General features: G+C 44.9%; 4 protein-coding genes across 4 annotated transcripts; 1 reads left to right on the forward strand and 3 right to left on the reverse strand.

The window, feature by feature from the left end:
* Nucleotides 1–23,619: 23,619 nt before the first annotated feature.
* On the reverse strand, nt 23,620–27,057 carry LOC123084748 (tRNA-specific 2-thiouridylase MnmA). The gene is made up of 10 exons (XM_044506241.1): nt 26,612–27,057; nt 26,454–26,528; nt 26,289–26,342; nt 26,112–26,190; nt 25,883–26,010; nt 25,627–25,710; nt 25,459–25,542; nt 25,197–25,348; nt 24,890–25,040; nt 23,620–24,447 (listed from the first exon to the last, which is right to left on the reverse strand). Exons 1-10 carry the CDS (start codon nt 26,957–26,959, stop codon nt 24,130–24,132), a joined length of 1,473 nt encoding a protein of 490 aa, XP_044362176.1. The 5' UTR covers nt 26,960–27,057; the 3' UTR covers nt 23,620–24,129.
* A 3,551-nt stretch (nt 27,058–30,608) lies between these two features.
* On the forward strand, nt 30,609–33,959 carry LOC543243 (adenylosuccinate synthetase, chloroplastic-like). The gene is made up of 4 exons (NM_001405739.1): nt 30,609–30,924; nt 32,052–32,744; nt 32,818–33,129; nt 33,377–33,959. The coding sequence occupies exons 1-4, from the start codon at nt 30,637–30,639 to the stop codon at nt 33,545–33,547; spliced, it is 1,464 nt and encodes a 487-aa protein (NP_001392668.1). The 5' UTR covers nt 30,609–30,636; the 3' UTR covers nt 33,548–33,959.
* A 118-nt stretch (nt 33,960–34,077) lies between these two features.
* LOC123084749 (dehydration-responsive element-binding protein 2E-like) lies at nt 34,078–35,432 on the reverse strand. The gene is made up of 2 exons (XM_044506244.1): nt 35,355–35,432; nt 34,078–35,248 (listed from the first exon to the last, which is right to left on the reverse strand). Exon 2 carries the CDS (start codon nt 35,228–35,230, stop codon nt 34,268–34,270), a length of 963 nt encoding a protein of 320 aa, XP_044362179.1. The 5' UTR covers nt 35,231–35,248; nt 35,355–35,432; the 3' UTR covers nt 34,078–34,267.
* A 13,674-nt stretch (nt 35,433–49,106) lies between these two features.
* On the reverse strand, nt 49,107–54,153 carry LOC123084750 (uncharacterized). Its single transcript, XM_044506245.1, has 14 exons — nt 53,452–54,153; nt 53,277–53,370; nt 52,331–52,517; nt 51,973–52,228; nt 51,655–51,867; nt 51,477–51,563; nt 51,224–51,358; nt 51,038–51,151; nt 50,707–50,954; nt 50,546–50,626; nt 50,237–50,468; nt 50,030–50,128; nt 49,758–49,949; nt 49,107–49,523 (listed from the first exon to the last, which is right to left on the reverse strand). Exons 1-14 carry the CDS (start codon nt 53,770–53,772, stop codon nt 49,428–49,430), a joined length of 2,355 nt encoding a protein of 784 aa, XP_044362180.1. The 5' UTR covers nt 53,773–54,153; the 3' UTR covers nt 49,107–49,427.
* Between the last annotated feature and the right edge of the window lie 17,936 nt (nt 54,154–72,089).

Below are 72,089 nucleotides of genomic sequence, written 5' to 3' on the forward strand. Positions count from 1 at the left end.
AAAATGGCCAGCAATTCTAAAAATGGAAAACGGGCTGCAATAAATTCCATATGAATTAGAAAATGAGTAAAAATTATAAAAATAATAGCAAATGGGTTGTACACGCCACAGATTTCGAGGCTGACTTGTTTACGCAAGGCTTTGTCAGTGAACACACGATTCTAGCAGCAATGACTGTTGGATGTCCATCCAACGGCCGACGTGCTTCTTCAATCTCTGATCTTCCTGCTCCAGCCGCCTAAACTAGTGCCGGCGAGACTGCCTGCTCCCTCCTCTTGTGGCCCGCTGTGATGCCGCGCAGGCTTCCCCGGCCCACCCTACTCCCTCCGCTGGCCTGGCCGCACGCAATCAACTGCCTCCTTATTACGCGAAAAAATGATTCCTCCCACTGACATCTGGGCGCACCGGTTGGGAGGCTGACCTGTGGGCCTACTAAGTTGACGCGTACGCAGGGCTTGTCAACTTAGTCAACAAACGATTCTAGCAGCAGTAACCGTTGGATTTGAATCGAACGGTCCTGCTGCTTCTTCAATCGCTGCTCTTCTTACACCAGCCGCCCAAACCAGCGCCGGGGAGACCGCCTGCTCCTACCTCCAGTGGCCGGCTATGCTGCCGTTGAGGCCTCATCGCCCCCTACTACTCCCACCGCTAGCCAGGCCCTGCGGCGACGGCAGCCTCACACCGCAGCCGAACCAGTGAACCCTCGTACTCCTCTCCGCGTGGGCATCCACTGCCGCGTCTTCCCCGGCTCCGCGTCGTCCCCTTCCTAGGCCTCCGTCGTCCACCGCCTTGGTGCTCTCGGCGCGGCGTGGTCAACGTGGTCAACGACATTCCATCGGAAGAGTACTGTACGTGGAGAGGCTGACAGCTGGGTCCACGGCCACAGCCCAGTTTTTTTGTGATTTGCCAAGTAAGTCGCTTTGTCAGGCCTGTTGGGCTGCAAATCTTTCAAGACGAGGAGAGCTTTCATTCGGCTGGCCGAGAAAATGGCCCATCAGTAATGAGAAATGGGTTGTACATTTTTAAAACACATCAAACCGGCAATTAGTTTCAAATATCTTTTTTTCATTTCGAGATTTTAAATTACATTAATTTTTATGCATGGAGAATTTGTTGGATTTTATATTGATATACATTTATTTTTAAAATCAGTTTGAATGTGAGTCGAAATTTCGGGATTAAAAACAGTTCGGACCGCACCGAAATATGCAAAATTTCGTATAATTTTTTAACCGTGGCCACAATATGGGCTGTAATGCTAACAAAAAGAATATGGGCTCCAAAAAAACCTTAATAATTAGCAAATGGGCTGTAAATTATTAGAAATAATGGCAGATGGGTTGTATGCTGTTTTCCACAGATTTGAGGCTTTCCTAAAAAAAGGTTGACGCACAAGCAGTGACTGTTGGATGGCCATCCAACGGCCGTCGTGCTTCTTCAATCTCTGCTCTTCCTGCTCCAGCCGCTCAAACAAGCGCCGGCGGGACTGCCTGCTCCCTCCTCCCCGCGGCCGGCTCTGCTGCCGCGCAGGCCTCACCGCCCCACCGTACTCCCATCGCTGGCCTAGCCATCCCTCTACTCACCCACACCTGTTGTTATTCTCCGGCGACGGCAGACGAACCAGTAAACCCTCGTACAGTCGTACTCCCCTCCGCGTGGGAAACAACTGCCGAGTCTTCCCTGCCTCCGTGTCGTTCCCTTCCTAGGCCTCGCCGTCGTCCACCGCCCTGGTGCTCTCGGCGCGGCCTGGTCAACGTGGTCAACGACCGACATGCATCTGAAGTGGACTGTACGTGGAGAGGCCGACAGCTGGGTCCACGGCCGCACGCAAGGAAATGCCTCCTTATTACGCGCAAAATAATGATTCCTCCACCTGACATCAGGGACCCACCGAAAGGGCCTCTGTATTTCGCGAAAAAAACGTTACCGCCGCTGACAGCTCGGACCCACCAGCTATATCTTCGCACGCAAGGAAGTGTCTCCTTATTACGCACAAAAAAATGAATACTCCCCCTGTTAGCTGGGACCCAGTATAGTGGCAGGCTGACTTGTGGGCCTAATAGTTGACAGGGACGGAGGGCTTTGTCAACTTAGTCAATATGCACGATTCTAGCTCCAGTGACCGTACGATGTCCATCCAATGGTCGTAGTGCTTCTTCAACCTCTGGTCTTCTTGCTCCAGCCGCCCAAACCAGCGCCGGTCGTGCCTCGTGCTCCTACCTTCCGTGGCCAGTTGCGATGCGGCGGAGGCCTCACCGCCCCCTACTACTCCCACCGCTGGCCAGACCATCCCTCTACTCGCCCACACACACTGTTATTCTGTGGCGACGACAGCCTCACACCGCAGCGAACCAGTGAACCCTCGTACTCCTCTACGCGTGGGCATCCATTGCCGCGTCTTCCCTGGCTCCGCATCGTCCCCTTCCTAGGCCTCGCCGTCGTCCACCACCCTGGTGCTCTCGGCGCGGCATGGTCAACATGGTCAAGGAACGGCTTCCATCGAACGTGGACTAAACATGGAGAGGCTGACAACTGGGTCCACCGGCCGCAGCAAGGAAGTGCCTCCTTATTACGTGCAAAATAATTATTCCTCCACCTGACAGCGGGGACCCACTGGACGGGCCACCGTATTTTGCGAAAAAAATGATTGCCCCTGACTGATGTGACCCACCAGCTACATCTTCGCACGCAAGGAAGTGCGTCCGGGCAAAAAAATGATTCGCCCCCTGACTGCTGGGACCCACCAGCTACATCTTCGCAGGCAAGGAAGTGCCTGACAGTCGGGACCCACCTGGTCGAAGCGTGCATAGCGTTGTAATTCTGGTCGTGAACGTGTACGTACATATATACTGGTGGATGTAGAGGTGCGCGTGTGTCATAGTAGAGGCGCGCACGTAACATGTACATGTACGTACAGCGGCCAGGGTGCAAGAAAGAAAATACAGCCATGTATGAGTACATACGGGCGGGGTCTCGAACGCCTACTCGCGCATATGTACGGCCAGGGCTCGTGTACATGGCTGGGTCGGAACGGAGAAACAGCGTCGTCGTGTTCATGGGGACGCAACGGAATGCGTCGTGTTCATGGGGAGGCAACGGAATGCGTCGTGTTCATCGGGAGGCAACGGAATGCGTGGGAGCCAACCGGCTGGGTCGGAACGGAATGCGTGGTCATGTTCATCGGGAGGGCTTGGATGGAACATGCGATGGAAACGAGGCCTGGCGTACCGCAGAACGGAGGAAACGGACCTCCTACGGTCGAAACGGGGGTCCTGTTGATCGGGAGGGGTGTGGCATACCGCAAAATGGAGGAAATGCACCTCCTACGGTCGAAACGGGGGTCCTGTTGATCGGGAGGGGTGTGGCGTACCGCAAATCGGACGAAACGGACCTCCTACGGTCGAAACGGGGGTCCTGTTCATCGGGAGAGTGTGGCATACAGCAAAATGGGACTCCACGGGATACTGTTCATCTCCACCGTCGACCTCCTCCAGCCTCCACGGGCTACCATCGACCTCCTCCAGCCTCCACGGGCTCCTGTTCATCCAGCCTCCACCGCGCGCTACTCCACCGGCTACTGTTCAACCACCCCTCCACCGTCTACTGTTCATCCAGCCTCTCCACACCACGGGGTCCTGTTCAACCACCCCTCCACGAGCACCCCTCCACCGTCTACTGTTCATCCAGCCCTCCACCACACCACGGGGTCCTGTTCATCCAGAGGCAACGCCACCGCTCACTGTTCATCTACCCCCCCCCCCCCCCGCGCAACACTCACTGTTCATCCAATCGATCGGTGTTAGTTAGCAGCAGTAGAAAAGGAATCGCTTGACCGGGTTCAGTTAACAGCCATCGATCGATCGCTCGGGTTCAGTAATGTGTAGCCTCTAGTGCAATCGCTCGGGTTCAGTTAGAGCCCAACGCATCGCTCGGGTTCAGTTAGAGCCAACGCCTCGCACACACGCGCGTACGTGTACGAGAGAAACGTGCATCGCTCGGCCCCCGACCTCCCACCGTAACCGGAAACTCCCTGAAATTTTCCTTGCCCTCTCTTCTACCACGGTTTTTTCCTTCATGGACGGCCCAAAGAATGTCATGCAGCTGCGTCTCCGGCCCGCCCAGGACGAAAAGCCCATTTTCTGTCATGATTTTTTGTCATAGAAGTAGGAGCCCACCACATCTATGATGATACCGGGTTTTGTCACAATTATCGTCATAGAAGTGTCATATGTATGACAGAAAAAAAATTCGTTCGGCCCAAAATGTCACGGATGTGTCTTTTTTTGTAGTGCCCTTGGGGCGCGCCTAGAGAGGCCGGGCCCCTCCCCCCTCCTCCACTCCTTTATATACGGGGGAGGGGGCACCCCATAGACACAAGTTGATCATTGATCTTTAGCCGTGTGTGGTGCCCCCCCTCCACCATAGTCCACCTCGGTAATATCGTAGCGATGCTTTGGCGAAGCGCTATTCCGGTAGCAACATCATCATCGTCATCACGTCGTCGTGCTGACAAAGCTCTCACTCGAAGCTCTACTGGATCGTGAGTTCGCGGGACGTCACCGAGCCAAACGTGTGCAGATCGCGGAGGTGCCGTATCTTCGGTACCAGATCGGTCGATCGTGAAGACGTATGACTACATAAACCGCGTTGTCATAACGCTTCCGCTTACGGTATACGAGGATACGTAGACGATACTCTCCCCTCTCGTTGCTATGCATCACCATGATCTTGCGTGTGCGTAGGATTTTTTTTGAAATTACTGCGTTACCCAACAGTGGCATCTGAGCCAGGTTTATGTGTAGATGTTATATGCACGAGTAGAACACAAAGGAGTTGTGGACGTGGGTATATACATATTGCTTGCCGTCACTAGTTGATTCTTGATTCAGCGGCATTGTTGGATGAAGCGGCCCAGACTGACATTACGTGTACGCTTACGCGAGACTGGTTCAACCGACGTGCTTCACACACACGTGGCTAGTTGGTGTCTGTTTCTCCAGCTTTAGTTGAATCGGATTCAATGAACATGGTTTTTTATGAAAATCAAAAAGTAATCACTATACCGCATTGTGGTTTTTGATGCGTAGGTAAGAACGATTCTCGCTCAGCCCATAGCAGCCACGTATAACTTGCAACAACAAAGTAGAGGACGTCTAACTTGTTTTTGCAAGGCATGTTCTCATGTGATATGGTCAAGACATGATGCTAAATTTTATTGTATGAGATGATCATGTTTTGTAAACATAGTTATCGGCAACTGGGAGGAGCCATATGGTTGTCGCTTTATTGTATGAAATGCAATCGCCATGTAATTGCTTTACTTTATCACTAAGCGGTAACGATAGTCATAGAAGTAATAGTTGGCGAGACGACAACGATGCTTCGATGGAGATAAAGGTGTCAAGCCGGTGATGATGGTGATCATGACGGTGCTTTGGAGATGGAGATCAAAGGCACAAGATGATGATGGCCATATCATATCACTTATATTGATTGCATGTGATGTTTATCCTTTATGCATCTTATTTTGCTTAGTTCGGCGGTAGCATTATAAGATGATCTATCACTAAATTTCAAGGTATAAGTGTTCTCCCTGAGTATGCACCGTTGCTACAGTTCGTCGTGCCGAGACACCACGTGATGATCGGGTGTGATAAGCTCTACGTTCACATATAGCGGGTGCAAGCCAATTTTGCACACGCAAAATACTCAGGTTAAACTTGACGAGCCTAGCATATGTAGATATGACCTCGGAACACTGGAGAGCGAAAGGTCGAGCGTGAATCATATAGTAGATATGATCAACATAGTGATGTTCACCATTGAAAACTACTCCATCTCACGTGATGATCGTACATGGTTTAGTTGATATGGATCACGTGATCACTTAGATGATTAGAGAGATGTCTATATAAGTGGGAGTTCTTAAGTAATTTGATTAATTGAACTTTAATTTATCATGAACTTAGTGCCTGATAGTATTTTGCATGTCTATGTTGTTGTAGATAGATGGCCCGTGATGTTGTTCCATTGAATTTTAATGCGTTCCTAGAGAAAGCTAAGTTGAAAGATGATGGTAGCAACTACATGGACTGGGTGCATAACTTGAGGATTATCCTCATTGCTATACAGAAGAATTACGTCCTGAAAGCACCGCTAAGTAACAAACCCGCTGCAGGAGCAACGCCAGATGTTATGAACACCTGGCAGAGCAAAGCTGATGACTACTCGATAGTTTAGTGTGTCATGCTTTACGGCTTAGAACCGGGACTTCAACGACATTTTGAACATCATGGAGCATATGAGATGTTCTAGGAGTTGAAGTTAATATTTCAAGCAAATGCCCAGATTGAGAGATATGAAGTCTCCAATAAGTTCTATAGCTGCAAGATGGAGGAGAATAGTTCTGTCAGTGAACATATACTCAGAATGTCTGGGTACCAGAACCACTTGACTCAACTGGGAGTTAATCTTCCTGATGATAGTGTCATTGACAGAGTTCTTCAATCACTGCCACCAAGCTACAAGAGCTTCGTGATGAACTATAATATGCAAGGAATGGATAAGACGATTCCTGAGCTCTTCGCAATGCTAAAGGCTGCGGAGGTAGAAATCAAGAAAGAGCATCAAGTGTTGATGGTCAACAAGACCACCAGTTTCAAGAAAAAGGGTAAAGGGAAGAAGGGGAACTTCAAAAAGAACAGCAAGCCAGTTGTTGCTCAAGTGAAGAAACCCAAGTCTGGATCTAAGCCCGAGACTGGGTGCTTCTACTGCAAAGGAACTACCCCAAGTATTTGGCAGAGAAGAAGGATGGCAAAGTGAAAGGTATATTTGATATACATGTTATTGATGTGTACCTTACTAATACTCGCAGTAGTGCGTGGGTATTTGATACTGGTTCATTTGCTAACATTTGCAACTCGAAATAGGGGCTACAGATTAAGCGAAGATTGGCTAAGGACGAGGTGATGATGCGCGTGGGAAATGGTTCCAAAGTCAATGTGATCGACGTCAGCATGCTACCTCTACATCTACCTTCGGGATTAGTTTTAGACCTGAATAATTGTTATTCGGTGCTAACTTTGAGCATGAACATTATATCTGGATCTTGTTTCATGAGAGACGGTTATTCATTTAAATCAGAGAATAATGGTTGTTCTATTTATATGAGTAATATCTTTTATGGTCATGCACCCTTGATGAGTGGTCTATTTTTACTAAATCTTGATAGTAGTGATACACATGTTCATAGTATTGAAGCCAAAAGATGCAGAGTCGATAATGATAGTGCAACTTATTTGTAGCACTGTCATTTAGGTCATATTGGTCTAAAGCGCATGAAGAAACTCCATTATGATGGACTTCTGGAATCACTTGATTATGAATCACTTGGTACATGCGAACCATGCCTCATGGACAAGATGACTAAAACTCTGTTCTCTGGAACAATGGAGCGAGCAACAAAGTTATTGGAAATGATATATACTGATGTATGTGGTCCAATGAACATTGAAGCTCACGGCGGATATCGTTATTTTCTCACCTTCACAGATGATTTGAGCAGATATGGGTATATCTACTTGATGAAACATAAGTCTGAAACATTTGAAAAGTTTAAAGAATTTCATAGTGAAGTGGAAAATCATCGTAACAAGAAAATCAAGTTTCTATGATCTGATTGTGGAGGTGAATATTTGAGTTATGAGTTTGGACTTCATTTGAAACAATGCGGAATAGTTTTGCAACTCACGCCACCTGGAACACCACAGCGTAATGGTGTGTCCGAAAGTCGTAATCGTACTTTACTAGATATGGTGCGATCTATGATGTCTCTCACTGATTTACCGCTATCATTTTGGGGTTACGCTTTAGAGACAGTTGCATTCACATTAAATAGGGCACCATCTAAATCCGTCGAGACGACACCTTGTGAATTGTGGTTTGGCAAGAAACCCAAGTTGTCGTTTCTTAAAGTTTGGGGCTGCGATGCTTATGTGAAAAAGGTTCAACCTGGTAAACTCGAACCCAAATCGGAGAAATGTGTCTTCATAGGATACCCAAAGGAGACTGTCGAGTACACCTTCTATCACAGATCCGAAGGCAAGATATTTGTTGCTAAGAATGGATCCTTTCTAGAGAAGGAGTTTCTCTTGAAAGAAGTGAGTGGTAGAAAAGTAGAACTTGACGAGGTAATTGTACCTTCTCCCTTATTGGAAAGTAGTTCATCACTGAAATCAGTTCTAGTGATTCCTACACCAGTAAGTGAGGAAGCTAATAAGGATGATCATGAAACTTCTGATCAACTTACTACCGAACCTCGTAGGTCAACCAGAGTAAGATCCGCACCAGAGTGGTACGGTATTCCTGTTCTGGAAGTCATGTTACTTGACCATGACGAACCTACGAACTATGAGGAAGCGATGATGAGCCCAGATTCCGCAAAATGGCTTGAGGCCATGAAATCTGAGATGGGATCCATGTATGAGAACAAAGTATGGACTTTGGTTGACTTGCCTGTTGATCGGCAGGCCATAGAGAATAAATGGATCATCAAGAAGAAGACTGACGCTGACGGTAATGTTACTGTCTACAAAGCTCGACTTGTTGCAAAAGGTTTTCGACAAGTTCAAGGAGTTAACTATGATGAGACCTTCTCACCCATAGCGATGCTTAAGTCCGTCCGAATCATGTTAGCAATTGCCGCATTTTATGATTATGAAATTTGGCAAATGAATGTCAAAACTGCATTCCTTAATGGATACCTTAAAGAAGAGTTGTATATGATGCAACCAGAAGGTTTTGTCGATCCAAAAGGTGCTAACAAAGTGTGCAAGTTCCAGCGATCCATTTATGGACTGGTGCAAGCCTCTCGGAGTTGGAATATACGCTTTGATAGTGTGATCAAAGCATATGGTTTTGTACAAACTTTTGGAGAAGCCTGTATTTACAAGAAAGTGAGTGGGAGCTCCGTAGCATTTCTGATATTATATGTCGATGACATATTGTTGATCGGAAATGATACTGAATTTTTGAATAGCATAAAAGGATAATTGAATAAGAATTTTTCAATGAAATACCTCGGTGAAGCTGCTTATATATTGGGCATCAAGATCTATAGAGATAGATCAAGATGCTTGATTGGACTTTCACAAAGCACATACCCTTATAAAGTTTTGAAGAAGTTCAAAATGGATCAGGCAAACAAAGGGTTCTTGCCTGTATTACATGGTGTGAAGTTGAGTCAGACTCAATGCCCGACCACTGCAGAAGATAGAGAAAAAATGAAAGGTGCTCCCTATGCTTTAGCCATAGGCTCTATCATGTATGCAATGTTGTGTACTAGACCTGATGTGTGCCTTGCTATAAGTTTAGCAGGGAGGTATCAAAGTAATCTAGAAGTGGATCACTGGACAACGATCAAGAACATCCTGAAATACCTGAAAAGGACTAAGGATATGTTTCTCTTATATGGAGGTGACAAAGAGCTCGTCGTAAATGGTTACATCAATGCAAGCTTTGACACTGATCCGGATGACTCTAAGTCACAAACCGGATACGTGTTTTTATTAAATGGTGGATCTGTCAGTTGGTGCAGTTCCAAGCAGAGCGTCGTGGCGGGATCTACGTGTGAAGCGGAATACATAGCTGCTCCGGAAGCAGCAAATGAAGGAGTCTGGATGAAGGAGTTCATATCCGATCTAGGTGTCATACCTAGTCCATCGGGTCCAATGAAAATCTTTTGTGACAATACTGGAGCAATTGCCTTGGCAAAGGAATCCAGATTTCACAAGAGAACCAAACACATCAAGACACGCTTTAATTCCATCTGTGATCAAGTCAAGGAGGGACACATAGAGATTTGCAAGATACATATAGATCTGAATGTTTCAGACCCGTTAACTAAGCCTCTCTCACGAACAAAACATGATCAGCACCAAGACTCCATGGGTGTTAGAATCATTACAATGTAATCTAGATTATTGACTCTAGTGCAAGTGGGAGACTGAAGGAAATATGCCCTAGAGGCAATAATAAAGTTGTTTATATTTCCTTATATCATGATAAATGTTTATTATTCATGCTAGAATTGTATTAACCGGAAACTTAGTACATGTGTGGATACATAGACAAACAGAGTGTCACTAGTATGCCTCTACTTGACTAGCTCGTTGAATCAAAGATGGTTAAGTTTCCTAGCCATAGACATGAGTTGTCATTTGATTAACGAGATCACAACATTAGAGAATGATGTGATTGACTTGACCCATTCCGTTAGCTTAGCACGATGATCGTTTAGTTTGGTTCTATTGCTTTCTCCATAACTATACATGTTCCTATGACTATGAGATCATGCAACTCCCGAATATCGGAGGAACACTTTGTGTGCTACCAAACGTCACAATGTAACTGGGTGATTATAAAGGTGCTCTACAGGTGTCTCCGATGGTGTTTGTTGAGTTGGCATGGATCAAGATTGGGATTTGTCACTTCGATTGTCGGAGAGGTATCTCTGGGCCCTCTCGATAATGTACATCACTATAAGCCTTGCAAGCAATGTAGCTAATGAGTTAGTTACGGGATGTAGCATTACAAAATGAGTAAAGAGACTTTCCGGTAATGAGATTGAACTAGGTATTGAGATACCGGCGATCGAATCTCGGGTAAGTAACATACCGATGACAAAGGGAACAACATATATCGTTATGCGGTTTGACCGATAAAGATCTTCGTAGAATATGTAGGAACCAATATGAGAATCTAGGTTCCGCTATTGGTTATTGACCGGAGACATGTCTCGGTCATGTCTACATAGTTCTCGAACCCGTAGGGTCCGCACGCTTAACGTTCGGTGATGATCGGTATTACGAGTTTATGTGTTTTGCTGTACCGAAGGTAGTTCAGAGTCCCATATTTGATCATGGACATGACAAGGAGTCTCTAAATGGTCGAGACGTAAAGATCGATATATTGGCAGCCTGTGTTTGGATATCGAAATGGTTCCGGGTGAAATCGGGAGTATACCGGAGCACCGGGAGGTTACCGGGACCCCCCGGCAGGTATATGGGCCTTATAGGGCCTTAGTGGAAGAGCGGGAAAAGAAGCAAAGGAGGGGGCGCGCCCCCTCCCCCAAGCCCAATCCGAATTGGGAGGGGGGCCGCCGCCCCCCCTTCCTTCCTTCTTCCTCCTCCTTCCTTCTCTCCTAGAACCAACAAAGGGAAGGGGGAATCCTACTCCCGGTGGGAGTAGGACTCCCTTGGGGCGCGCCTAGAGAGGCCGGCCTGTTGGGGAACGTGGTAATTTCAAAAAAATTCCTACGCACACACAAGATCATGGTGATGCATAGCAACGAGAGGGGAGAGTGTGATCTACGTACCCTTGTAGATCGACAGCGGAAGCGTTAGCACAATGCGGTTGATGTAGTCGTACGTCTTCACGGCCCGACCGATCAAGCACCGAAACTACGGCACCTCCGAGTTCTAGCACACGTTCAGCTCGACGACGATCCCCGGACTCCGGTCCAGCAAAGTGTCGTGGGAGAGTTCCGTCAGCACGACGGCGTGGTGACGATCTTGCTGTACTACCGTCGCAGGGCTTCGCCTAAGCACCGCTACAATATTATCGAGTACTATGGTGGAAGGGGGCACCGCACACGGTTAAGAATATGATCGCACGGATCAACTTGTGTGTCTAGGGGTGCCCCTTGCCCCCGTATATAAAGGATCAAAGGGGGGGTGCGGCCGGCCAGGAGGAGGGCGCGCCAGGAGGAGTCCTACTCCCACCGGGAGTAGGATTCCCCCCCCTTTCCTAGTTGGAATAGGATTCGGGAAGGGGGAAAGAGGAGAGAGAGAAGGAAGGGGGGCGCCGCCCCCCTCTCCTTGTCCTATTCGGACTAGGGGGGAGGGGCGCGCGGCCCAGCCCTGGCCACCTCTCCTCTCTTCCACTAAAGCCCACTAAGGCCCATATACCTCCCGGGGGGTTCCGGTAACCTCCCGGTACTCCGGTAAAATCCCGATTTCACCCGGAACACTTCCGATATCCAAATATAGGCTTCCAATATATCAATCTTTATGTCTCGACCATTTCGAGACTCCTCGTCATGTCCGTGATCACATCCGGGACTCCGAACAAACTTCGGTACATCAAAATGCATAAACTCATAATATAACTGTCATCGAAACCTTAAGCGTGCGGACCCTACGGGTTCGAGAACAATGTAGACATGACCGAGACATGTCTCCGGTCAATAACCAATAGCGGAACCTGGATGCTCATATTGGCTCCTACATATTCTACGAAGATCTTTTATCGGTCAGACCGCATAACAACATACGTTGTTCCCTTTGTCATCGGTATGTTACTTGCCCGAGATTCGATCGTCGGTATCTCAATACCTAGTTCAATCTCGTTACCGGCAAGTCTCTTTACTCGTTCCGTAATACATCATCTCACAACTAACTCATTAGTTGCAATGCTTGCAAGGCTTATGTGATGTGCATTACCGAGAGGGCCCAGAGATACCTCTCCGACAATCGGAGTGACAAATCCTAATCTCGAAATACGCCAACCCAACATGTACCTTTGGAGACACCTGTAGAGCACCTTTATAATCACCCAGTTACGTTGTGACGTTTGGTAGCACACAAAGTGTTCCTCTGGCAAACGGGAGTTGCATAATCTCATAGTCATAGGAACATGTATAAGTCATGAAGAAAGCAATAGCAACATACTAAACGATCGGGTGCTAAGCTAATGGAATGGGTCATGTCAATCAGATCATTCATCTAATGATGTGATCCCGTTAATCAAATAACAACTCTTTGTCCATGGTTAGGAAACATAACCATCTTTGATTAACGAGCTAGTCAAGTAGAGGCATACTAGTGACACTCTGTTTGTCTATGTATTCACACATGTATTATGTTTCCGGTTAATACAATTCTAGCATGAATAATAAACATTTATCATGATATAAGGAAATAAATAATAACTTTATTATTGCCTCTAGGGCATATTTCCTTCAGTCTCCCACTTGCACTAGAGTCAATAATCTAGATTACACAGTAATGATTCTAACACCCATGGAGCCTTGGTGCTGATCATGTTTTGCTCGTGGAAGAGGCTTAGTCAACGGGTCTGCTACATTCAGATCCGTATGTATCTTGCAAATCTCTATGTCTCCCACCTGGACTGCTACATTCAGATCCCGGATGGAATTGAAGCGTCTCTTGATGTGCTTGGTTCTCTTGTGAAATCTGGATTCCTTTGCCAAGGCAATTGCACCAGTATTGTCACAAAAGATTTTCATTGGACCCGATGCACTAGGTATGACACCTAGATCGGATATGAACTCCTTCATCCAGACTCCTTCATTTGCTGCTTCCGAAGCAGCTATGTATTCCGCTTCACACGTAGATCCCGCCACGACGCTTTGTTTAGAACTGCACCAACTGACAGCTCCACCGTTTAATATAAACACATATCCGGTTTGCGATTTAGAATCATCCGGATCAGTGTCAAATCTTGCATCAACGTAACCATTTACGATGAGCTCTTTGTCACCTCCATAAAAGAGAAACATATCCTTAGTCCTTTTCAGGTATTTCAGGATGTTCTTGACCGCTGTCCAGTGATCCACCCCTGGATTACTTTGGTACCTCCCTGCTAGACTTATAGCAAGGCACACACCAGGCCTGGTACACAGCATTGCATACATGATAGAGCCTATGGCTGAAGCATAGGAGACATCTTTCATTTTCTCTCTATCTTCTGCAGTGGTCAGGCATTGAGTCTTACTCAACTTCACACCTTGTAACACAGGTAAGAACCCTTTCTTTGCTTGATCCATTTTGAACTTCTTCAAAACTTTGTCAAGGTATGTGCTTTGTGAAAGTCCAATTAAGCGTCTTGTTCTATCTCTATAGATCTTAATGCCTAATATGTAAGCAGCTTCACCGAGGTCTTTCATTGAAAAACTCTTATTCAAGTATCCCTTTATGCTATCCAGAAATTCTATATCATTTCCAATTAGTAATATGTCATCCACATATAATATCAGAAATGCTACAGAGCTCCCACTCACTTTCTTGTAAATACAGGCTTCTCCAAAAGTCTGTATAAAACCAAATGCTTTGATCACACTATCAAAGCATTTATTCCAACTCCGAGAGGCTTGCACCAGTCCATAAATGGATTGCTGGAGCTTGCACACTTTGTTAGCTCCCTTTGGATCGACAAAACCTTCTGGTTGCATCATATACAACTCTTCTTCCAGAAATCCATTCAGGAATGCAGTTTTGACATCCATCTGCCAAATTTCATAATCATAAAATGCGGCAATTGCTAACATGATTCGGACAGACTTAAGCATCGCTACGGGTGAGAAGGTCTCATCGTAGTCAATCCCTTGAACTTGCCGAAAACCTTTTGCGACAAGTCGAGCTTTGTAGACAGTAATATTACCGTCAGCGTCAGTCTTCTTCTTGAAGATCCATTTATTCTCAATTGCTTGCCGATCATTGGGCAAGTCAACCAAAGTCCATACTTTGTTCTCATACATGGATCCCATCTCAGATTTCATGGCTTCAAGCCATTTTGCGGAATCTGGGCTCACCATCGCTTCTTCATAGTTCGTAGGTTCATCATGATCTAGTAGCATGACTTCCAGAACAGGATTACCGTACCACTCTGGCGCGGATCTCATTCTGGTTGATCTACGAGGTTCAGTAGTATCTTGTTCTGAAGTTTCATGATCATTATCATTAGCTTCCTCACTAATTGGTGTAGGTGTCGCAGAAACAGGTTTCTGTGATGTACTACTTTCCAATAAGGGAGTAGGTACAGTTACCTCGTCAAGTTCTACTTTCCTCCCACTCACTTCTTTCGAGAGAAACTCCTTCTCCAGAAATTTTCCGAATTTAGCAACAAAAGTCTTGCCTTCGGATCTGTGATAGAAGGTGTATCCAATAGTTTCCTTTGGATATCCTATGAAGACACATTTCTCCAATTTGGGTTCGAGCTTATCAGGTTGAAGCTTTTTCACATAAGCATCGCAACCCCAAACTTTCAGAAACGACAACTTTGGTTTCTTGCCAAACCATAGTTCATAAGGCGTTGTCTCAACGGATTTTGATGGTGCCCTATTTAACGTGAATGCGGCCGTCTCTAGAGCGTATCCCCAAAACGATAGCGGTAAATCAGTAAGAGACATCATAGATCGCACCATATCTAGTAAAGTACGATTACGACGTTCGGACACACCATTACGCTGTGGTGTTCCGGGTGGCGTGAGTTGCGAAACTATTCCACATTGTTTCAAATGTACACCAAACTCGTAACTCAAATATTCTCCTCCACGATCAGATCGTAGGAATTTTATTTTCTTGTTACGATGATTTTCAACTTCACTCTGAAATTCTTTGAACTTTTCAAACGTTTCAGACTTGTGTTTCATTAAGTAGATATACCCATATCTGCTTAAGTCATCTGTGAAGGTGAGAAAATAACGATATCCGCCACGAGCCTCAATATTCATCGGACCACATACATCTGTATGTATGATTTCCAACAAATCTGTTGCTCTCTCCATAGAACCGGAGAACGGTGTTTTTGTCATCTTACCCATAAGGCACGGTTCGCAAGTACCAAGTGATTCATAATCAAGTGGTTCCAAAAGCCCATCAGTATGGAGTTTCTTCATGCGCTTTATACCGATATGACCCAAACGGCAGTGCCACAAATAAGTTGCACTATCATTATCAACTCTGCATCTTTTGGCTTCAACACTATGAATATGTGTGTCACTACTATCGAGATTTAATAAGAATAGACCACTCCTTAAGGGTGCATGACCATAAAAGATATTACTCATGTAAATAGAACAACCATTATTCTCTGATTTAAATGAATAACCGTCTCGCATCAAACAAGATCCAGATATAATGTTCATGCTTAACGCTGGCACCAAATAACAATTATTTAGGTCTAATACTAATCCCGAAGGTAGATGTAGAGGTAGCGTGCCGACTGCGATCACATCGACTTTGGAACCGTTTCCCACGCGCATTGTCACCTCGTCCTTAGCCAATCTTCGCTTATCCGTAGTCCCTGTTTCGAGTTGCAAATATTAGCAACAGAACCAGTATCAAATACCCAGGTGCTACTGCGAGCATTAGTAAGGTACACATCAATAACATGTATATCACATATACCTTTGTTCACCTTGCCATCCTTCTTATCCGCCAAATACTTGGGGCAGTTCCGCTTCCAGTGACCAGTCTGCTTGCAGTAGAAGCACTCAGTTTCAGGCTTAGGTCCAGGTTTGGGTTTCTTCTCTTGAGTAGCAACTTGCTTGCTGTTCTTTTTGAAGTTCCCCTTCTTCTTCCCTTTGCCCTTTTTCTTGAAACTAGTGGTCTTGTTGACCATCAACACTTGATGCTCCTTCTTGATTTCTACCTCCGCAGCTTTCAGCATTGCGAAGAGCTCGGGAATAGTCTTATTCATCCCTTGCATATTATAGTTCATCATGAAGCTCTTGTAGCTTGGTGGCAGTGATTGGAGAATTCTGTCAATGACGCAATCATCTGGAAGATTAACTCCCAATTGAATCAAGTGATTATTATACCCAGACATTTTGAGTATATGCTCACTGACAGAACTGTTCTCCTCCATCTTGCAGCTATAGAATTTATTGGAGACTTCATATCTCTCAATCCGGGCATTTGCTTGAAATATTAACTTCAACTCCTGGAACATCTCATATGCTCCATGACGTTCAAAACGTCGTTGAAGTCCCGATTCTAAGCCGTAAAGCATGGCACACTGAACTATCGAGTAGTCATCAGCTTTGCTCTGCCAGACGTTCATAACATCTGGTGTTGCTCCAGCAGCAGGCCTGGCACCCAGCGGTGCTTCCAGGACGTAATTCTTCTGTGCAGCAATGAGGATAATCCTCAAGTTACGGACCCAGTCCGTGTAATTGCTACCATCATCTTTCAACTTTGCTTTCTCAAGGAATGCATTAAAATTCAACGGAACAACAGCACGGGCCATCTATCTACAATCAAACATACATAAGCAAGATACTATCAGGTACTAAGTTCATGATAAATTTAGGTTCAATTAATCATATTACTTAAAGAACTCCCACTTAGATAGACATCCCTCTAATCCTCTAAGTGATTACGTGATCCAAATCAACTAAACCATGTCCGATCATCACGTGAGATGGAGTAGTTTCATTGGTGAACATCACTATGTTGATCATATCTACTATATGATTCACGCTCGACCTTTCGGTCTCCGTGTTCCGAGGCCATATCTGTATATGCTTGGCTCGTCAAGTATAACCTGAGTATTCTGCGTGTGCAACTGTTTTGCACCCGTTGTATTTGAACGTAGAGCCTATCACACCCGATCATCACGTGGTGTCTCAGCACGAAGAACTTTCGCAACGGTGCATACTCAGGGAGAACACTTCTTGATAATTAGTGAGAGATCATCTTATAATGCTACCGTCAATCAAAGCAAGATAAGATGCATAAAAGATAAACATCACATGCAATCAATATAAGTGATATGATATGGCCATCATCATCTTGTGCTTGTGATCTCCATCTTCGAAGCACCGTCGTGATCACCATCGTCACCGGCGCGACACCTTGATCTCCATCGTAGCATCGTTGTCGTCTCGCCAATCTTATGCTTCCACGACTATCGCTACCGCTTAGTGATAAAGTAAAGCATTACAGCGCGATTGCATTGCATACAATAAAGCGACAACCATATGGCTCCTGCCAGTTGCCGATAATTCGGTTACAAAACATGATCATCTCATACAATAAAATTTAGCATCATGTCTTGACCATATCACATCACAACATGCCCTGCAAAAACAAGTTAGACGTCCTCTACTTTGTTGTTGCAAGTTTTACGTGGCTGCTACGGGCTTAAGCAAGAACCAATCTTACCTACGCATCAAAACCACAACGATAGTTTGTCAAGTTGGTGCTGTTTTAACCTTCGCAAGGACCGGGCGTAGCCACACTTGGTTCAACTAAAGTTGGAGAAACTGTCACCCGCTAGCCACCTTTGTGCAAAGCACGTCGGGAGAACCGGTCTCGCGTAAGCGTACGCGTAATGTCGGTCCGGGCTGCTTCGTCCAACAATACCGCCGAACCAAAGTATGACATGCTGGTAAGCAGTATGACTTATATCGCCCACAACTCACTTGTGTTCTACTCATGCATATAACATCAACACATAAAACCTAGGCTCGGATGCCACTGTTGGGGAACGTGGTAATTTCAAAAAAATTCCTACGCACACACAAGATCATGGTGATGCATAGCAACGAGAGGGGAGAGTGTGATCTACGTACCCTTGTAGACCGACAGCGGAAGCGTTAGCACAACGCGGTTGATGTAGTCGTACGTCTTCATGGCCCGACCGATCAAGCACCGAAACTACGGCACCTCCGAGTTCTAGCACATGTTTAGCTCGATGACGATCCCCGGACTCCGATCCAACAAAGTGTCGGGGAAGAGTTCCGTCAGCACTACGGCGTGGTGACGATCTTGATGTACTACCGTCACAGGGCTTCGCCTAAGCACCGCTACAATATTATCGAGTACTATGGTGGAAGGGGGCACCGCACACGGTTAAGAATATGATCACACGGATCAACTTGTGTGTCTAGGGGTGCCCCTTGCCCCCGTATATAAAGGATCAAAGGGGGGGTGCGGCCGGCCAGGAGGAGGGCGCGCCAGGAGGAGTCCTACTCCCACCGGGAGTAGGATTCCCCCCCTTTCCTAGTTGGAATAGGATTCGGGAAGGGGGAAAGAGGAGAGAGAGAAGGAAGGGGGGGCGCCACCCCCCTCTCCTTGTCCTATTTGGACTAGGGGGGGAGGGGCGCGCGGCCTAGCCCTGGCCACCTCTCCTCTCTTCCACTAAAGCCCACTAAGGCCCATATACCTCCCGGGGGGTTCCGATAACCTCCCGGTACTCCGGTAAAATCCCGATTTCACCCGGAACACTTCTGATATCCAAATATAGGCTTCCAATATATCAATCTTTATGTCTCGACCATTTCGAGACTCCTCGTCATGTCCGTGATCACATCCGGGACTCCGAACAAACTTCGGTACATCAAAATGCATAAACTCATAATATAACTGTCATCGAAACCTTAAGCGTGCGGACCCTACGGGTTCGAGAACAATGTAGACATGACCGAGACATGTCTCCGGTCAATAACCAATAGCGGAACCTGGATGCTCATATTGGCTCCTACATATTCTACGAAGATCTTTTATCGGTCAGACCGCATAACAACATACGTTGTTCCCTTTGTCATCGGTATGTTACTTGCCCGAGATTCGATCGTCGGTATCTCAATACCTAGTTCAATCTCGTTACCGGCAAGTCTCTTTACTCGTTCTGTAATACATCATCTCACAACTAACTCATTAGTTGCAATGCTTGCAAGGCTTATGTGATGTGCATTATCGAGAGGGCCCAGAGATACCTCTCCGACAATCGGAGTGACAAATCCTAATCTCGAAGTACGCCAACCCAACATGTACCTTTGGAGACACCTGTAGAGCACCTTTATAATCACCCAGTTACGTTGTGACGTTTGGTAGCACACAAAGTGTTCCTCCGGCAAACGGGAGTTGCATAATCTCATAGTCATAGGAACATGTATAAGTCATGAAGAAAGCAATAGCAACATACTAAACGATCGGGTGCTAAGCTAATGGAATGGGTCATGTCAATCAGATCATTCATCTAATGATGTGATCCCGTTAATCAAATAACAACTCTTTGTCCATGGTTAGGAAACATAACCATCTTTGATTAACGAGCTAGTCAAGTAGAGGCATACTAGTGACACTCTGTTTGTTTATGTATTCACACATGTATTATGTTTCCGGTTAATACAATTCTAGCATGAATAATAAACATTTATCATGATATAAGGAAATAAATAATAACTTTATTATTGCCTCTAGGGAATATTTCCTTCAAGGCCCCCTCCCCCTCCTCCACTCCTTTATATATGGGGGAGGGGGCACCCCATAGACACAAGTTGATCATTGATCTTTAGCCGTGTGCGGTGCCCACCTCCATCTTAATCCACCTCAGTAATATCGTAGCGGTGCTTAGGCGAAGCCCTGTTCTGGTAGCAACATCATCACCGTCATCACGCCGTCATGCTGACGAAGCTCTCCCTCGAAGCTCTACTGGATCGTGAGTTCGCGGGACGTCATCGAGCCGAACGTGTGCAGATCGCGGAGGTGTCGTATCTTCGGTAGTAGATCGGTCGATCGTGGAGACATACGACTACATCAACCGCGTTGTCATAATGCTTCCGCTTATGGTCTATGAGGGTACATAGACAATACTCTCCCCTCTCGTTGCTATGCATCACCATGATCTTGCGTGTGCATAGGAAATTTTTAAAATTACTGCGTTACCCAACACTAAGTAAATGGCTTTTTAAACTAGTAAATGAAGAGGGAATATGGTATAATTTACTTAGGAGGAAATTAAACACATTAAGGTGCGCTAGAATGGTGGCCAACTAGCTACGCCATGTGGCACATGCTGGTTGGTCACAGTGAGAAAGTTTTCTTTAGAGTTTTTAAAATGGTAGGGAGATTTCTTTTTTGAGAAAAGTTTTTCTAGGTTTTTTCTTTTTTTTCCTTTTAAGATGATTGCGATGTCCACGTGACACAAGAATATTTTTTAAAAATTTCGATATGATGGTGAGGTGCGCATAGCTTCTTCTCAAGCGGCCCGCAATGGCGGGCCCCAACCACTAGTACATTAAAAACAAGACTACAACCCAAATGGAGAAGAAACCAGGTGAAACTCAGTTTGAACTAGTTTAATGAAAGTTATAGATTTGTTCTTAGGTATATTATTTCTGGTGTTCGTTGTACTGCCATGATTGAAGATGGATAGATCAAAAGTTTTCTTGCAAAAAAAAAAACCTCCATGTACAGAGCTGTTATTGATGTTGGACATGTGGAACAACAAGACACTATGGAAACTAAAAATGTTGTTAAAAATCAAGATCTTTATGTGGTATTTAATCAAGGGAGTTGTGTTGACTAAAGATAATCTAACTAAACAAAACTTGGAATGGCATTTAAAATGTAGTTTATGCAGTAACTTAGAAACTATTCATCACTTCTTCTTTGACTGTTGCTATGCTAGATTCATTTGTAGACTTATTTACTTCAAGTTTGGCATAAAACCTCCTAGAAATGTCAATCGTATGTTTGGATCTTGGCTTAATGGCTTTGACATGAGACTAAAAAATTCACATCTTAGTAGGTGCATCAACCATGTTTTGGGCTATCTTTCTAACTCGTGATGACATTGTTTTTGACAAATCTCCTATGAAAACATGCATGCAGGTGCTCTACAGGGGCACTCCCTGGTTACGCTTCTGGGCACAACTATTGAGGCGTGACGAAGGTAGATACTTGATCCCCAAGGTATGACGTGATCCAAATAAGCAGGTCGTAGCCTGCCAGGGTGAAGGTCGAATACTTTTCATTTCCATTATCTAAAATCGAGAATTCAAGCCAATCCTGGTTGTTGCTTGGGTTCTTCGAGCATCAAGCTCTAGCGACGGCTGGGTGAAAGGGTTGAGGATGAAGACTAGAGGTGGTGGCGATCCAATTGCCGCCCAAGTCGCCCATGCGACGGTTGAGTCAAATTTAGAGAGAGTCTTGTATTTACTAATTGGAGACTCCTAACTTTGAGGCCCCCACATTAATCAGGCTAAAATCCTAAAAATTCTCAAAAAAAAAAAAAGCAAAACATCCAACCATTTGTTTTGATGTCCGGAAATCTTAACCATTGATCAAGAACTAGACAAATTCGTCAAGAGATTCGATGCACATGGAAACATTTTACTGTGAAACAACAGTAGTCCTAATTTTGAGCAACGGATGGGCTCTTCATAAAGTGACATCGTAGTTTTTTTCGGGAAAAACTTTCAATCTATTCATCTTCAATTATGGTAGTACAACGAGCACTCGAAATAATGAAAATTACATCAAGATCCGTGAACCACTTAGCGACGATTACAATCACTGAAACGAGCCGAAGACGAAAGAGACGTTGTAGTTGGTAATGACCTCTTGTTAGCTCATTGATTGCTTGACTATTAACTTATGATGCATACTTATAATTCCGAAGTGATAGCTATACCTTGAAGCAGTGGGATCCTCCAAAGCGGAATGCAGTGCAAACATAAATATTTATAATTCCGAAGTGATAGCTCGGTATTGCTTGAAATAAACATTATAGCTACAACTTAAATATAATTTGTATTTAGAGTTGGATGTTGATAACAGACCACCAATACCAATACTGCAGGAAAATAAAGAGAAGCAAGGACGCTGGTTTCTCCGCGCGGATCGGTGACCCTATCCCAACAAATCCCGACTCAATCCGCAACAGTCTTGCACACATCCTGCAACAAACCTAGACTCGACCAACAACTTGAACCCGACTTACTCAAAACGATGCGCCACGAACAGACTCGGCGCGACACACACAGACTCGCTCGCTCATGCCTGGGACTCACCCATGGCGTGATTATTCTAGCGCAGGGCACGTGATGGTTTCAGTTGAGCATCAACATCCTTTGGCCGCCGGCTGGCTAGCAGCATGCGGGCCAGCAGGGGCACAAGGGTTCGCCATTGGCATCCGTCAGGACGGCGGTGGTTCCGGGCTGCTCTTGTGGTCCGACGACGAGCCTTGCGTCCACCGGTAAGCCCGGTTTCGTGAAGAGACTATTGTGCTCTGCGAGCAGCCGTCGAGCGTCCTGGTGGTGCGGAGACGCATCGGCGGCGGCCATCAGGTGCCCTAGGGCCAGGACCAGCAGGAACACGGCGGCCGTCGTCTTGAGAACCGGTGCAGAAGCCATGGGAGCTGCTTGCTAGCCTGAGATCGGCAGGAGGTCAGGCTATAGGTAAAGGTATTGATCGGAGGTGAGAGGTATGACTAAATGGTATCACCGTTTATATAGAGAGATAATGTACTAGGTGATGACAACGGTTGAGGACAAAAAGGCCATAAACCTGCACTCACGAATGACGTATACAATATTGTCGCCTGCAACAGCCAAGGTCAGTCCAGATCAGTCTCTCTGCTTCTTCAAGGTTGAGACCAGGAACATTATCATGGATATGCCCTCGGTAAAATCGCCAGGCCGAGGTGGCTTTGATGGCCTTTAATTTGGAGTACAAAACTAGTACGTACGTGCTGCTACTCCTGGTCCGGCATCTCTTACCCCAGAATCTCTCCATGTGCTGCTCCAGGAGGTCTCACAGCTGCCGACACATGCCCCGGGAAAAGAGAGTACATTCTACTCCCTCGGTTCCTAAATGTAAGTCTTTTTAGCGATTCCAATAAAAGACTACATACGAATGTATATAGACATGTTTTAGAGTGTTGATTTACTCATTTTGCTCCGTATATAGTCACTTATTAAAATCTCTAAAAAGACTTGTATTTAGAAACGGAGGGAGTAGTATACAATCAAGCGCGCAACCAGTTTAGATTCCAGAATACTACCATGCAAAAAGGAGGATGATTTCGTGATAAACCATCCTGGTTTAGTCTAGAACCATGTTGATTGATTGATTATTCAACATTGGTGTTGCCGTATCATAACTTCACAGGGTACAGTTAGAAGTGGTACCGCTGACTAACTCTTAATAATAATCTACGTACACATTTTGGCTCCAAGAGAGAACAACATGCCTATCCATTCGCCTGCTTGCCTTTCCTGCTTAGATCCGGCAACTACGTCAGGCAAGGTCAGCTCTTGCATGGGCAATCATGCGTTGATTGATGCTTCACCACCTCTTTTATCCGGTGGCAAAGCATTTCTTCTCCCAAACGCAAAGTCACCAATGGAGATGCCACCTTTTCAAGAACCACCTGTATGGAGCCCCTGACTGGAGCAGCATAACGATGATGGTTTCTCGAACTTCCCCGATTCTCGCATTTGCAGGGCGTGCCAACTCTCACACTGTCAGATGAATATATCTTCACATGATCACAGATGTACGACAAGACAAAGGGACAAGAACCCGGTGATGTCTGTCAAGCGACCTTGGCCGGCTCCGGCTCTGGTTTCACCAGGTGCTCCAGGTTCATGATCCTTACGGGCTTCCCCAGCTTGGACTTGTCCTCCATCCTAGCGGTTTCTAGCGCCTTTGCGCACACAGGGAAGCTCATTTCGTCCCAGGAATCCAGGATTATGCCTGACCCCAGGCACACACTGTCACGGTAGAACGCTGCAAACTGGCCAGCTGCTAAACCCTGGTCGTCTTCGGACAGACGCACCGCCAAAACGTCTCCGTTCTCTTCGGTTTGCTCTTTTGTCACGGTGCAATCATGGAAATCAGGACTGTGCCGTACCTGGTATTGAAAGTAGCATCAATGTCAGATAACTGACATAATAAAGTACAGCACATGACAAAAGCAGAGCCACGGCTGATCTAAATGCTAAATAGATACAAGTACAAAAAAGGAGATAGATCAAGCAAGAGATATGTGGCATCGGTTAGATTGAAAGCTGCAGTGGTAGGTTCCTATAATCACAAATTAGAAATTAAAGACCATTGGTCATGGTAGAACTGACCGGTTTCAGAATTGCCTAACTACCCGAGGATCAACAGGATTTATGAACCACTCTCCTATCCCAGCACCTAAACGAGTCCAAGTATACAGCTGGTACCATGTGCGTGTTTTGAAGGGGGGAAATGGACTGATGATGATTATTTAACCCTTGCAGATGGTACAAACGTCAAAATTCAAATATGCTATGCTACCACAAGGGCTAATTGTGTAACTCTGGTACCTTGCATCTGAGGAATTCATTGTCTGCTGGTCCAGAATCGCTAAACCAGTTTAGCGATCCAACACGAAACGTTCGCCTCCTCTTATCCAGTGAATAGTAATTCCTTGATACAAAAACCACATTATTTTGCACATCTTTCTCCACAACATACCTGCGTAAGGAACAAGTCATTTGATGAATCTATGGATAAATAGATATGTGCTACATGAGGGCAGATCTTCCTTGAACTGCATAATACTTCAGGCAATACACATTTAATTTAGCTGATGTTATTGCACCAAAAAAGAGGCTAGTAAACAGTGCGTACCAAGGTCCTCCAGAAAGTCGCAAACCTTGTCGCTGACCAATCGTATAGAACCAAAACCCACGGTGTGTCCCTAGGTAATCTCCAGTTTCAGCCTCAAGAAGTATACCCTCCATTTCTCCTATATGTCTTTGAACAAACTCGCTAAATTTGACCTAGAAAGAGAGACTTTTTAAGCTTAAAATAAGACAACGCAAGGAGAAAGGACAGAACTATATTTGGCACAAAACATGTGCATTATTAACAACTATGTTAAAGCAATTACCTTTCCAAGAAAACATATCCCCTGGGAATCCTTTCTATATTGGTTAGGAAGGCCCATCTGAACAGCCAGACTGCGAACTTCATCCTACAAAAGATGACTCAATTTACAAAAAATACACCGGCAGCTCCTGAAAAAACTTAACTATCCTTATCTGATAAAATATGTCACCTTTGTTATACACCCCAGTGGAAAAAGAAGTCTTCTAAGCTGGGGCTGAGAGAGATGTGAGAGGAAATAAGTTTGATCCTTGATCTGAAACAAGAATCAGAGTCTGAAAGGTGGTTTCGACTAACCAATATTTATTTAAACAAAAGAACCATCTATTTGTTTCACTGTATCACAATTTTCCTTCCAGGATGAATAATAGAACTCAATTGACATCAAATTCAATAACACTGAAGCTAAGCAAGCTATTTTAAAGCACCTCGTCTTTCGAAAGTTGGAGCACCGATGGCCCTTCAGCATTCTCAACGGGTGGATGGACTACATGTGCATAATGTCCTGAGGCTATGTAATCAAACCCCAAGTTTTCAATTGCTTCTAGGAAAGCTCCTGCAGAAAATGAGTGAAAAGAATAAGCACATGAAGACAGCTCAAAAATTATACCTCGATGCACAATCAAATTTCAGTAATAGAAGCGCGCACATCCATACCAAACTTTATCCTTGTGTTGCAAAGAACATCAGGGTTCGGTGTGCGTCCGTTGCGGTACTCATTAATCATGTGAGATACCTAGATATATAAAATCCATGATAGTTTCTCAGAATGCAGAACAACATATGGGATATCTGCGAGAGGAACGGGTGCAAAAGGTTTGAAATGAAGCTTACCACATGGTTCCAGTACTCATCAGATAGATGTACCACCTCTAATGGTACGTCAATCTACAAAAGACGGCCATTAGATCAGTCAGTCCATGCAGCCAGAGCTAACATATGCTGCACACTGGCTATTCAATGAAACAGCATGCACCGGATGAATTTTCTGGAATATACCTTGTCACACACGGCCTGTGCATACTTCAAATCGTCGTCCCACGGGCACTCGGACCAGAAGTTCCTGAAATCTTCCTACAGATTAACCACACAGAGCTTATTAAGCGATCCCGTGGTGTAGCATCGCACAGCATGGCAACAGGGGAGTGTGTACGGACCTGGAACCAAATCTTGAGGTAGAAGGCGGTGCAGCTGTGCCCGGCTGCGTGGAGGAGGCGGAGCGCGACGCTGCTGTCGACCCCGCCGCTCACCAGCACCGCCACCCGCAGCGGCGCCCTCCTCGCTGCCGCGCACCGGATGAGGTGCTCCTCGCTGATCTCAACCTCCCCGGGCGCGGGCGCGGGCGCGCTGGGCGGGGAGGCTGCGAGCGGCGCTGCGGACGAGAGGGCGCGGAACGGCCGCGGCGGCCGGCGGGGGCGGGGGAGGGGTTTAGGGCCCGGGAGGAGGGGGCTCCGGAGGAGGGGGCTCCGGAGGAGCGGACGGAGGGTGGAGACGACGCGCAGCATGGGTGGCGGCGGCGGCGGCCGGCCGGCCGGCGTGGCGGCAAGAGGTATCGGCCGCTGTACTGGATTGGGTTTTTCGGCTAGAGCGTCGAGAGTTTCGTGTCGTTTCAGAGCTTCAGACTTGAGCTCACGAAGGGGGAGGACGAATGCGTATTTTGGGCTGCCCGGAAAATACGTCTACCCGTGTGGTTTACACACTTAGAAAAGCGCGTTAGTTTGTCAATATCAAAGTGCCCCTTGAGTTCCATAATCGATTGATCAAAATACAAATGGAGATCAAATGAGGTTCGAGGTATTGTCATAGGAATCTTGCAAAGTTGGGTTGCTTCCCCGTAGTCTTTATACTTCTCCACACGGTTTGTGCACCGAAAAAGCGAAACGCCTCGTGTAAAAGAACTCATATGTTGCTAAGAACATCTTGATATTGTCCAGAGTCCAAACTGGTAGGGTGTTGTTGCAAATAAGCAAAGAAATGAACAAAGTCGGAGCTATTGATGTCGATGAGGAAAAGTTTTCCACTTGTAAAATGAGCATCTCTTTAAAGAGACATGGGTACTGTTGCTTATAGATTTGTAGTCATCATGTAATTAAATTGTCCACCTTCTAAATGCGCAAATGTACCCGTGTAAAAGAAATATCCATTTTAGAAGAGGCATCCCAAGCAGACATGGTGGATTAAATGATAAATAGTCGGACTACGACACTAGTCCTGTGAAAATAAGGTGGAGCCGTGTACGTGTGTTGCCACGAAATCACTCAACTAGCTAAGTTTACATCATACTTGTTATTTTGGCATTTGCAGGTTTTGATTTCTGTCAGCAAACTAGTATGTAGAGTTGTTACTGAATAATCAACATAACTTTCTTTTTCCCTGCATAAAACATCGAAACCCACTAAAATATATTTAGATAGCTTGAATTAGTTAGGTGGATAACTGTGGACAGAGCGAAGGGAGATAAGAGTGCTTCTTTGTGACCACTAGTCAATATGTAAGTGCAATACACGTTAATTTGGAAGTATATTAAGTGCATGCGGATATTAAGTAGGATATTATTTACGTGTTATTATGTGATTAGAACTATGGGGGTGTTTGTTTCAAGGATTTTTTTGTGTAAGGACTAGAAAAAGTCCATGTTAGAGACTTTTTTATCAAACGGGAGGAACTTTTTAGGGACTAAAATAGGCATCTGGGACTAAATGAAGAAGACTCTTAAGGAAAATCTTTTTAAGACTTTTCCAACAATGCCCCTCCATACACCCATTGGCCCGCCACCCCATGGTGTTGTTTAATTTTTATTTTTGTATATACTAACGGCAACATGGTCATTTAATAATCTCTAGGAAGGGACTAGAGACTTTTTAGTCTCTGGAAACAAACAGGGAAGGACTTTTTAGGGACTAGAGACTTTTTAGTTGGGACTAGAAAAAGTCCTAAGACTAAAGAACCAAACACCACCTATATTTGGTATGTAATTAACTGCGCGCTAAACGTGTTGAGCGCTCGACATTGAAGCAGTCTAGGTTAGGGGTGGGCATATTACCCGATGACCGAACTCCCGAACCAAAAGAACCGGGGCCGAAGCCGAATAGACCGAACCCGATAATTACGGTCATAAGTTCGGTCCTGTAGTCTAGAAAATCAAATTAATTTCAGGTATTTCGGTTTCAGACATCAGGTACCCGAACTGACCCCAAAAAACCGAACATGGGCCAATACTGTAGAAAGTCTCAGCCCATTATCTAAGTTGGGCCATAACCATTTGATGACCACGAGTCCAGGACCCCACGGCCTTGTGCTCAAAAGAAAAACGACACCAAAAAAAAAAGAAAAAAAAAGAAAAACGACACCACAACCGTTCAGTCGCACGTGCCTCATCCCCACGACCGCTCTGTCCCTCCCTTCGGCCATAACCCTAGCCGTCGCCGCTCCTAGTAGCCAGCGTCGATGGTCCGGCAGCCAACAACCGGAAAGTGCCAACGGAGGCCGAGCTCTAGTGAGCTCGTTTTCAAATTTTATTTTTTTGGAGTGTGAAAAATTCCAAATTTATTTTTTAAACACACATGCACATGTATGCTATGTATATGCAAAATTTTACAGCATTATACGTTTACGTGTGGCGTAGAGAAAAAGGACAAATACACATTTTTAATGGGCCTTTTATTTTTGTTATTGGGCCAGAAATTTGTTATTTTTGTACAGCCTACAAATCACAGCATTTTTCGACGAAACTTAACACGTTCTTGCGGAATACATATATGTTTTCATGTAATTTTTTTCAGATTTTTTTCAAACTTTTAAATACACTTTTTGATTTTTTTCAAAAGATCGAGCTCACTGGAGCTCGGCCTCCAAAAATCCGCACTTAGCCAACAACCCGCTACCTCCCCTCCGCCTCCCTCCTTCCATGCGACCTGCGCCGTAACAGCTAATAGCCGGCGGCAGATCCGGCCAACATCGGGCGACATCTCCTTCCCTTCCCTCCCTCCTCCTCCTCCTCCTCCTCTCTCTCTCGCTCTCTCTCTCTCTCTATGTGACCTTGATTTCTTAGCTGTAGATTGTTGTTGCTCGGTATTAACCGATGACCCGAACCGAATTCTCAATGGACCGAATTCTTGGTTACTGTTTTTCATAAGCACCGATCGGTTAGCATATTTAGAAAACCGAAATGTTTTAAAACCCGAGGAACCGAACCGATCGGTTCGGTTAAACCAAACGCCCAGGCCTCTAGGTCGTTGGATTGACATGATTTGATGGCCGAGATTAATTGAATCCGCCCTTTGGATCTTTTTATATTGGTATAGATATAGATATATATGCATTATTTTTTAACATCAAAGTGACCGATACATGACATAATGATATAAGAGGCAAGGAACATCACGCTAATGCCATCTTGTCTATCCCGCCTTTTTAGTATGGCCTTCGTTAAGCCTTTGTTGTTAGGCTCTTGTGGCCGCGCTATTGGTTGTTCTTCCTCGCATGGGGCACAATATATTCGCTTCCCAACCTTTTTGTTAGCGGTGGAGCTAGTACTTCAAATATCACACGTATTAAAATGGCCAAGTACTTAACTATAGCCTGTTAAGAATTACAAAAGCACATAACATCTCGAAACAAATCTTTTAAATATAAACACTAAGATCAGAAAAACAAAAAAGAACCACGACAATAAAAAACCAGATATGATGCATCACCTACATAACCTTAAAATTCATGCTAATTAATTAACAAGGCATAACGTCGCTCATGCAGCTGCAAATCCACAGCAAATAATTAACCCGACACAATGAATCACACATGTAAATGTCCATAAAATGTAAATAAAAGTACAAGAGGCAGAATAACAAATGAGCAGACAATCGATTTACCATGTGAAAACGTAGCCATCGAAAGGACATCAATGGCTGTAAAAATTCCATTTTCTCTTCTAAAATACCCAAATGTGTAAAAAAAAATCAGACGGCCAAGATTGGTGCACGGTGAAATCTCTCTTTGGTCGACAGCAAACGAGGCCAAGAGGATCCAATTCCCTTTGAAAATACAAGAGGATCCAATTCCCCATCATTTTCTATCCCTCGAAATAAAAAAAACCCCACCGTTTATTACACGTGCCAACGGGATACTTAAACGGAAAGCAGCGGCTTCCCCACTGACCGCCGCATCCTAAAACCCTCGCCCCATGTCGCTCTCCACCCTCAACCACCACCCCGCCGCCGCCGCCGCCGCCGGGCGGGGGAGGTCCTTCTCCCCGGCCGCCCCGGCGCCGTCGTCGGTGCGCCTGCCCGGGAGACAGGCCCCCGCCCCCGCCGCCGCGTCCGCGCTCGCGGTGGAGGCGGACCCCGCCGCCGACAGGGTCTCGTCGCTGAGCCAGGTCTCCGGCGTGCTCGGGTCGCAGTGGGGCGACGAGGGGAAGGGGAAGCTCGTCGACGTGCTCGCCCCCCGCTTCGACATCGTCGCGCGTTGCCAGGTGAGGAGATGCGGCTCGGTCTTTGTCGTGTGCTCTGGTTTGAGTCCTGTGCCAATCATTGTCGATTGAAGCTGCTCGGCAGCACCACTGCGCGTTCCAGTTGAAATTTTTGATATCGTATACGCTTGTAGGATGGCGTGGTAAGAGTTGTTTTGGTGGATTGATGCCTGATCCGGATGTTAGAGTAATCTGCGTGTAGAATTCCCCTTCCCAGGGCCTGTTTGGAAGAGGTGTGTTTCTCAGTAGAGTTTTGGTACCGAAGCCCGTACAAGAAAAAATACCCCCATCCCCAAAGATGTTAATTCTGGGATCGCTTTGGTTAAAAAATATGTATAGTGGAGCTCATGCACAAAGGGGATAAAATTGTAAATCTTTTAGCTCGATTTTGTTTAATATTGGGTTGCTTATATGATGATATTTCTTCTTTTTACATTTTGTGGATCCCGCCTGGAACATTGGGCTGGTAGTTACAAAAAATTCTGGATATTTGATCCTGATAGCCACAGTGAACTGTCAAATTTGTGGCCTTCTGAATCTGGTAGGATGAAAGATGGACGTTAATTTCATGTCCAGTGGCTCCTAAATGAAATGAATTGACTCGACATCTGGCCGTAAACGGTAGTGTGGCGATAAAAGCAGTAAAGCATGATTACCACTTTGTTTTGGTTGGTAAACAATCTGATTTGTTCGACTCACTTAGGCTTGAGGGTTTACCATAATCTGCATCAGACCTCTGTACTTTGGTTGTTTTGCATACTCTTTCGATTTTTGTACCAGTAGTGTATCGCTTGTATTGTAGCAATCTTTTAACTTGCAGTTTGTTTATAATAAGAATAATATGCTATTACTACTGCTCCTAAAAGGTCATTTCTGCATTTTTGTGAGTTTAATATGGTTAGCCATTGTCATTCCTTTGATTAGTTTAGATTTCCCTTTCCTGGAATTTTCTTTGATGAATAATTTCTGAATTTTGAAGATTAACCTTTTGTATCTGCAATTATCATTTAGTGTTTATTTGTGAATTAAATTCTTGGGATGTAGCATCGGTACTTAATTTGGTCATTACCAGTTGGCCACTTCTCTTGAGTTTAGTAGCTTGTTTATCTGAGTTCCTACTTTGTTAACAGGGTGGAGCAAATGCTGGACACACCATCTACAACTCTGAAGGCAAGAAATTTGCCCTTCATCTTGTTCCATCTGGTATTCTCCATGAAGGAACACTCTGTGTTGTTGGCAACGGAGCGGTGATCCATGTTCCAGGGTTCTTTGGCGAAATTGATGGTCTTCAATCAAATGGAGTCAGTTGTGATGGAAGAATACTGGTGTCTGACAGGGCTCATTTGCTCTTTGATCTGCATCAGACTGTAGATGGACTTAGGGAAGCCGAGCTTGCAAATTCCTTCATAGGAACGACTAAGAGAGGCATTGGACCTTGTTATTCCAGCAAGGTCACTCGAAATGGGCTGCGAGTTTGTGATCTAAGGCACATGGACACTTTTGGGGATAAGCTTGATGTTTTATTCGAAGATGCTGCTGCGAGGTTTGAAGGCTTCAAGTACAGCAAAGGCATGCTCAAGGAAGAGGTTGAGAGGTACAAGAGGTTTGCAGAGCGTTTGGAGCCCTTCATTGCTGACACTGTTCATGTGTTGAATGAATCCATCCGACAGAAGAAGAAAATTCTGGTTGAAGGTGGTCAGGCAACTATGCTGGATATCGATTTTGGAACTTATCCATTTGTGACTTCTTCTAGCCCTTCCGCTGGTGGAATTTGCACTGGCCTTGGGATTGCCCCTAGGGTTATTGGCGACCTGATTGGAGTTGTAAGTCAAAAGTAGTGTAATCCAGCCCTCATCTATGATATATTGCTTGTCTAACTCACTATTTTACATGCAGGTAAAAGCTTACACAACAAGGGTTGGCTCTGGCCCTTTCCCAACTGAACTGCTTGGAGAGGAAGGTGATGTTCTTAGGAAGGCCGGAATGGAATTTGGAACGACTACAGGTCGCCCAAGACGTTGTGGCTGGCTTGACATCGTTGCACTGAAATACTGCTGTGACATCAATGGGTTTTCCTCTCTAAATCTAACAAAACTTGATGTTCTGTCCGGGTTACCAGAAATTAAGCTGGGTGTTTCTTATAATCAAATGGATGGAGAGAAACTACAATCCTTCCCAGGGGATCTTGACACCCTGGAGCAAGTACAGGTAAGTGTCATAGTTTGTTCATTGTGTTTACATGTCTGAGTAGTACATTTGCATAATTTATAATTATGTTGTATGTCAAAACTGTTGTTCTTTCTCTGGTTGTAAGATGTGATTTAGTTGCTAATGTACTGGCTTTAGTTCTGTGGTATTGTAAACCGATGTCATTACCAGTTTGGTGATAACAACTTACACTTAAATGTGAGGATAGACACAATTCATCTCTCATATGCTTCGTCTTGTGTTTCAGGTCAACTATGAGGTGCTTCCTGGGTGGGACAGTGACATATCTTCTGTCCGAAGTTACAGTGAACTCCCCCAAGCTGCCCGCCGTTACGTGGAGAGGATAGAAGAGCTCGCCGGTGTTCCAGTCCACTACATTGGTGTCGGGCCTGGGAGGGATGCTCTGATATACAAGTAAAGGGCAAACTCGATTTGGTACTATTGTATCGGACGAAATAATTCAGTCTTAACTAGGCCGTTGTGAGCATTGCTGTGTCAGCACACCCTTGATTGCCAATCGTAGCGGGTAATACGATCGACAAGCTACTGGCGGGCGGGGTGATGTAATACCTGCAATAATGATTTCCGGGAAATGTCCCGATATATCACCATAAGGATGCAGTGTTAGAGTTTGGTGGTAACATTTTGTCTTTCGACTCCACCAATGGTTTGGTGGTATTATCACAATTCACCGTCATATTTTGCGCTGATTATGAATGCTGAATGCTTTCTTGTGGGTAAGTCTGATGTAAGTTTTCACCACGTTTATTTCGCTCGTTGGGGGCGTCTTTAGCTCCTTATGAGTTGTGATCGCATCGATCTTCTTGCTTTGGATAAAATCCTTTGACAGTGAGTGATTTCACAATGACGTTGATGCTATCTGGATAAGATTTTTTTGAGAAGTCCAATGTATGTTGGTCTCATTTTCCTGGTTATGGCAATAGCTCATGCGCGCCAAGTTTATTGTGCTTATGCTATTACATGATTCTTCAGATGAAACAGATCTAAACCTTCATGCCGAGCTACATGAAGAACCTGGGAGCTAAACCTCGTAGATAATCCATCAGAGATCGAAGGTAGTAAATCATCTAAGCAACGCTTAAGCATGGGCTAATTCAGAGCCTATAAGAATATAAGATCAGATGTCCCATACGGGGATGGGCACGCAGCCGAACTGGTCGAGATCGTCCATGTGGAACGCGCCGTTCACGCCCAGCGCGCCGCCGCCGCCGTGGCCTCCTGCCGCGATGTCGCTCATGTCGGCCGCCAGCGCGTCCCAGTCGAACTCTGCGGCATTGCTGTTGCCGCCCCCGAACCCGAACGCGTCCGCCACCTCGCCGTCGTCCTCGCCGACGCCCTGAGGCCCATGATGCTTGCCGGCCGCGCCGCCGTCGTCCTCCCCGAGCACGCCGATCTGCTGCAGGAACTCCTTGAGGTCGAGCTGGGGCCTGCCGCCCCCGAAGCCGTCGCACGGCGGCGCGCTCTCGGCCGCGGCGGTCATCGCCATGGAGTGGTCCAGCTGGGACTGGAAGCAGGACGCGGAGGGCGGCATGGCGCCGGTGGTCACCGTGGAGGAAGGGGACGAGGCGGCCGGAGGAGGCGGCGGCGGGGGAGGGGTCCTCCTGGACTGCTGCTGCGGCGGCTTGGCCGGCGAGGAGGAGGAGCTCTTGAGCTCCTGCAGCCTCTGGTGGATGACGTGCACGTTGTGCTGCGCGTTGAGGTTGAGGAGGCCGCAGGCGGGCACGGCGGCATGGCCCCTGGCGCCGCCGGAGGCGACCCCGGCCGCGGCGGCCGGGAGCCACCTGATCATGCGCTGCTGCGCGGTGGCGCCGGCGGCGGCGCGGAGGTGGGGCAGGTTGAGGAATGCGTCGGGGCCGTAGAGCCTGCGCGCGGCCTCGTCGTAGGCGAGCGCGGCCTCCTCGGCGGTGGCGAAGGAGCCGAGCCAGATGCGCGCGCGCTTGTTGGGCTCGCGGATCTCCGCCACCCACTTGCCCCACGTCCGCTGGCGCACGCCCCGGTACTCGCACGCCGCGTTCTGCGGCCCGCCCTTGCCCCGCGTCGGCCCCTTCTTCCACGAGCGCTTCCGCACGTAGCTCTCCATGAACGACGGCCTCGGCTCCTGCATGCAGCACGACGGACGACGTGCGATGGATCAGAACGAGCCCAATATATCCAGGTAGCTCGCGCGCGCGGCTGGATGGATGGAAGAAATGCGCGGAACTTACGTGCGTGGGAGCGGGGGAATTCGAAGTTTGAAGTTGGAGCGAGGTTTTGGTTTTGGAGTGTGGGGTGTAGTAGTGGAGTGGGTGAGGAGAGTGTGACGACGGAGCTGATCGAGGGCGCGGGGGATAAGTAGGGTGAGATGCATGGCATGAGGTTTAAATGGTGTCACGGCCGGGAGATCGATGAATGGATGCATGTTGGCACGGCCGTGTCTCGCTTTTGCGAGACCTGTGAGCGTGAGTGAGCTCCCGGCGCATGTGACCGTTAGGGCATCTCTTGGATGCACGATGTAGGACGCAAAACAAAAAGGAAATGGTATTCTAATTAGATTTTCTTCTTCTTCTTCTTCTTCTTCTTCTTACGTAGTTGGGCATGATTAAGTTTAGGTTTTAAAAAATGGGCAAAATACTAGAGTACTACTTCCTCCGTTCTGAATTATATAAAATCTTTGTGGTATTTCAACATGAACTACATACGGACTGAGAAAACACGTCTATATACATCTGATTCGAAAAAAGGTTAGAACATCTTATAATTCGAAACAGAGGGAATAATTTTAGAGGATCCACAAAAGTTAGAACATGAATTCAAAATATGTCGTTGTCGCCGCCATCATCGTCGTCTACGTTGCGCGGATACTTCGGAAAGCGCGCGTATCCAGCCGGATACTGCCCCGATACGGCCTGATACGTATCCCGTAAGTATCCCTTGATTTTTTGATTTTAAAAAAGAAAATAATGTTTGATACTCCTAGGATACTTCTACGATACTTTTTGGATACCTGGAACCCATCGTTTGATTGAAATCCCCTCAATAGTAAAGGCACACCTTTTGCAGATACCCAACATGGGCGTGAGTTCATGCCAAAACATGACTACCAATGTTCTTATTCAATTGAAAGGTGAGCAAAAGAGAGTCGATGCACTGATTGGAACAAGAAATCCGGGAAAATCCCACTATCAATTAATGAAAGTGGACCAAGTGCAAGAAAACAAAGGAAATAATCCTATTGAGGCAAGCTTTGACTTAGAAGCTCTATGTTGTTTTCAATATTTTTAATAATTAATATATGTAATATCTATCTATAAACGTATCGCCGTATTCATGTTTTCAGAAAATTGACGTATCAGGCGTATCCCCATATCGCGCATCCGATACGTATCCAAGTATCAGTGCAATGTAGATCGTCGTCGTCGTGCCAGTTGATACGTCTCCAACGTATCTATAATTTTTTATTGTTCCATACTATTATATTATCAACCTTGGATGTTTTATATGCATTTATATGATATTTTATATGATTTTTGGGACTAACCTATTAACCCAGAGCCCGGTGTCAATTTCTGTTTTTTCCTTGTTTTAGAGTATCGCGGAAAAGGAAAATCAAACGGAGTCCAATTGACCTGAAACTTCACGGAACTTATTTTTAGAAGGAAAGCAACCCGGGAGACTTGGAGTCCACGTAAGGGAAGCAACGAGGAAGCCACGAGGCAGGGGGGCGCGCCCTCCACCCTCGTAGGCCCTCGTGGCTCCCCTGACGTACTTCTTCCTCCTATATATCTCCATATACCCTAAAACGATCGGGGAGCACAATAGATCAAGAGTTCCGCCGTCAGAAGCCTCCGTAGCCACCGAAAGCCAATCTAGACCCGTTCCGGCACCCTGCCGGAGGGGGCAATCCCTCTCCGGTGGTCATCTTCATCATCCCGGTGCTCTACATGGCGAGGAGGGAGTAGTTCTCCCTCGGGGCTGAGGGTATGTACCAGTAGCTATGTGTTTGATCTCTCTCTCTCTCTCTCTCTCTCTCTCTCTCTCTCTCTCTCTCTCGTGTTCTTGAGGTGATACGATCTTGATGTATCGCGAGCTTTGCTATTTTATTTGGATCCTATGATATTTCTTCCCCCCTCTACTCTCTTGTAATGGATTGAGTTTCCCCTTTGAAGTTATCTTATCGGATTGAGTCTTTAAAGATTTGAGAACACTTGATGTATGTCTTGCCGTGCGTATCTGTGGTGACAATGGGATACCACGTGATTCACTTGATGTATGTTTTGGTGATCAACTTGCGGGTTTCGCCCATGAACCTATGCATAGGGGTTGGCACACGTTTTCGTCGTGATTCTCCGGTAGAAACTTTGGGGCACTCTTTGAGGTTCTATGTGTTGGTTGAATAGATGAATCTGAGATTGTGTGATGCATATCGTATAATCATACCCACGGATACTTGAGGTGACATTAGAGTTTTGGTTGATTTGTGTCTTAAGGTGTTATTCTAGTACGAACTCTAGGGCTGTTTGTGACACTTATAGGAATAGCCCAACGGATTGATTGGAAAGAATAACTTTGAGGTGGTTTCGTACCCTATCATAATCTCTTCGTTCGTTCTCCGCTATTAGTGACTTTGGAGTGACTCTTTGTTGCATCTTGAGGGATAATTATGTGATCCAATTATGTTATTATTGTTGAGGGAACTTGCACTAGCGAAAGTATGAACCCTAGGCCTTGTTTCAATACATTGCAATACCATTTGTGCTCACTTTTATCATTAGTTACCTTGCTGTTTTTATATTTTCAGATTACAAAAACCATTATCTACTATCCGTATTGCACTTGTATCACCATTTCTTCGCCGAACTAGTGCACCTATAGAATTTACCATTGCATTGGGTGTGTTGGGGACACAAGAGACTCTTTGTTATTTGGTTGCAGGGTTGCTTGAGAGAGACCATCTTCATCCTACGCCTCCTACGGATTGATAAACCTTAGGTCATCCACTTGAGGAAAATTTGCTACTGTCCTACAAACCTCTGCACTTGGAGGCCCAACAACATCTACAAGAAGAAGGTTGTGTAGTAGACATCACCAGTCGTGAAAGCAGGCCAGTTACACGACATCTGTCCTCGACAACAGCATCATGCTCGCGGCACAAACGCTTGGCCTCCCCCGCCACCTTATGTTGCTCCTTTTCGGCCTTCAGGCGGAGCTCGCGCTCCGACTCGGCAAGTCCAGATACGGAGGTCCTGAGTCGGCAGCGACATCCGTCTCCTTGGTGGTTTTGGACCGATTGAGGGCCTAGGCCTCTGCGAGCGCGGGTCCTCCATGATGTGTAGCGGCGACATCCACATCTTCGTGAACACCGCCAAGTGTCGCGCACAGCGCCACTCTACCCCGGTGAGGTATTGTCAGCCCCCCAACAAGGACGAGGATGTGTTGTGTGACCTGCTGCTACCGAGGTAGTACTCGAGGCGGGTGCGCGGCTATGCCTGCTCTACCTTCACGACAGACAACATCCGGTCTGATGCCACAGCTCCACACCGGGGATGGCACCGCCGAGGTCCCTGGTCGACCAACAAGCTCTGCAGCGCGACCCGAGTTACTGGTCGAACTTGTTGTCTATCATCACAGGCTGAAGCGGTTGGTCCTCATCCCCCCTCCGAGAGCTTGACCCAGTCGAGTGAAGGAAATATGCCCTAGAGGCAATAATAAAGTTATTATTTATTTCCTTATTTCATGATAAATGTTTATTATTCATGCTATAATTGTATTAACCGGAAACATAATACATGTGTGAATACATAGACAAACAGAGTGTCACTAGTATGCCTCTACTTGACTAGCTCGTTAATCAAAGATGGTTATGTTTCCTAACCATAGACAAAGAGTTGTTATTTGATTAACGGGATCACATCATTAGGAGAATGATGTGATTGACTTGACCCATTCCGTTAGCTTAGCACTCAATCGTTTAGTATGTTGCTATTGCTTTCTTCATGACTTATACATGTTCCTGTGACTATGAGATTATGCAACTCCCGTTTACCGGAGGAACACTTTGTGTGCTACCAAACGTCACAACGTAACTGGGTGATTATAAAGGAGCTCTACAGGTGTCTCCAAAGGTACATGTTGGGTTGGCGTATTTCGAGATTAGGATTTGTCACTCCGATTATCGGAGAGGTATCTCTGGGCCCTCTTGGTAATGCACATCACATAAGCCTTGCAAGCATTGCAACTAATGAGTTAGTTGTGAGATGATGTATTACGAAACGAGTAAAGAGACTTGCCGGTAACGAGATTGAACTAGGTATTGAGATACCAACAATCGAATCTCGGGCAAGTAACATACCGATGACAAAGGGAACAACGCATGTTGTTATGCGTTCTGACCGATAAAGATCTTCGTAGAATATGTAGGAGCCAATATGGGCATCCAGGTTCCGCTATTGGTTATTGACCGGAGACATGTCTCGGTAATGTCTACATTGTTCTCGAACCCGTAGGGTCCGCACGCTTAAGGTTTCGATGACAGTTATATTATGAGTTTATGAGTTTTGATGTACCGAAGTTAGTTCGGAGTCCCGGATGTGATCACGGACATAACGAGGAGTCTCGAAATGGTCGAGACATAAAGATTGATATATTGGACGACTATATCCGGACACCGGAAGTGTTCCGGGTGATTTCAGAGAAAACTGGAGTACCGGAGGGTTACCGGAACCCCCCGGGAGAAGTAATGGGCCATATGGGCCTTAGTGGAGAGAGAGAAGGGCAGCCAAGGTGGGCCGCGCGCCTCCTCCCCCCTAGTCTGAATTGGACTAGGAGAGGGGGGGCGGCGCCCCCCTTTCCTTCTCCCTCCCCACTTCCTTCCCCCTCCTAGTAGGAGTCCTAGGAGTAGGACTCCTCCTTGGCGCGCCTATAGGGCCGGCCGGCCTCCTTCCCTTGCTCCTTTATATACGGGGGCAGGGGGCACCCCTAGACACATAAGTTGATCCACGTGATCATTTTCTTAGCCTTGTGCGGTGCCCCCTTCCACCATAATCCTCGATAATATTGTAGCGGTGCTTAGGCGAAGCCCTGCAACGGTAGAACATCAAGATCGTCACCACGCCGTCGTGCTGACGGAACTCTTCCCCGACACTTTGCTAGATCGGAGTCCGGGGATCGTCATCGAGCTGAACGTGTGCTAAAACTCGGAGGTGCCGTAGTTTCGGTGCTTAATCGGTCGGGCCATGAAGACGTACGACTACATCAACCGTGTTGTGCTAACGCTTCCGTTGTCGGTCTACAAGGGTACGTAGATCACACTCTCCCCTCTCGTTGCTATGCATCACCATGATCTTGCGTGTGCGTAGGAATTTTTTTGAAATTACTACGTTCCCCAACAGTGGTATCAGAGCCTAGGTTTTATGTGTTGATGTTATATGCATGAGTAGAACACAAGTGAGTTGTGGGCGATATAAGTCATATTGCTTACCAGCATGTCATACTTTGGTTCGGCGGTATTGTTGGACGAAGCGGCCCGGACCGACATTACGCGTACGCTTACGTGAGCCCGGTTCTCCCGACGTGCTTTGCACAAAGGTGGCTAGTGGGTGTCAGTTTCTCCAACTTTAGTTGAACCGAGTGTGGCTATGCCCGGTCCTTGCGAAGGTTAAAACAACACCAACTTGACAAACTATCGTTATGATTTTGATGCGTAGGTAAGATTGGTTCTTGCTTAAGCCCGTAGCAGCCACGTAAAACTTGCAACAACAAAGTAGAGGACGTCTAACTTGTTTTTGCAGAGCATGTTGTGATGTGATATGGTCAAGGCATGATGCTAAATTTTATTGTATGAGATGATCATGTTTTGTAACCAAGTTATCGGCAACTGGCAGGAGCCATATGATTGTCGCTTTATTGTATGCAATGCAATTGCCCTGTAATGCTTTACTTTATCACTAAGCGGTAGCGATAGTCGTGGAAGCATAAGATTGGCGAAACGACAACGATGCTACGATGGTGATCAAGGTGTCGCCCCGGTGACGATGGTGATCACGACGGTGCTTCGAAGATGGAGATCACAAGCACAAGATGATGATGGCCATATCATATCACTTATATTGATTGCATGTGATGTTTATCTTTTATACATCTTATCTTGCTTTGATTGACGGTAGCATTTTAAGATGATCTCTCACTAATTATCAAGAAGTGTTCTCCCTGAGTATGCACCGTTGCGAAAGTTTTTCGTGCTGAGACACCACGTGATGATCGGGTGTGATAGGCTCTACGTTTAAATACAACGGGTGCAAAACAGTTGCACACGCAGAATACTCAGGGTATACTTGACAAGCCAAGCATATACAGATATGGCCTCGAAACACGGAGACCGGAAGGTCGAGCGTGAATCATATAGTAGATATGATCAACATAGTGATGTTCACCAATAAAACTACTCCATCTCACGTGATGATCAGACATGGTTTAGTTGATTTGGATCACGTGATCACTTAGAGAATTAGAGGGATGTCTATCTAAGTGGGAGTTCTTAAGCAATATGATTAATTGAACTTTAATTTATCATGAACTTAGTCCTGGTAGTATTAGCATATCTATGTTATAGATCAATAGCTCGCGTTTAGCTCCCCTGTGTTTATTTTGATATGTTCCTAGAGAAAATTGTGTTAAAAGATGTTAGTAGCAATGATGCGGATTGGATCCGTGATCTGAGGTTTATCCTCATTGCTGCACAGAAGAATTATATCCTTGATGCACCGCTAGGTGACAGACCTATTGCAGGAGCAGATGCAGACGTTATGAACGTTTGGCTAGCTCAATATAATGACTACTTGATAGTTTAGTGCACCATGCTTAACGGCTTAGAATCGGGACTTCAAAGACGTTTTGAACGTCATGGACCATATGAGATGTTCCAGGAGTTGAAGTTAATATTTCAAGCAAATACCCGAGTTGAGAGATATGAAGTCTCCAACAAGTTCTATAGCTAAAAGATGGAGGAGAGTCACTCAACTAGTGAGCATGTGCTCAGATTGTCTAGGTACTACAATCGCTTGAATCAAGTGGGAGTTAATCTTCCAGATAAAATAGTGATTGACAGAATTCTCTAGTCACCATCACCAAGTTAGTAGAACTTCGTGATGAACTATGATATGCAAGGGATAACGGAAACGATTCCCAAGCTCTTCGTAATGCTGAAATTGACGAAGGTAGAAATCAAGAAAAACATCAAGTGTTGATGGTTGACGAGACCACAAGTTTCAAGAAAAGAGCAAAGGAAAAAAGGGGAACTTCAAGAAGAATAGCAAGCAAGTTGCTGCTCAAGTGAAGAAGCCCAAGTATGGTCCTAAGCCTGAGACTAAGTGCTTCTACTGCAAAGGGACTGGTCACTGGAAGCAGAACTACCCCAAGTGATTGGCGGATAAGAAGGATGGCAAAGTGAACATAAGTATATTTGATATACATGTTATTGATGTGTACTTTACTAGTGTTTATAGCAACCCCTCAGTAATAGATACTAGTTCAGTTGCTAAGATTAGTAACTCGAAACGGGAGTTGCAGAATAAATAGAGACTAGTTAAGGGTGAAGTGACGATGTGTGTTGGAAGTGGTTCCAAGATTGATATGATCATCATCGCACACTCCCTATACTTTTGGGATTAGTGTTGAACCTAAATAAGTGTTATTTGGTGTTTGCGTTGAGCATGAATATGATTTGATCATGTTTATTGTAATACGGTTATTCATTTAAGTAAGAGAATAAATTGTTGTTCTGTTTACATGAATAAAACCTTATATGGTTACACACCCAATGAAAATGGTTCATTGAATCTCGATCGTAGTGATACACATATTCATAATATTGAAACCAAAAGATGCAAAGTTAATAATGATAGTGCAACTTATTTGTGGCACTGCCGTTTAGGTCATATTGGTGTAAAGCGCATGAAGAAACTCCATGCTGATGGGTTTTTGGAATCACTTGATTATGAATCACTTGATGCTTGCGAACCATGCCTCATGGGCAAGATGACTAAAACGCCGTTGTTCGGAACAATGGAGCGAGCAACTGACTTATTGGAAATAAAACATACTGATGTATGCGATTCGATGAGTGTTGAGGCTCGCGGCGGGTATCGTTATTTTCTGACCTTCACAGATGATTTAAGTAGATATGGGTATATCTACTTGATGAAACATAAGTCTGAAACATTTGAACAGTTCAAAGAATTTCAGAGTGAAGTGGAAAATCATCATGATAAGAAGATAAGGTTTCCACGATCTGATCGCGGAGACGAATATTTGAGTTACGAGTTTGGTCTTCAATTAAAACAATGTGGAATAGTTTCACAAATTCATGCCACCTGGAACACCACAACATAATGGTGTGTCTGAACGTCATAACCGTACTTTATTGGATATAGTGCAATCTATGATGTTTCTTACCGATTTACCACTATAGTTTTGGGGTTATGCATTAGAGACAGCTGCATTCACATTAAAAAGGGCACCATCTAAATCCGATGAGACGGCACCGTATGAACTGTGGTTTGGCAAGAAACCAAAGTTGTCGTTTCTTAAAGTTTGGGGTTGCGATGCTTATATGAAAAAGTCTCATCCTGATAAGCTCAAACCCAAATCGAAGAAGTGCGTATTCATAGGATACCCAAAAGAAAATGTTGGGTACACCTTCTATCACAGATCCGAAGGCAAGATATTTGTTGCTGAGAATGGATCCTTTCCAGAGAAGGAGTTTCTCTCGAAAGAAGTGAGTGGGAGGAAAGTAGAAAACTTGATAATGTAATTGTACCTTCTCCCTTATTGGAAAGTAGTTCATCACAGAAATCTGTTCTTGTGACTACTACACCAATTAGTGAGGAAGCTAATGATGATGATCATGTAACTTCACATCAAGTTACTACCGAATCTCGTAGGTAAACCAGAGTGAGATCCGCACCACAGTGGTACGGTAATCCTGTTCTGGAGGTCATGTTATTTGACCATGACGAACCTACGAACTATGAGGAAGCGATGATGAGCCCAGATTCCGCAAAATGGCTTGAAGCCATAAAATTTGAGATGGGATCCATGTATGAGAACAAAGTATGGACTTTGGTTGACTTGCCCAGTGATCGGCAAACAATTGAGAATAAATGGATCTTCAAGAAGAAGACTGACGCTGACGGTAATATTACTGTCTACAAAAGCTCGACTTATCGCAAAAGGTTTTCGACAAGTTCAAGGGATTGACTACGATGAGACCTTCTCACCCGTAGCGATGCTTAAGTCTGTCCGAATCATGTTAGCAATTGCCGCATTTTATAATTATGAAATTTGGCAGATGGATGTAAAAACTGCATTCCTGAATGGATTTCTGGAAGAAAAGTTGTATATGATGCAATCGGAAGGTTTGGTCGATCCAAAGGGAGCTAACAAAGTATGCAAGCTCCAGCGATCCATTTATGGACTGGTGCAAGCTTCTCGGAGTTGGAATAAACGCTTTGATAGTGTGATCAAAGCATTTGGTTTTGTACAAACTTTTGGAGAAGCATGTATTTACAAGAAAGTGAGTGGTAGCTCTGTAGCATTTCTGATATTATATGTAGATGACATATTACTAATCGGAAATGATATAGAATTTCTGAATAGCATAAAGGGATACTTGAATAAGAGTTTTTCAATGAAAGATCTCGGTGAAGCTGCTTACATATTGGGCATTAAGATCTATAGAGATAGACCAAGACGCTTAATTGGACTTTCACAAAGCACATACCTTGACAAAATTTTGAAGAAGTTCAAAATGGATCAAGCAAAAGAAGGATTCTTTCCTGTGTTACAATGTGTGAAATTGAGTAAGACTCAATGCCCGACCAATGCAGAAGATAGAGAGAAAATGAAAGATGTTCCCTATGCTTCAGCCATAGGCTCTATCATGTATGCAATGCTGTGTACCAGACCTGATGTGTGTCTTGCTATAAGTCTAGCAGGGAGGTACCAAAGTGATCTAGGAGTAGATCACTGGACAACGGTCAAAATAATCCTTAGTGGAATAAGGATATGTTTCTCGATTATGGAGGTGACAAAAGGTTCGTCGTAAAGGGTTACGTCGATGCAAACTTTGACACTAATACAGATGATTCTAAGTCTCAATCTGGATGCATATTGAAAGTGAGAGCAATTAGCTAGAGTAGCTCCGTGCAGAGCATTGTTGACATAGAAATTTGCAAAATACATACGGATCTGAATATGGCAGACCCATTGACTAAACTTCTCTCACAGGCAAAACATGATCACACCTTAGTACTTTTTGGGTGTTAATCACATAGCGATGTGAACTAGATTATTGACTCTAGTAAACCCTTTGAGTGTTGGTCACATAATGATGTGAACTATTGGTGTTAAATCACATGGCAATGTGAACTAGATTATTGACTCTAGTGCAAGTGGGAGACTGAAGGAAATATGCCCTAGAGGCAATAATAAAGTTATTATTTATTTCCTTATTTCATGATAAATGTTTATTATTCATGCTAGAATTGTATTAACCGGAAACATAATACATGTGTGAATACATAGACAAACAGAGTGTCACTAATATGCCTGTACTTGACTAGCTCGTTAATCAAAGATGGTTATGTTTCCTAACCATAGACAAAGAGTTGTTATTTGATTAACGGGATCACATCATTAGGAGAATGATGTGATTAACTTGACCCATTCTGTTAGCTTAGCACTCGATCGTTTAGTATGTTGCTATTGCTTTCTTCATGACTTATACATGTTCCTATGACTATGAGATTATGTAACTCCCGTTTACCGGAGGAACACTTTGTGTGCTACCAAACGTCACAACGTAACTGGGTGATTATAAAGGAGCTCTACAGGTGTCTCCAAAGGCACATGTTGGGTTGGCGTATTTCGAGATTAGGGTTTGTCACTCCGATTGTCGGAGAGGTATCTCTGGGCCCTCTCGGTAATGCACATCACATAAGCCTTGCAAGCATTGAAACTAATGAGTTAGTTGCAAGATGATGTATTACGAAACGAGTAAAGAGACTTGCCGGTAACGAGATTGAACTAGGTATTGAGATACCGACGATCGAATCTCGGGCAAGTAACATACCGATGACAAAGGGAACAACGTATGTTGTTATGCGGTCTGACCGATAAAGATCTTCGTAGAATATGTAGGAGCCAATATGAGCATCCAGGTTCCGCTATTGGTTATTGACCGGAGACATTTCTCGGTCATGTCTACATTGTTCTCGAACCCGTAGGGTCCGCACGCTTAAGGTTTCGATGACAGTTATATTATGAGTTTATGAGTTTTGATGTACCGAAGTTAGTTCGGAGTCCCGGATGTGATCACGGACATAACGAGGAGTCTCGAAATGGTCGAGACATAAAGATTGATATATTGGACGACTATATTCGGACACCGGAAGTGTTCCGGGTGATTTCGAAGAAAACCGGAGTACCGGAGGGTTACCGGAACCCCCCCGGGAGAAGTAATGGGCCATATGGGCCTTAGTGGAGAGAGAGAAGGGCAGCCAAGGTGGGCCGCGCGTCTCCTCCCCCTTGGTCCGAATTGGACTAGGAGAGGGGGGGCGGCGCCCCCCTTTCCTTCTCCCTCCCCACTTCCTTCCCCCTCCTAGTAGGAGTCCTACTCCTACTAGGAGGAGGACTCCTCCTTGGCGCGCCTTTAGGGCCGGCCGGCCTCCTCCCCTTGCTCCTTTATATACGAGGGCAGGGGGCACCCCTAGACACACAAGTTGATCCACGTGATCGTTTTCTTAGCCGTGTGCGGTGCCCCCTTCCACCATAATCCTCGATAATATTGTAGCGGTGCTTAGGCGAAGCCCTGCAACGGTAGAACATCAAGATCGTCACCACGCCGTCGTGCTGACGGAACTCTTCCCCGACACTTTGCTGGATCGGAGTCCGGGGATCATCATCGAGCTGAACGTGTGCTAAAACTCGGAGGTGCCGTAGTTTCGGTGCTTGATCGGTCGGGCCGTAAAGACGTATGACTACATCAACCGCGTTGTGCTAACGCTTCCGCTGTCGGTCTACAAGGGTACGTAGATCACACTCTCCCCTCTCGTTGTTATGCATCACCATGATCTTGCGTGCGCGTAGGAAATTTTTTGAAATTACTATGTTCCCCTACATCGAGGCCATCATCATCTTCATCAACTGGCTCCTCCTTGATGACGGATGAAGTGACTGAGGATGGCGACGTCGGAGACCTGTGGCGGCGAGACGCAGCCGCAGGGCGAGTTTGCGGCAATGATGTGTCTCCACGCATCAAAAGCTCCTCCTGAATCCATGGTCCTGGCGTGGTAGCGACTGGTGGCTAGGGGTTTGGTAGGGAAGTGAAGTGAGAGTGAGATGGGTGGGGTGTGAAAAAGGATGGTGGGGGAGGGGCCGTCAGGCCGAGGTGGTGGACGTCCGAACTCCCCCTACAACCGCCCCTCAATTTGAGGCTGGACTAGGCGATTTTGGACGTCTGGACGTGTCTGGCCCAAAATAGGGGCCCATGTTGGACGTCTAAATATTGTTAGGACCGTCTGGTCGATTTTTTAGAACAACTTTCATTGAGTCTCTCTGCACATATCCTTTTTGTTTGTATTCTAGTTCAAGAACCTTGTTTAATTACAAGGTTTCTCCAAAAAAAATTACCACTTAGCAAGTTTCCATATCAAGGCTAGACATTTGAGGGCAAAAGTAGAGGTCCACGAAGAAGATGCCCTTAGGCTGGACAACTTACTGTTATATGCGTTTAGTCGATGCAAGTATGGTGCTATGATCCGAAATGACGGAGGTAATTTTGATGGTGAAGCATTACTTGTTGAATCTGTCTATTAATTAAGATACTAAGCTCTCTAAATTTGGAGCCTCCTGGTGCATCGGAGCCTATGGGTCATTGTGTGCCTCGCGTGTAAGGGTGTGCGCTGCTGGCTGATAGTAACACACACCTATATAGATGTAATGGGTTGGTCGGTTTTCTTGGTTTTGAAAAGGTATTACCTATTTTTTCAAATGTTTTTGTCAGTTTTAATTGTTTTTCTTTTGGCGTTTTCCTTTCTTGTTTTTTATTTTCAGATTTCATTTTAATTCATGAATATTTATTAAAAATCATGAACATTTTAAAAAATTCATGAACATTATTAAAACATTCTGGATATTTTTATAGTTCACAAACATGAATAATAGAACAGGGTTGCACATAGTGTAGCTTAATTACGGTAGAACGGATGTGAGTACCACGTGTTGGTTGCATCATGATCTTCTCATTGTAATCCTTCAACTGCTAAATAAATCCTATCACTACCGGGCTGCAAGTCTGGCCAACTATCCTGTATAAAGAAAAGGACAGACCATTCTAAAAAAAGACAGACCCAATGCTTGAAACTCCATACTAGGTGGGGTCTGGGGAGGAATATACGAAGGTAAACCATTCCCCTGCACAAGGCAATGCAGAGAGGCCGCGTCAAACCCAGGACCTTTTGGCACAAGTGAGAAGTACTTCCTGAAACCAACAATATATAAAATAGAAAAATGAACTATCACTATCAACTTGGGTTTGTCTAATTCAAGTTAAGTGCTGGTTGTTTCACTACCGATGTGCATCGGCAAAATGAAAAAAAAAAGATCACAAAGCACCAAGCATATTCATCCGTGGAACGTACGTATGTACGTACGGCTAGGGCTTGCAGGACATGTATGTCGATGCAGCATTATCATCCATGCTGATAAGATGGAATGGCATGAATGCAAGATGGTATAAATAAAGATCCACCTCACAGCATTTGGGGCTCTCACGAGCGCGCTCTTCACATGCTTCTCGTCCACGTCGGACGGACGGGTGCAGCATGTGTCCATGTTTTTGCACACGCCGCGTGATTCCTGAGCCCTCCCTCCTATAGCTAGTTTGACCAGCTCTAGTAGCTTCCAGCGCAGGGACAAAAAGATACAGCCCGACAGCGGTACAAAATAAAATTACCATATACTACATCACATTTGCTTCCAATTTGTTTGGTGTATCAGTTTTGGCTCAACACACAAGGTTGCTGTGATCTATCCCTTTTTCCAGAGAATGGTCTGGGTTATCTTCTGTCAAAACAGCAATAATCTGTTCAAAGGAAACCAAAAATGAAAAGGCGAGTCCCATTTCCATTATCAGATCATCCCTTTGGAGGACCATATGTACCGAATTTTTTTCACATGGGATCAAGAGAGTGAGTACGCCTATCCTAAGCCTATCGCCACAGCCGCAACATCCGCGGAGCACTTCAGGAAGCCTTTGAGCAGATGCTCGGCAAACCGGTTTCCTTTTCTAGGAGGAGACCTTGCCGCCATGGGTCATTGTATAACTTGTAATGCAATACCTGTAAAAAAGACATTCCTCCTCAGCAAATCGGGAATGACGACAGAACGACTGGCTCTAGTATGATCCGGCAATGTGAGCACACAATGCATAATGCTTTGCCTCGTGACGAAAATGAAAATTACAAATATTGCTTATGGTAATGAATGTGGGATTGACGCCAATGATCATTATCATGAGGTTTCCACCATAAAAACTAAATGGAGAAGCTTTGCTCGGAATTTTCAGAAGTTACCTGTATGAAAGTAGCAAAGACGTCATCACCATCTTCTAGTTTCGAAACCTCGACTGACCAGGCCGCCTCCTCTTCAGCAAACAGTTTTTTCTGCCTCTCTGCCTCTAGCAACATGGTGTCGCGATAAAAGAATCTCTGCCAGATCTGGCGAACATTTCCTAACATAAAATCTATCTGTGTATCGTTTATTCCCTGGTGAGATGAAAACGGTGAGTACACTGCACAGGTAACGCACATAAGAAGAGAAAAGGAAAGCAAAAAATAGAACCTACTTGGAGGACTCTCATGAGGTTGGGGATCTCATCTTCTTCTATGCGGACTGCAAAACTGTTGTAATTAAGCACATTCTCGTACGGAAGAAATATTCCATCCTACAGTGTAAGCAATGGAAGCAGATAGGTATGATCACACAGTTAGTTGCTCTGTTGTTAAGTCTTGTCAGATACACATCATAGGACTATAGGATGACGTTGTAGCACCTGTATTATGACAGGAATGCATCCTTGAAGCATGCTGTCTTCCATGCGCCCACTCCAGCCATCCCCTGGCAGGACACCACAGAAAATGGAGCTTGCTAGTTCCTCATAATACATCTCAGATTTTACGTACGTAACTGTTACGTTGGCTGTATGCTGCCTTCCAAGCTTCCCTTGCTTGTTTGGTGTTGAACCGAATTCAGCTGCCAGCTTTTGCCTAATCCCCATGCTATACCTGTGTTATACAGAGGAAGCAGATTAATATACAATTTGGTCACATATATTGACAGACACATATATATATATACATACGTGTCTTCACGGCGACCCTCTTCATAGGCTGGTCCTAGATTACCATTGAAATAAAAAAGTGTTGTACGATTGATCCTTGGCCTGCAAAAAGTTGTACAGTGAGGGTCTAAACATTCCAGTAGTTAAAAGGCACATCTCTAAGTTCAGGCATTGAGACATACCTTGCCCATAGTTTTAACCAGATGGCCCCTGGGTTAGGCTCCTTCCATGCTGGAAGCACGAGGTCCTTTCTCGGATCGAAACATGGATGGTTGCCTCTTCTATCCAAAGGAATATCATCCCAGTTGTCAGCCCAATAAGCAGTCGTTGATTTTTCATGTTTTGTGTTGGTATTTCCCCAGTGGACAAGCATCATGCTGTTCCAGATCTCCTTTGGAGCATAGCAGGCACCTTCATCCCACGAAAAGAACTGTTTTTTTTTTTGTAAGTTGAAAGTACAGGTTATTGGTTATGCAAGGATCATTGTACTATCAATTTCATGTAAACACCCACCCAAATATGGTCTCTTCCAGAAGTGCGGTTCCAGTAAGGATACCTCTGAGCTATGTGATCATAAGCCTTTCTGTAGTACTCAAGAGTATGGTAACTCCTGAGGCGCAGGTCCTCCTAAAATTAGAACTCAATTACTGAAGGAGAAACATGCCAACTATAGTACAACATCTTGATGATAATGGTTACCGGCATCTGCAGGTGTGGGGCATCATCGGATCTAGTTATTAGACAAGAGTCAAGAACCGGCACATAGAAATAATCAGCTTCATCCCCATTCAGTGTGCGGTGAGGGCTAGCAAGAATGCTCTCATAGAGTGCCATCTATATGAAAAATAAAACATGTCTCAGATCTTCTTGTGCCCTTGTAAACGCGATTGTTGTTACTATAAACATGGAGCTACCAACATTCCATATCTGCTAGTTGACAAGTTTAGCAAACCTGAGCACCATACAGTTGCCGCGTCCATATAGTTCTGTTCTTTTCATCATATATTCTGTTCACACACTCTAACTTGTAATGTCGTCCCTGCAATAGAACATATCCTGCGATGTCAAAGCTGCAGCAAAACTTCATGAAGAGAAGAAAACAGGGAGCAAAACTTGTGGTCTAGACTTACTTCAAGAAGATGACTGTCAAACTCAGCTGGCAAATCGTACACATATATTAGTGGTCTTTTTTTCTCAACAACAGCATTGACATTGATGGGGATATTGCTTAAATTTTTTAGGTCTGGTAGGTTCACTGGTGCTTGGAGCCATGAGGGCCATTCATATGCAACTGAATAAGCCGATGGGATGCTGCAATCAATCCCAAAATATCCACTGTCGCACTGAAAGAAATCCTCAATTAGATCATAACACAGGTTACGAATACAGAACAGCATGTCACGGTATTTTCATGATAAATACCACAAAAAACTTTGCCCAAGACATACCTGACAGAAACCACCACGACAATGTCCATGTCCGGAACACTGGTTAATACAAATGCATTCAACATGTGTCTCACAAAACTGCCCCCAGAGTCCATCATATTTGCAATGACATTCTTCTTTAAACTTCACTTTGGAAGAATATGCATCCTCAGGGTCCACATTGCACCATCCTAGCTTACTGCTGTTTGTTGTGAATACATCTGGATCAGGTGTTGTCCAGTCGGTAAGCTTCGGGTCATCAGGTTTTGCAGGCACGCTAGAAGGATGAACTAAAGGTGTTCAATAATACTACAGTATCAATGGTACACATTCCGAAGCATAAAAAAATAATCAAAATCAGTGCATATGATACTCTTACATTGTTTTAAAGCCGCAAGCTTCTGCCACAGGGCGATCCGGGTATTTTGTTCCTGGTCCACAAAAGCACATTGTCCTGGTTGTGTCACACTGGGCTGGACATATGGAAACTATCCAGGGTCCTACAGGCCATTCTGGGGAACTTGGGAGGTTGCACTCCAACTTCAGAACCCTCTCACATCCTTTTCCTGTATTAACAAAGCCATATGGTTACTTGATAAACAAAATTGTTATAATTAAAATGTTTAGAAGGGAAAGGTTGACAAAAAACAAATCAATACGACCAAGGGAACAGTAGACAACCCCACCTTGCCATAGCACATAATGCATATGCTCCTTCCTTTAGAAACAAAAGAGTTGCCTTTTTTGTTAACTATTACTAAAAAAACGAACATGCCATTAACTGCTTATATTCCACAAAAAGGTAGACAAGTAAGACAATAGCCCTCTAACTAAAATGTAACAGCTTATTAATGCACAAGTTCATTCCCGATTCAAGCATATCTGATAATGGTCACAGAACAGATTAAATATTTGAGACTTAATGCAACATTCCTACAATCCTACATCGATGACCGCGAAAACTGAACATTATGTATCCTCTTGCAGAAGCACAGGATGCCCTCAACCGCTTAACTACAGACCAGGGATGTGCACTCTTTTATTACATAAGCCCACTCGCAGATGTATATGGCTAGTGAGATATGTAAGTGTTATTATTATGTCCAATATAAACACCCAGAGCTAGTCTCTCGTGCTTTCGGCCCTATGAAGTAACCTCTTTTTATCATTTTTCTCGCTCGCCTTTGTTTCCATACCAAGTTTGTCCAGGTCCAAAGAACTATCAGATCTACAAAAATCCCCTATCAAAATGAGATGCGATGGACAACAAGTGACCAGTGAGCAAGACTACCAGCATTAGTTGGGCCTGACAAAGTAAGACTAACCAGCATATCCATGGAAGCATCTGCATTCCCCCAGGTCATAGTTGCACACACCATTTCCACTGCAGTCTTTCTCGCACCTCTTTGTGCCAATAGCCTGTCCAGAAATAACAACAAGATTAACCCAAGGCAAAGCTAAATCGGAGTACACTGATGAGTGAAAAAGCCTAGTGCACACTTCAGTAATGTTGACAGCTGATGATTCGGCATGGCACCCAGCGAGCCACCTCCCGATCTCGGCCTTCCACGGCGCGGCACGGAACGTCACGGCTTCGTATGAATCGGCAGGAAACCGAGCCCTGAGGCGTGAGTCCACAACCCCAGCGCCCGGGAGCACGTTCCTCGGCCGGTGGTGGACGCTGCGGCGAGCGCCCGAGAAATCCAGGGACGAGGGGAGGATCGGCACCATGAATACATGGACGGCGGTGACGAGCATCACGAGGGCGCCGGCCGCGCCGACGGACGCCCAGGGGCATTTCGCCGAACGGATTTTGAGCATGGTCAGACTACCGGACGAGCACCGTTTCTTTCGCCATGACGGCCGCGGGCATCAGTAAATCGATGCGAACAGAGCCGGAGGTCGGAGCCGGCGCGCGTCTCCTCCGCGCGGCGCTGCCGGCTAGCGCGCGTCCCCGGTGGCGCGCACCAAGGCGGACGAGGAGAGACGCAAAGGCGCTGCCTTTGCTCCTAATTTCGATCCAGGATCTGGGGATTTGTGGGTTTTGAAGGAGTCGGGGGATTGGAAATGGAAGAATCGATGGATTCGGGCGTTGTTAGGTTCAATTCAATCAAGCGTCGCAGGAATGGAATGGAATGGAGACCGAAGGAAGGGAAGAATCTATCGTGCTCGGAAATGGAGTTCAGGGGGCATTTCTGTCTTCTCTCCGGTGTAAGTGGATTGTGGTGTCGCTTTCATTAACTCGTTAATTCGGTTGCAGTGACGGCCGGGCCAGACATAGTAGTGGCACACACATCTAAACATAATTTAACTTTGGCACACATAAAGAGAGAAGTAGTACTATGCTCCGTTCCAAAATATACTCGCAGGGTTGATTGCCTCCACAAAACTTGCATCTACATTAATCTTATAGCACTCCTCGTTGAGAGGTTGCCAACCAACAGAACTCCTCTTCATACTTATTCAAAGCCCGAATGTTATCCCCCAGTTCCTTGCCTTTATTACTTATCACTCCCTGCGGTTTTGCGTGGCAAGAAAAAAAGGAAGCCCAGTAATTTTGTACAAAATTCACAGAAGCTGAGATAGGTTCTTCTTTACCTTTATCAAAAATCAGATCATTTCTTAAATGCCAAGCTCTCCACAACATGAATATAGTTTGCTCACGCGCCAACGAATTTAATTGATCCGGTAAAATAAGGAGCCAATCTGGCCTTGTATTTTTGAGAAGCCCTTCGGCTGGTAAATTCCACACGTTTCTCAAAGCCATCCAAAATGCACAAGCCTTTGGACAACTCACCAAGACATGAAAAGTGCATTCATCCTTCACACCATAGATTGTACATGCACTCAGGATGGTTTGATGATGCTTAACTTTGTTAACTTGAACTACCAAACTGTTTGAAGCAACTCTTCAGGCAAAAATTCTAATCTTCTGAGGAACATTAGATCTCTAGATAATATTCCAGATCCTCCTCTCTACATTAACTTCTACACTAGAATTCCCCAAACTAACTGTTGAGCCCTTGATATTCAGTGCGAGCCTATACGCACTCTTTGTAGAAAATATGCCACTTTTCTCACAATGCCAAGCAATAAGGCCCCCCTCACCCAAATCCTGAGTACGTAGCTTTAAGATTTCATCTGCATCATGAGGATAAAATAAGTGCCTGATCAAATTCTCATCCCACCTCCTAGAATCTGTCATGAATAACTCAGACACCCATTTAATCCTTGTTCTATTTTTCTTAGCGGTAATCTTTAGGCCAGACTCCCTAGGGATCCAATTATCTCTCCATATGTTTATACTGGCCCCATCGACAACTCTCCAAATTACACCTTGTTTCAATAAGTCGAGGCCATCATTGTGGAGAAGTTGTCATCTCCTCTTGGGATTATATTGGAGCTTGCTATATCGTCGAGGAAGCGGAACTTAGGGCGGCACTCTCCGGATTGTATATCGGTATTACCCTGCATTAATCCATCATTTTAGAAACTAATTGTTTTTTTGTGGTCGGTGCTCTTGGAAATGGCAGTTGTGACAGATCTCCCCTTGTTGACCTAAAGAAACAAGCTTTGAGTATTTCGAAGATGCTGGCGAATGTTAAGATTTCCAAGATTAGCAGAAAAGCTAATATGGTGGCGCACAAGTTAGCTAAGTTTAGTTTTATTAATAGATGTGATGGTGCTCTTATTAATAGTGTTCCGGCCTGTGTGGCTGATGCTGTAATGAATGATTGTATGAACATTCTATTTTTAATTAATATATGGGCTGGGTTTTTCAAAAAAATAAATACTACAGTCATTTTATGAAAACCAAATAATCCCAAAACACTTAGGCGCGATACATTAACTCCTACATCATTTCTTGTTTCTTGACATAAATAAAGGAATCGATCAATAAGAGACGTGGGGCTGTATATTTTCAATGACTTGAGACTATCAAACACGACATGAAGTGGTCAGATCATGGCATGCAATTCTATTAATTAGCAAATAAACATTAAATTCTCTTGTTTTTCTCCCCGTCTTGGTCGCGGTGCATAACCTAAGAGCATGGTTAATGGTATATCCAATTATTGGCTATAAGAAAGTGCCATGTCATCTATAGCCAACCTTGTAGCTAACATGTATAACAATTAGCTATAAATAGGTGCTACTTTATTAATACATGACCCATCTTCCACTCTCACATACTCCCTCTGTTCCGAATTACTTGTCTTAGATTTGTCTAGATACGGAGGTATCTAGCACTAAAATGAGTCTAGATACATCCGTATCTAGACAAATCCAAGACAAGTAGTTCGGAACGGAGGGAGTAGTACCTAGGAGCACGTGTTGCAGCTAGCTCTTGCATGAGAGCCCGCTTACATTCTCTCTCCTATCTTCTCTCCTCCAACTAAGCACAAAAATTATTTTACTCCTTACAGCCTGCTGACTGTACCTTATTGTACTTGCTCTAAAATGACTTATGCACCTGGACAGAGGGAGTGCGTTTTGGTAGGCTAGTTAAAACGGAGATAGTACTACTGAATAAGTATTTATCCTGTCCTGATGTAAAAAATTTATCCTATCATATGAATGGTTAAGGGCTCCACATGTTGGGGAAGCGTAGAAATAGGGTACGTTCATGAATGGAATGCACTATCCACTGAAATCCTACATCGAGTAGAAATAGGATACGTTCATGAATGGAATGCACTATCCACTGAAATCCTACATCGAGTAGACGAGTAGCAAAACAGAGAAATTTTTCCATGAAGTCTAACCTCGTGCTTGTTTTCATGTGAAGATGATAAGGACATCCCAACCAACGGTCCAATCACAAGAAGCTGTGCAAGCAAATATGTGATCAGCTGAACGCTAACTTAAGTTTATCATTTGACCTTGAAAACATGGTTGTGCCTTCACCTCCTTCGTTGCTGGTTGAACTCGGGTGCAACATCAAAGAAGACCAACAACATTTTTAGTCCGAGCCGAGACAGTGTTTTATGACAAAGAAACAGAGTTGCGAAGAAATAGGCTATTTGCTGAAGAAACAATGTTTTGGCGCTGGTGAAACAATGTTTTTCACGAGTTTGGATGTCTCAACTTGCGAAAGGTTTCCATAACTCGAGTTTGCTGCTGAAGGAAACATTGTTTCACTCCAGTAAACCATGTTTGATCGAGAACCACCAACCTGTTGGGGAACGTAGTAATTTCAAAAAAATTCTACGTACATGCAAGATCATGGTGATGCATAGCAACAAGAGGGGAGAGTGTTGTCTACGTACTCTCGTAGACCGTTCGCGGAAGCGTTATATCAACGCGGTTGATGTAGTCGTACGTCTTCATGATCCGACCGATCCAAGTACCGAAAGCACGGCACCTCCGAGTTCTGCACACGTTCGGCTCGGTGACGTCATCGCCTTCTCGATCCAGCAAGAGGGGCGAAGTAGTAGATGAGTCCCGGCAGCACGACGGCGTGGTAACGGTGTTGGTGAAGAACAATCTCCGCAGGGCTTCGCCTAAGCACTACGAAAACTAGGACGGAGGATAAACTAGATGGGACGGGGTTGCCGGCACACGGCTTAGTGTTTCTTGATGTGTCTTGGGTGCTAGCCCTACCCCTCTATTTATATGTTGAGCCTTGGGGTCGAAACTTGGAGTAAAATCCTCCACAAAGTTGGTTTCACCCGAAAGGTAAGAGTCCTTCTCGGACTCCAGGGCCAGACGCCAGGGTTCCCGGCGTCTGGACCCAGACGCCAGGGACCCTGGCGTCTGGCCCCTGGACTCCGCAAAACTTCCTTTTGCGCTTTCCAAAAACCTTATGGGCTTTCCCCTTTGGCCCAAATAAAGTGTTCTCGTACCCAAACATTTCGGGAAACATCCGGAACCCCTTCCGGTGAATTCCGGAACCCTTCCGGTGACCAAACAGTATTATCCCATATATCAAACTTTATCTCTGGACCATTTCGGAGTTCCTCGTCATGTCTGTGATCTCATCCCGGACTCCGAACAACATTCGGTCACCAACATACATAACTCATATAGTACTATATCATCAACGAACGTTAAGCGTGCGGACCCTACGGGTTCGAGAACTATGTAGACATGACCAAGACACCTCTTTGGTCAATAACCAATAGCGGGACCTGGATGCCCATATTGGCTCCTACATATTCTACGAAGATCTTTATCGGTCAGACCGCATAATAACATACGTTGTTCCCTTTGTCATCGGTATGTTACTTGCCCGAGATTCGATCGTCGGTATCTCAATACCTAGTTCAATCTTGTTACCGGCAAGTCTCTTTTCTCGTTCCGTAATACATCATCCCGCAACTAACTCATTAGTTGCAATGCTTGCAAGGCTTATAGTGATGTGCATTACCGAGTGGTCCCAGAGATACCTCTCCGACAATCGGAGTGACAAATCCTAATCTCGAAATATGCCAACCCAACAAGTACCTTTGGAGACACCTGTAGAGCACCTTTATAATCACCCAGTTACGTTGTGACGTTTGGTGGCTCACAAAGTGTTCCTCCGGTAAACGGGAGTTGCATAATCTCATAGTCATAGGAACATGTATAAGTCATGAAGAAAGCAATAGCAACAAACTAAACGATCAAGTGCTAAGCTAACGGAATGGGTCAAGTCAATCACATCATTCTCCTAATGATGTGATCCCGTTAATCAAATGACAACTCATGTCTATGGTTAGGAAACTTAACCATCTTTGATCAACGAGCTAGTCAAGTAGAGGCATACTAGTGACACTCTGTTTGTCTATGTATTCACACATGTATTATGTTTCCGGTTAATACAATTCTAGCATGAATAATAAACATTTATCATGAAATAAGGAAATAAATAATAACTTTATTATTGCCTCTAGGGCATATTTCCTTCAGTCTCCCACTTGCACTAGAGTCAATAATCTATATTACACAGTAATGATTCTAACACCCATGGAGCCTTGGTGTTGATCATGTTTTGCTCGTGGAAGAGGCTTAGTCAACGGGTCTGCAACATTCAGATCCGTATGTATCTTGCAAATTTCTATGTCTCCTACCTGGACTAAATCCCGGATGGAATTGAAGCATCTCTTGATGTGTGGTTCTCTTGTGAAATCTGGATTCCTTCGCCAAGGCAATTGCACCAGCATTGTCACAAAAGATTCTCATTGGACCCGATGCACTAGGTATGACACCTAGATCGGATATGAACTCCTTCATCCAGACTCCTTCATTTGCTGCTTCCGAAGCAGCTATGTACTCCGCTTCACACATAGATCCCACCATGACGCTTTGTTTAGAACTGTACCAACTGACAGCTCCACCGTTTAATATAAACACGTATCCGGTTTGCGATTTAGAATCGTCCGGATCAGTGTCAAAGCTTGCGTCAACATAACCATTTACGATGAGCTCTTTGTCACCTCCATAAACGAGAAACATATCCTTAGTCCTTTTCAGGTATTTCAGGATGTTCTTGACCACTGTCCAGTGATCCACTCTTGGATTACTTTGGTACCTCCCTGCTAGACTTATAGCAAGGCACACATCAGGTCTAGTACACAACATTGCATACATGATAGAGCCTATGGTTGAAGCATAGGGAACATCTTTCATCTTCTCTCTATCTTCTGCAGTGGTCGGGCATTGAGTCTTACTCAGCTTCACACCTTGTAACACAGGCAAGAACCCTTTCTTTGCTTGATCCATTTTGAACTTTTTCAAAACTTTGTCAAGGTATGTGCTTTATGAAAGTCCAATTAAGCGTCTTGATCTATCTCTATAGATCTTGATGCCCAATATGTAAGCAGCTTCACCGAGGTCTTTCATAGAAAAACTTTTATTCAAGTATCCCTTTATGCTATCCAGAAATTCTATATCATTTCCAATCAGCAATATGTCATCGACATATAATATCAGAAATGCTACAGAGCTCCCACTCACTTTCTTGTAAATACAAGCTTCTCCAAAAGTCTGTATAAAACCAAATGCTTTGATCACACTGTCAAAGCATTTATTCCAACTCTGAGAGGCTTGCACCAGTCCATAAATGGATCGCTGGAGCTTGCACACTTTGTTAGCTCCCTTTGGATCGACAAAACCTTCTGGTTGCATCATATACATCTCTTCTTCCAGAAATCCATTCAGGAATGCAGTTTTGACATCCATTTGCCAAATTTCATAATCATAAAATGCGGCAATTGCTAACATGATTCGGACAGACTTAAGCATCGCTACGGGTGAGAAGGTCTCATCGTAGTAAATCCCTTGAACTTGTCGAAAACCTTTTGCAACAAGTCGAGCTTTATAGACAGTAACATTATCGTCAGCGTCAGTCTTCTTCTTGAAGATCCATTTATTCTCAATTGCTTGCCGATCAACGGGCAAGTCAACCAAAGTCCACACTTTGTTCTCATACATGGATCCCATATCAGATTTCATGGCCTCAAGCCATTTTGCGGAATCTGGGCTCACCATCGCTTCTTCATAGTTCGTAGGTTCGTCATGGTTTAGTAACATAACTTCCAGAACAGGATTACCGTACCACTCTGGTGCGGATCTTACTCTGGTTGACCTATGAGGTTCAGTAACAACTTGATCTAAAGTTTCATGATCATCATCATTAACTTCCTCACTAATTGGTGTAGGTGTCGCAAAAACCGTTTTCTGTGATGAACTACTTTCCAATAAGGGAGCAGGTACGGTTACCTCATCAAGTTCTATTTTCCTCCCACTCACTTCTTTCGAGAGAAACCCCTTCTCTAGAAAAACTCCGAATTTAGCAACAAAAGTCTTGCCTTCGGATCTATGATAGAAGGTGTACCCAACAGTCTCCTTTGGGTATCATAAGAAGACACATTTCTCCGATTTGGGTTTGAGCTTATCAGGTTGAAACTTTTTCACATAAGCATTGCAACCTCAAACTTTAAGAAACAATAGCTTAGGTTTCTTGCCAAACCATAGTTCATACGGTGTCGTCTCAACGGATTTAGATGGTGCCCTATTTAAGGTGAATGCGGCTGTCTCTAATGCATAACCCCAAAACGATAGTGGTAAATTGGTAAGAGACATCATAGATCGCATGATATCTAATAAAGTACGGTTATGACGTTCGGACACACCATTACATTGTGGTGTTCCAGGTGGCGTGAGTAGTGAAACTATTTCACGTTGTTTTAACTGAAGCCAAACTCGCAACTCAAATATTTTTCTTCTGCGATCATATCGTAGAAACTTTTATTTTTGTTACGATGATTCTCCATTTCACTCTGAAATTCTTTGAACTTTTCAAATGTTTCAGACTTGTGTTTCATCAAGTAGATATACCCATATCTGCTTAAATCATCTGTGAAGGTGAGAAAATAACGATATCCGCCACGAGCCTCAACATTCATTGGACCACATACATCTGTATGTATGATCTCCAACAAACCTTTTGCTCTCTCCATAGTTCCGGAGAATGACATTTTAGTCATATTGCCCATGAGGCACGTTCGCAAGTACCAAGTGATTCATAATCAAGTGGTTCCAAAAGTCCATCAGTATGGAGTTTCTTCATGCGCTTTACTCCGATATGACCTAAACGGCAGTGCCACAAATAAGTTGCACTATCATTATCAACTCTGCATCTTTTGGCTTCCATATTATGAATATGTGTATCACCACTATCGAGATTTAGCAAAAATAGACCACTCTTCAAGGGTGCATGACCATAAAAGATATTACTCATATAAATAGAACAACCATTATTCTCCGATTTAAATGAATAACCGTCTCGCATCAAACAAGATCCAGATATAATGTTCATGCTCAATGCTGGCACCAAATAACAATTATTTAGGTCTAATACTAATCCTGAAGGTAGATGTAGAGGTTGCATGCCGACCGCGATCACATCGACTTTGGAACCATTTCCCACGCGCATCGTCACCTCGTCCTTAGCCAATCTTCGCTTAATCCGTAGCCCCTGTTTCGAGTTGCAAATGTTAGAAACAGAACCAGTATCAAATACCCAGGTGCTACTACGAGCATTAGTAAGGTACACATTAATAACATGTATATCACATATACCTTTGTTCACTTTGCCATCCTTCTTATCCGCCAAATACTTGGGGAAGTTCCGCTTCCAGTGACCAGTCTGCTTGCAGTAGAAGCAATCAGTCTCAGGCTTAGGTCCAGACTTGGGTTTCTTCTCCTGAGCAGCAACTTGTTTGCTGTTCTTCTTGAAGTTCCCCTTCTTCTTCCATTTGCCCTTTTTCTTGAAACTGGTGGTCTTATTGACCATCAACACTTGATGCTCCTTCTTGATTTCTACCTCCGCGGCCTTTAACATTGCGAAGAGCTCGGGAATAGTCTTATTCATCCCTTGCATATTATAGGTCATCACGAAGCTTTTGTAGCTTGGTGGCAGTGATTGAAGAACTCTGTCAATGACACTATCAACAGAAAGATTAACTCCCAATTGAGTCAAGTGATTATGATACCCAGACATTTTGAGTATATGTTCACTGACGGAACTATTCTCCTCCATCTTGCAGCTATAGAACTTATTGGAGACTTCATATCTCTCAATCCGGGCATTTGCTTGAAATATTAACTTCAACTCCTGGAACATCTCATATGCTCCATGACGTTCAAAACATCGTTGAAGACCCGGTTCTAAGCCGTAAAGCATGGCACACTGAACTATCGAGTAGTCATCAGCTTTGCTCTACCAGACGTTCATAACATCTGGTGTTGCTCCTGCAGCAGGCTTGGCACTTAGCGGTGCTTCCAGGACGTAATTATTCTGTGCAGCAATGAGGATAATCCTCAAGTTACGGGCCCAGTCCGTGTAATTGCTACCATCATCTTTCAACTTTGCTTTCTCAAGGAACGCATTAAAATTCAATGGAACAACAACACGAGCCATCTATCTACAATCAACATAGACAAGCAAGATACTATCTGAAAGTGCAACTATCCCTAGGTGGTTTTGGTAATTCATAACAACATATAGCTCATTGAGCTAATGCTATTCCAAGATGACTATTTCAGGAAAGCTCAATGATTGGCATGGCATGGATGTGAAAGTGGAACCCTCAAAATGCTAAGGACAAAGGATTGGCTCAAGCTCAAAAGCTCAAGACTCTTCATTTTATATTTTAGTGATCCAAGATCACATTGAGTCTTTAGGAAAAGCCAATACTATCAAGGAGGGATGAGGTGTTGCTTAATGAGCCTCTTGCTTCATGTGCTTAGTGATATGCTCCAAAACCCTCAACTACTTTCCCATATCCACATATGACCTAAACCCTAAGCCAAACTCGGTCCTACCGATTCTTTCTATCCGGCGCCACTGAGTTTCACTTGTCATAAGCCACTGCCAAACCCTAGCAATTCGGTTCTACCGATAGGGATCTCGGTCTCACCGAGATGGGATTGCAAACTCTCTGTTTCCCTTTCGTAACTTTTCGGTCTCACCGAAAGAGCGAATCGGTCCCACCGAGATTGCAGTGTAAACTCTCTGTTTCCTTTTTGTAACTTTTCGGTCTCACCGAAAGAGCAAATCGGTCCCACTGAGTGTACCTGACCAACTCTCTGGTTAGCTTATTACCAAACTCGGTCTCACCGAGTTTGTGTAATCGGTCTCACCGAGATTACGTTATGCCCAAACCCTAACCATATCGGTCCTACCGAGTTGCATGTCAGTCCCACCGAAAATCTCTAACGGTCACTAGGTTTACCTTTTTGGTCCGACCGAGTTTGTTGATTCGGTCCCACCGAGATTGGAAAACTGTGTGTAATGGTTGGATTTTGTGTGGAGGCTATATATACCCCTCCACCTCCTCTTCATTTGTAGAGAGAGCCATCAGAACACATACACAATTCCAACTCATATGTTCTGAGAGAGAACCACCTACTCATGTGTTGAGACCAAGATATTCCATTCCTACCATATGAATCTTGATCTCTAGCCTTCCCCAAGTTGCTTTCCACTCAAATCTTCTTTCCACAAAATCCAAATCCTATGAGAGAGAGTTGAGTGTTGGGGAGACTATCATTTGAAGCACAAGAGCAAGGAGTTCATCATCAACACACCATTTGTTACTTCTTGGAGAGTGGTGTCTCCTAGATTGGCTAGGTGTCACTTGGGAGCCTCCGACAAGATTGTGGAGTTGAACCAAGGAGTTTGTAAGGGCAAGGAGATCGCCTACTTCGTGAAGATCTACCGCTAGTGAGGCAAGTCCTTCGTGGGCGATGGCCATGGTGGGATAGACAAGGTTGCTACTTTGTGGACCCTTCGTGGGTGGAGCCCTCCGTGGACTCGCGCGACCGTTACCCTTCGTGGGTTGAAGTCTCCATCAACGTGGATGTAGGATAGCACCACCTATCCGAACCACGGGAAAAACATCCGTGTCTCCAATTGCGTTTGAATTCTCCAAACCCTTCCCTTTACATTCTTGCAAGTTGCATGCTTTACTTTCCGCTGCCAATATACTCTTTGCATGCTTGCTTGAATTGTGTGATGATTGCTTGACTTGTCCTACAATAGCTAAAATCTGCCAAGAACTAAAATTGGGAAAAGGTTAAGTTTTTATTTGGTCAAGTAGTCTAATCACCCCCCTCTAGACATACTTTCGGTCCTACACTATCAGGTACTAAGTTCATGATAAATTTAAGTTCAATTTAATCATATTATTTAAGAACTCCCACTTAGATAGACATCCCTCTAATCCTTTAAGTGATCACGTGATCCATATCAACTAAACCATGTCCGATCATCACGTGAGATGGAGTAGTATCAATGGTGAACATCACTATGTTGATCATATCTACTATATGATTCACGCTCGACCTTTCGGTCTCCGTGTTCCGAGGCCATATCTGTTATATGCTAGGCTCGTCAAGTTTAACCTGAGTATTCTGCGTGTGCAACTGTTTTACACCCGTTGTATTTGAACGTAGAGCCTATCACACCCAATCATCACGTGGTGTCTCAGCACGAAGAAGTTTCGCAACGGTGCATACTCAGGGAGAACACTTATACTTTGATAATTTAGTGAGGGATCATCTTATAATGCTACCATCAATCAAAGCAAGATAAGATGCATAAAAGATAAACATCACATGCAATCAATATAAGTGATATGATATGGCCATCATCATCTTGTGCTTGTGATCTCCATCTCCGAAGCACCTTCATGATCACCATCGTCACCGGCGTGACACCTTGATCTCCATCGTAGCATCGTTGTCGTCTCACCAATCTTATGCTTCCACGACTATCGCTACCGCTTAGTGATAAAGTAAAGCATTACAGGCGATTGCATTGCATACAATAAAGCGACAACCATATGGCTCCTGCCAGTTGCCGATAACTCGGTTACAGAACATGATCATCTCAAACAATAAAATTTAGCATCATGTCTTGACCATATCACATCACAACATGCCTTGCAAAAACAAGTTAGACGTCCTCTACTTTGTTGTTGCAAATTTTACGTGGCTGCTACGGGCTTAGCAAGAACCGTTCTTACCTACGCATCAGAACCACAACGATAGTTTGTCAAGTTGGTGCTGTTTTAACCTTCGCAAGGACCGGGCGTAGACACACTCGGTTCAACTAAAGTTGGAGAAACTGACACCCGCCAGCCACCTGTGTGCAAAGCACGTCGGTAGAACCAGTCTCGCATAAGCATACGTGTAATGTCGGTCCAGGCCGCTTCATCCAACAATACCGCCGAACCAAAGTATGACATGCTGGTAAGCAGTATGACTTATATCGCCCACAACTCACTTGTGTTCTACTCGTGCATATGACATCTACGCATAAAACCTAGCTCAGATGCCACTGTTGGGGAACGTAGTAATTTCAAAAATTTCCTACGCACACGCAAGATCATGGTGATGCATAGCAACGAGAGGGGAGAGTGTTGTCTACGTACCCTCGTAGACCATTCGCGGAAGCGTTATATCAACGCGGTTGATGTAGTCGTACGTCTTCACGATCCGACCGATCCAAGTACCGAAAGCACGACACCTCCGAGTTCTGCACACGTTCGGCTCGGTGACGTCCTCGCCTTCTTGATCCAGCAAGAGGGGTGAAGTAGTAGATGAGTTCCGGTAGCACGACGGTGTGGTGACGGTGTTGGTGAAGAACAATCTCTGCAGGGCTTCGCCTAAGCACTACGAAAACTAGGACGGAGGATAAACTAGAGGGGACGGGGTTGCCGGCACACGGCTTGGTGTTTCTTGATGTGTCTTGGGTGCTAGCCCTACCCCTCTATTTATATGTTGAGCCTTGGGGTCGAAACTTGGAGTAAAAGCCTCCACAAAGTCAGTTTCACCCGAAAGGCAAGAGTCCTTCTCGGACTCCAGGGCCAAACGCCAGGGTTCCCGGCGTCTGGACCCAGACGCCAGGGACCCTGGCTTCTGGCCCCTAGACTCCGCAAAACTTCCTTTTGCGCTTTCCAAAAACCTTGTGGGCTTTCCCCTTTGGCCCAAATAAAGTGTTCTCGTACCCAAACATTTCGGGAAACATCCGGAACCCCTTCCGGTGAATTCCAGAACCCTTCCGGTGACCAAACACTATTATCCCATATATCAAACTGTATCTCCGGACCATTCTGGAGTTCCTCGTCATGTCGGTGATCTCATCCCGGACTCCGAACAACATTCGGTCACCAACATACATAACTCATATAGTACTATATCGTCAATGAACGTTAAGCGTGCAGACCCTACGGGTTCGAGAACTATGTAGACATGACCGAGACACCTCTCTGGTCAATAACCAATAGTGGGACCTGGATGACCATATTGGCTCCTACATATTCTACAAAGATCTTTAACGGTCAGACCGCATAACAACATACGTTGTTCCCTTTGTCATCGGTATGTTACTTGCCCGAGATTCGATCGTCGGTATCTCAATACCTAGTTCAATCTCGTTACCGGCAAGTCTCTTTTCTCGTTTCGTAATACATCATCCCGCAACTAACTCATTAGTTGCAATGCTTGCAAGGCTTATAGTGATGTGCATTACCGAGTGGTCCTAGAGATACCTCTCCGACAATCGGAGTGACAAATCCTAATCTCGAAATACGCCAACCCAACAAGTACCTTTGGAGACACCTGTAGAGCACCTTTATAATCACCCAGTTACATTGTGACATTTGGTGGCTCACAAAGTGTTCCTCCGGTAAACGGGAGTTGCATAATCTCATAGTCATAGGAACATGTATAAGTCATGAAGAAAGCAATAGCAACAAACTAAACGATCAAGTGCTAAACTAAACGATCCCGTTAATCAAATGACAACTCATGTCTATGGTTAGGAAACTTAACCATCTTTGATCAACAAGCTAGTCAAGTAGAGGCATACTAGTGAAACTCTGTTTGTCTATGTATTCACACATGTATTATGTTTCCGGTTAATACAATTCTAGCATGAATAATAAACATTTATCATGAAATAAGGAAATAAATAATAACTTTATTATTGCCTCTAGGGCATATTTACTTCACAACCACCTCCAACAAGAGTTTTCCATAAGCTGCCTCATTAAGTCTCGAAGCCATTTAGTTAAACCAAAGTTGGTTCTCTTTCAGACCTAAGCAGGTTCCCGAAGCTAGTTCAGTTTCACACCTTTCCAGGGAGGTGTCCCTATTATAAATAGGCTAGCTCTTCCCTTCGTTGGGGACTTTTGTCATTTCTATCAAAGACCAAAGACATAGACTCCTCCTGAGATTGGAGAGCTCTTGTTATCCTTATTCTCGTGATTCCTTGGGAAACTGCTCCTAATTAGTGCTCCATGACTAGATCGTGTTGTGTGGGTTAGAGTTCGTGGTTTCCCTTGTGAATTGCACCTATCTTGTGCTCCACGACTTGAGTGTGGTTGTGTGGGGTAATACTGCGGGTTGTGGATCGGCGAATAATCAGATTGCAAGCTTCGGTGAGCATCCTCCTCGTCGGGTCATAATATCTTATTTTCCATTTTTTGCTGTTTCCAGCTAGTTACCCCCATCCGTTATCGATCCTACGCCGTGAATATCAGACATCCCCTTGTACACTCTCTTCTCCGAAGATGGTGTCGCATAATCTGGTATTCAGAGCAAGGTTTACACGGTAGGATCTATATCCTTGTAGCTAGATCTATCCTTTTTAGTTTGCTTTTCCCACCCTGGAGTCCAAAGCCAAAAAGCGACAGAAAAATCTGAGCCTTTGTTTGCTTTCCTCTTTGTGTTTCCACCAAGTTCTATCCAAAGTTGTTGCTGTTTTTCTTTGAGTCTTGTTGTTGGATCTTTTGTGTTGCACAAAAGAAGAGGGGAAAAAGAAAAAAAAAGAGAAGATAAAGTCTTGAGCAAGTGTGCAATCATATTCTGTTGGGTGAGAAATTTTAGAAGTTGTAGTGGCAAGTGTTGCAGCTCAAACATGGTGCAAGGATCTACAAATTTTTTTCTTGTTCATTTGGTTTGCATCGATTGGATCTCAGCACTAGCCCTCCCCATTTTACCCCCACCTAGATCCACCTACAAACCGTTAGCTTCTTTCCTTTCATTCGCCTGTCCACTCCTGAATTTCTGCCACCGCACAACCGCCAAGGAATCATTAGAATTTGGGTAAGCAAGAAGGTGAGCTGAGTGTTTTCCACATATATATTTTTTATTTTGTCCACTTCTTTCCAAGAGATAACATGTCAGGTTCCAACTCGAGTGTACATGGACATCAAAATGTGGAAGATTGACATCCCAAGAATCGTGCGACGCTTGGTGCGGAGATTGAAGACAGGGTGATTGCGGCGATGCAAAGGTTGTTTAGAGATCAGCTTCCTATGGCGGGCAATGGGGATCTACCTCAGCACAGCCCCGCTACCTCACTGGCTTCCGACAACCGACAACGTCGCGAAAACAAGGACCGCCACGATGGTTGTGGAAGAGCTGCAGGGGTTGCTGCCCACGACGCCCCTGCTGTTGGTGCTAAAAGGAGGCGTGCCAACTTTGCTGCCTCTGTGAGGGCGGGCTGCATGGAGGAGAATCTCGCAGGCGAGGCCGTGAGCCCCGCGGGTTTGCTGCCGATCACCGGCGATGAGCTGCACATGATGGTGATGACATCTCCCATGAAGATCTCTCCAAGCATGATGACTGATACGTCTCCAACGTATCTACTTTTCCAAACACTTTTGCCCTTGTTTTGGACTCTAACTTGCATGATTTGAATGGAACTAACCCGGACTGATGCTGTTTTCAGCAGAACTGTTATGGTGTTATTTTTGTGCAGAAATAAAAGTTCTCGAAATGACCTGAAAACCCACAGAGACACGTTTTGGAATTAATGAAAAAATACTGGCGAAAGAATCAGCATTAGGGGGCCCACACCCTGTCCACGAGGGTGTAGGGTGTGCCCCTCTAGGGCGCGCCCCCTACCTCGTGGCCCCCCTGGGAGTCCACCGACCTCAACCCCAACTCCATATATTCGCTTTCAGGGAGAAAAAAATCAGAGAGAAGGATTCATTGTGTTTTACGATACAGAGCCGCCGCCAAGCCCTAATCTTCCTCGGGACGGCTGATCTGGAGTCCATTCAGGGCTCCAGAGAGGGGAATCTGTTGCCATCGTCATCATCAACCATCCTCCATCACCAATTTCATGATGCTCACCACCGTGCGTGAGTAATCTCATCGTAGGCTTGCTGGACGGTGATGCATTGGATGAGATTTACCATGTAATCGAGTTAGTTTTGTTAGGATTTGATCCTTGGTATCCATTATGTTCTAATATTGATGTTGCTATGACTTTGCTATGCTTAATGCTTGTCATTAGGGCCTGAGTGCCATGATTTTAGATCTGAACCTATTATGTTTTCATGAATATATGTGAGTTCTTGATCCTATCTTTCAAGTCAATAGTCACCTACTATGTGTTATGATCCGGCAACCCCGAAGTGACAATAATCGGGACCACTCCCGGTGATGACCGTAGTTTGAGGAGTTCATGTATTCACTAAGTGTTAATGCTTTGGTCTGGTACTCTATTAAAAGGAGGCCTTAATATCCCTTAGTTTTCAATAGGACCCCATTGCCATGGGAGGGTAGGACAAAAGATGTCATGCAAGTTATTTTCCATAAGCATGTATGACTATATTCGGAATACATGCCTACATTACATTGATGAATTGGAGCTAGTTCTGTGTCACCCTATGTTATAACTGTTGCATGAGGAATCGCATCCGACATAATTATCCATCATTGATCCATTGCCTACAAGCTTTTCACATATTGATCTTTGCTTAGTTACTTTTCCGTTGCCATTGTTATGATTGCTACAAAAACTGCTACTGTTACTTTTGCCACCGTTACCGTTACTTCCATACTACTTTGCTACTAAATACTTTACTGCAGATATTAAGTCTTTCAGGTGTGGTTGAATTGACAACTCAACTGCTAATACTTGAGAATATTCTTTGGCTCCTGTGACGCCCCGATTCAATCTTACACTAATCATACACACAAACATGTACGATCAAGATCAGGGACTCACGGGAAGATATCACAACACAACTCTAAAATAAAATAAGTCATGCAAGCATCATAATACAAGCCAGGGGCCTCGAGGGCTCGAATACAAGTGCTCGATGATAGATGAGTCAGTGGGAAGCAACAATATCTGAATACAGACATAAGTTAAACCAGTTGCCATATGATGGCTAGCTCAAATTGGGATATAGATCGAAAGAGGCGCATGCCTCCTGCCTAGGATCCTCCTAAACTACTCCTGGTCGGCGACGACGGCCTGCACGTAGTAGTAGGCACCTCCGGTGTAGTAGTAGTTGTCGAAGGTGGCGTCAGACTCCTGGGCTCCAACATCTGGTTGCGACAATCAAGAAGAATGGAAAAGGGGGGAAAGAGGGAGAAAAGCAACCGTGAGTACTCATCCAAAGTACTCGCAAGCAAGGATCTACACTACAAATGCATGGGTATCAGTGTAAAGGGGCAATATCGATGGACTGAACTGCAGAATGCCAGAATAAGAGGGGGATAGCTAGTCCTATCGAAGACTACGCTTCCGGCAGCCTCCATCTTGAAGCATATAGAAGAGAGTGGATGGTAAGTTCACCAAGTAGCATCGTATAGCATAATCCTACCCGGCGATCCTCCCTTTGTCGCCCTGTGAGAGAGCGATCACCTGGTTGTATCTGACACTTGAAAGGGTGTATTTTATTAAGTATCCGGTTCTAGTTCTCATAAGGTCAAGGTACAACTCCGGGTCGTCCTTTTACCGAGGGACACGACTATTCGAATAGATCAACTTCCTTGCAGGGGTGCACCACATTTCCCAACACGCTCGATCCCCTTTGACCGGACACACTTTCCTGGGTTATGCCCGGCCTCGGAAGATCAACACATCGCAGCCCCACCTAGGCACAACAGAGAGGTCAGCACGTCGGTCTAAATCCTATGGCCCAGGGGTCTGGGCCCATCGCCCATTGCACACCTGCATGTTGCGTGGGCGGCCGGTAAGCAGACCTAGCCTCCCTAATACAAGAGCAGGCGTTCCAGTCCAATCTGGCACGCGCCGCTCAGTCGCTGACGTCACGAAGGCTTCGGCTGATACCACGACGTTGAGTGCCCATAACTGTTCCCGCGTAGTTGGTTAGTGTGTATAGGCCAGTGGCCAGATTCAGATCAAACACCAAGATCTTGTTAAGCGTGTTATCTTGAAATGACCGTGGACGCCGACCAAGGCCAGGCCCACCTCTCTCCTAGTGGTCTTAACCTGCCCTGTCGCTCCGCCACAAGTAACAGTCGGGGGCCGTCGGGAACCCAGGCCCACCACTACCTGGATGGAACCACCTGTCCCTTTAGCCCCCACATCGAAATCACATGTGGGTACTCTACGAGCCGACCCGACTTTAGTCACCACCTTTATAGTGTATGTATGTATATACCCATGATCACCTCCTGAGTGATCATGACTTGATAGTATAGCATGGCAGATGGACAAGAATGTAGGGCCACTGATGATAAACTAGCATCCTATACTAAGCATTTAGGATTGCAGGTAAGGTATCAACAATAGTAGCAAGGACAGGCTATGCATCAGAATAGGATTAACGGAACGCAATAACATGCTACACTACTCTAATGCAAGCAGTAGAGAGAAG

The sequence above is a fragment of the Triticum aestivum genome, chromosome 4A (assembly GCF_018294505.1).
Source record: "Triticum aestivum cultivar Chinese Spring chromosome 4A, IWGSC CS RefSeq v2.1, whole genome shotgun sequence".
Lineage (NCBI taxonomy): Eukaryota > Viridiplantae > Streptophyta > Magnoliopsida > Poales > Poaceae > Triticum > Triticum aestivum.

Coding starts and splice junctions, on each gene's coding strand:
- LOC123084748 (XM_044506241.1), bottom strand. CDS start 26,959: ATGCTGCGCGTCGTCTCCACCCTCCGTCCGCTCCTCCGGAGCCCCCTC. Junction 26,011..26,111: donor CAACACAAGGATAAAGTTTG/GTATGGATGTGC, acceptor CATTTTCTGCAG/GAGCTTTCCTAGAAGCAATT. Junction 25,543..25,626: donor CACTGGGGTGTATAACAAAG/GTGACATATTTT, acceptor CATCTTTTGTAG/GATGAAGTTCGCAGTCTGGC.
- LOC543243 (NM_001405739.1), top strand. CDS start 30,637: ATGTCGCTCTCCACCCTCAACCACCACCCCGCCGCCGCCGCCGCCGCC. Junction 30,925..32,051: donor ACATCGTCGCGCGTTGCCAG/GTGAGGAGATGC, acceptor CTTTGTTAACAG/GGTGGAGCAAATGCTGGACA. Junction 32,745..32,817: donor TTGGCGACCTGATTGGAGTT/GTAAGTCAAAAG, acceptor TTTTACATGCAG/GTAAAAGCTTACACAACAAG.
- LOC123084749 (XM_044506244.1), bottom strand. CDS start 35,230: ATGGAGAGCTACGTGCGGAAGCGCTCGTGGAAGAAGGGGCCGACGCGG.
- LOC123084750 (XM_044506245.1), bottom strand. CDS start 53,772: ATGCTCAAAATCCGTTCGGCGAAATGCCCCTGGGCGTCCGTCGGCGCG. Junction 52,229..52,330: donor GCTTGCGGCTTTAAAACAAT/GTAAGAGTATCA, acceptor TCATCCTTCTAG/CGTGCCTGCAAAACCTGATG. Junction 50,469..50,545: donor GAGGGTCGCCGTGAAGACAC/GTATGTATATAT, acceptor TGTATAACACAG/GTATAGCATGGGGATTAGGC.